The 72,089-nt window shown below is 41.4% G+C and overlaps 1 protein-coding gene and 1 non-coding gene across 2 annotated transcripts; both read right to left on the reverse strand.

Moving 5' to 3' along the window:
• Positions 1 to 337: 337 nt before the first annotated feature.
• On the reverse strand, positions 338 to 27,779 carry LOC142440645 (OX-2 membrane glycoprotein-like). The gene is made up of 4 exons (XM_075542952.1): positions 27,554 to 27,779; positions 2,992 to 3,330; positions 1,972 to 2,271; positions 338 to 390 (listed from the first exon to the last, which is right to left on the reverse strand). The coding sequence occupies exons 1-4, from the start codon at positions 27,777 to 27,779 to the stop codon at positions 338 to 340; spliced, it is 918 nt and encodes a 305-aa protein (XP_075399067.1).
• A 36,251-nt stretch (positions 27,780 to 64,030) lies between these two features.
• On the reverse strand, positions 64,031 to 64,171 carry LOC142441898 (U4 spliceosomal RNA). The gene has a single exon (XR_012783182.1). It is a non-coding gene; the product is annotated as a U4 spliceosomal RNA (small nuclear RNA).
• Between the last annotated feature and the right edge of the window lie 7,918 nt (positions 64,172 to 72,089).

Raw genomic sequence — 72,089 nt, forward strand, 5'->3', positions numbered from 1 at the left:
ATATTTCTTAGAATACTATGTAAAGGAGAATCATTTTCTCAACTGACAAATTAGTTCTTTACTAACATTTATATCTTAATGTCAATTGAACTAAAACCACTGATGGATTATTATCCAGTAAGCAGGTGCTACTGAATCACAAAGGCACAAGTGAGTGGATTTGAACATCAGAAATTTACTTTCTCACGGTTGCCCAAGCTAAAATTCAAAATCAAGGCTGTGGGGATATCAACCCCTTTAGTTGCAACCCTGTGGATCTTTGCATTTCTGACTTATATCTGCTTTACCCTGTGTGTCTGTCTATTCTGATATCTTTGTAAGCCTGAAGTGACTTGGCCTATGATCCACTCTGCTCCTTTGTAGGCTCATTGATGTCATCCAAGAAAAACCCTATTTGCAAACAGGGTTCAGGTACAGACACAAGGCGCAGGGATTCAGCATATCTCTTGCATAGTTCAATTTCATGATTCAGTGGAATTTATCAGGGAAAAAACACTGAATGACTTCCATTTTCAGGGACTTCAGGTTTAAGAGAGAGGGAGAGTAAACATATTTATTTCTATTCATTAAAATTATACTAGAGACTTAATTAAAAGTATACTAAATATTAAATTATACTTCATTAAAATGATACTAAACAAATACAAGGATAAATGCATAGCAATGAACCCAAGAAGAATAACTTTTGCCGGAATGGGGGGCAAGAGGTTTCTAAACAAATGTGAAATTGAAAATTAGATCGAGAGTCTCAAGTGGGATAAGAGTTGGAAGAAGCTGTGTCTCACCTAATGCACCTGCAGAGAGGCCAGTGCAGAGGCTGCAGAGCCACAGGGTTCTGAGGACAAGAACTCTGCAGAAGTTAGTCACCGCGTGTCAGTCCAAGCATGAATTTCCACACCCCAAAACAGACTTTTGGACAGCAGATGGTGACCCAGCTATCAATATGTAAAGAGTGGGTGACAGTTAAATTGTATGAGAACTTGAGCATCTATGAAGTCCATGGGTGCAATCCAACCTGCTGAGGCCTCCTTCGGGGTGTGGCTTCTTTATAAGGGAGAAACAGAGAACTTCCTTCTCTCTCTGCCCTGTCCTCTTTGATCCTGCCTCCAGGAGGATCCCCATGCGGGGCTGAGAGCTGTCAGCATCCTGCCTGTTTCCACAGACCTTGGATCAATATAACTTTGCACCACGGGCATGTGACGTTCCTGTGTCCCTCTTCCCCTTTCTGCATCATCAGCCTGCACTGACACTCATCTACAGAGGGCTCCAGCTAGCACTGAACCCACGGACTTCAGTTAAACTAGACTGCGATGTCTTGTTGATATGACATTACTTCTTTAGATAAAGCTCTTTCTGATACATATATGAGTGTCCTGGTTTTGTATCTCCAGACAATCCAGGCGGACACAGGATATTACCCCCAAAGTCTCTAAAATAATGAAAGACATTGATTAGGCATAGCTTGAAGAAGCTCAGCTGAGGAACCTCTAAGCAAAATTAGTACAAATATACAACACCTAGGCCCAGCATAATACAACCTGAGACAAACAAAGGCAAAGGGATCATCTGCAAGCACCTTGGGACATTACTTTCAAAGTGGAAGATACATCCCTTTCAGAGGAGCACGGGTGACACTGAGAGATGACTTCTCCCGTCTGTCCCTGGTAACTACTATACAGTGAGCAATGGAGACGGGGTGGGGGGTCGTGCTGTAAACAGGCTTCATGTTCACTGATGTGGTTGGGCTAGACTATATCACAAAGCATATAAATCAGAATTTTCCATTTAAATAAAACAATGCTCCAGGGAATAAGCCGGGTTTGGAAACTTCTTCCTCATTTGAATCATTTACCCAAGTGTATGAATTCCTTTGGTTAGTGTTTTAAAAACCATATCATATATGAACATTTCAGGCAAAATATTTCAAGAAAGATCAATATTGTCCCATGTCAATCAATCACTTCTACTTACATTCACTTTTTTCAAAAAGAGGAAAGAACTTATCTTCGGTCCATAAAGGATGGTCCACGTGAACAATCAGGTGGTGCACTCCTAGAGACACAGCAGCCTCCAAAGAGATGTTGCTCACTTTAGTGACAGTCACAGTGCCTTCTGGGTTCAGAGCACGGTGTTCCTCAGGTGGATTCACCAGGATTTGTGAGGGGAAAAGAGATATCTGTGGAGCAGGCTTGCCCATAGCTGAGCAGGTAGCACTGAGAACACCTTCAGAGTTGGGATCAGACTGGAGATCAATTTGTAATTCAGACAGAGCTGAGGGGCCAAAAAAAAAAAAAGATATATGAAGGAAATGTAAAAACGTCACGATAAATTCTCATTTTGTTGAGGATGGGCTTCTGGAAATTTCTATATGAAACCTCAGTGCTGACATACATCCCTCTCAAATATCTCTTCTCATGTTTTCTCTAATTTCACAATTCCTCTCCAATCAATAGAACCTTCCATTTGACAGGAGCAATTGGTATCTCAACGTTTATTCAGTCCTAAAGTTATGTCATGTGAACTCTGACTACTCTAAATTTACAGCTACATGAGAGGAAGGAAAAGATTGCATCATCAATACCTGTATTACCATTTGTCATTTTAAATACTCTGAGATCCACCTCTTAGTCTTCACCTAGCTGCATTCTCACTTAATATAGATATATAGCTTTTGCCCTCTTTTTCCATATCTGTAGTAAAAAATCCTTGAATCTCTAAGACTTTTACCCATGGGATTTAAGTGTACGCTGTACAGTGTAAAGAAGTTAGAAAAGAGGACAACTGACCTAGCTCAGTCCTTTGCCCAGGTCCATGCTGTGTCACACAAGGCACATCATAAAGTGTTTCTCTTCTGTACGATGAAGGAATTGTCCTATCTGAATTCTATGAGTACTTTTCCCTCTAATATTCTCTCTCTGGACCTCATCATTAAAAGACCACATCTGCACCATATTCCTCCTGGCCATTTTCCCCTCTAGAAAATGCACATACTTATGATGTGAAGGCAACTGTGTACCCCATGGCTGCCATGTGGAAAGATATTAAATAGACATTTGTAGCAGGCTTCATCACCAAATGTGACTTCACGGATAGTGAGGAAGGAGGCCTTGGGCTCGATGACATCACAGTGCAGTCGATCCAGGTATGGTGGAAGGATCTTTGCCCCGTGTTTCCTGCTGTAAGTGCCAATGTTTTGTGGCAAAGAATCTTGGATCTTCTGCCAAGTAATTTGCAGAACATCTTCAGGAGTTGTCAGATTGCAGAATAGGGTCACATTTTCCCCCAGTTTAGCAATTTCATGATCATAGTGCTTTATCTTATGAAATGAATCTGGAAAAGGAAAAGCTCATATTGACAAAGAGAAATGAATTATTATACTAACCTGCACTTACCTATAACATACCACTTCTCTCTCTGGGTGTGTACTAAGTATCATTTGTTTCTTTTATTCTCCCGTATAAAATGAACTCCATAATATTTACTGCCACTGAATACTTTGGCTCTAAAACTAATTCTAGCATACAAGTTAATCAAGAAATATTTATTGAATGAGTTAATTGGAATACAAATCAACCAGCCTAGGAAAATTATTGTTCATAAAATGTTATTTTAGTAGATAATAATTTATAATAAGATTAAATAAATCAAATGAAGAAGTTGCTAATTGTAGACATGATAAAATGATAAATATAAGACACAATTTACCCAAAGTAGCTATGTCCACCTGGGTAGACAAGAAAAACAACTTCACAGAAACTCATATGTGTATAAGAAATATATATATATATATATATATGTATATATATAGATAGATAGATATACACAAGAGCAATTGAATAATGAGAAAACATTCCAGCCCAGTCCAGATCATAAGTCCACCAGTCCTCGATTAGCCCATATGTCTGATACCAATCTATAAATTCCTCTTCAGACTCACTCAACACATGCAATAAAGCCAAATGCAGGAAGATTACAGGCCAGTGTGTGAAAAGTCTTGTAGATCCAGTGGCAGTGTAAGAATCTTAGTGAGGGCAGGGTTCTCCACATGGCTCCTTCTACTCAGGGCTCTAGGGTAGCTCCATGTGTCTTGTCAGTTGCAAAGTCTCCCAGGGAGTGAGCGCGTGTCCCAACTGCAATGAAGTATTTGTCTCTTTTGTGTCTCCAAATGAGTTCATCAAGCTGTGACCTGATTGACAGGCTAAACTCCAGCCTTTCACTCTCAAGCCTCAAATTGACATCAGATTAAGTAACTAGCACAGTAGCCAAAAATTATCTAAGTTTCTTCTTCAACATCATAGATGCCATCATATGATCTATGAGAGTGCATTAAGACTGGCCATTGTTTCAATGGAGACCGAGTGACTTACATATTTCAGAAGACTTCATTTTCATACTTGGGTGAAACTATATGCAGCGAAGAATGGCATCTAACTAGGTTATCCCCTAATAAGAATTCAACATGAACTATAATAAGTCCACTATATCAATGCATGTTTGTGTGGGGGTGCAGGAATAGATAAGTATTTTACATGCACATTCAAATTGTTGCAATATACAAATCATAAGTGGACATTTACGGCAAATCCTCACCTAAATCGCAATAACAATTTCTTTTTAAAAAACACAATTTAAAAATATTAAAACCTTTTAAAATGTTATATTTAGATGGAATAGTTTTCAGGAGAACAATAGTTTCACTGATTGAGCAAAAAAGGTGGCATGATTACATAATCATATTTTAAAGACGTAATAAAATTAAAAACTGAGGACGAGAGAGAATTAAATTTGAGTGATAAGGGAGTTTTCAGAGGGTCTGCAGCCATATCTAGGATTATTTGTCAATTCAGTGTGTTGGGAGAATAGTCTGTCTCTAAAATTATGATGTAAGTCATTGATTAGATTTCTTTCATTGAGATCAGAATTTTTTTTCATAAGGAGGTTGGCAATTGTGTCTCTGTCTCTCATAGTCATTTCTCATCCCAAAAGTCACCCTACCCTTCTTAGGACACAGCAACTTTCTATATCTCTGGCTAATGCACTCCATGCACAAGGTCAACCCCACTAGGTCATGATTAGTGTTATAATATCAATTACTGTGCCCTTTGGGAATTGATCTCTTGGTATTTTTTTATTAATCAGAAAGTGTACGCCTTTAAAATGAATCTCGTGGCTGGAGCAGAAGAAATGCTTTTTCTGAATTTGCAAAGTGTGGCTGAACAAATGATGCCCACTCCTTACAGGGTCGTCAGACAAGGGGTACTCTGCTTTTCCCTTGGAATCCCGCAAGTCCACCCCCTCGGTTTATGATACCCAAACTTCAGCACTGAGTCCCCTCCTTCATCATGCACTCAATTTTTTCAGGCGACTGGAACATTGTTCCCTCATACGGAGACTTTGTGTGCACTTGGTTCTTGATAAATCCTATTCCATTTATCACTCTCATGATTTCTGTAAGTAACAGCAGGCTGTGAGCAGGTCAGTGAGCAGCGTGATGATCCTTCTGATCCAAAGGATCCTTCTCTGTCTGATCTGGTTTTTAAGTATTTTGTGAGCTTGAGAAATTTAAACTATATCCAAAGTAAGAGATCAAAGAGCAAAATAACCTCTTTTAAATCTTAGACAGAACTCTCGTCTTTAATTTCTGAAGAAACATAGAGGCAATTGAAAACTTGTAGCTGTTAGGTGCACAGTCAATTTCTACTCACAAGGATGTTCTGCCCAACAGAATGCAGCCCTACTGGTCCCTGAACGCCCCTCACAGTCATTCCTTTGAGTCACACCCTTGTGACAATCTCTATATCAAAGTCTGAAGAAAATGCACATAATAGCCAGATATCTATTTGCCCCATGTTCCCAAATCTTGCTGAATGCACCTGAGAGGAAAATCAATAAATGAACTCACCAGATCCGTGTATCCAGCTGGAGAGCATGAAGGGCTGAAGAATCAAGTGGAGCGAAAATTCAAGGAAATTGGATGAGAGCATGGTGACCGTCACCTGGAACCTTTCTTTCCCGATGACGAAGTTCAGTTCTCACATTGAATCATTCACTAACAGTCTTGAGGTGGGTAAATAATACTTCAATATTTGCTCTCTTCTGTGCTCAACTTCTAAGTCTGTTTGGATTCTTTTGCCTCTATCTTGCTCTTAGCTCTCACACACTGATACAGATGCTCTGAAAATTTACCTGCCAGCTTGTAAAAAAAAAGGTTCATTGAATTAGTTCATCTTTGGAATCTTACTACCTCCATCCCAATCCTTTGGGTCTATGCATACCGTTGTAGAGAATTGCATACTTACTAAGGTTATGCATATATATTAAGTTATGCATATTTACTAAGGTGAACTGAAAAGATGTATGCTCAATGTATTTTAAATACAGGGAAGGAATCAATGGCCCAGTATAATTGACGTACTTTCCCCTCCTTTCTCTCCTAATCTGGCTACTAGTATGTAGCAGTTCATAAATAATGAGTAATGTCATCTTCTCTACAACGTCTTCTTACTGATGATTTCCAAAAGATCTGTGCTCATTCTTCGTCAGTTCAAAGCATACGTTCATACAATTGTGTGATCAAAAACTTTGTTACCATACTTCCATTATTCCAATTGATATGAGTACTGTGTGTTCTGCATTACAGGTTAGAAGTGATCATCATACAGAGTCTTTCAAAACTACATTTAATAAGAAAGGGATTAAAAATAAGCTATTGAAGCCAAGGAAAGCCTCAGGACAAATCCATCTTCATAAAGTGTGCTCGATCTCAGGGGAGCCAGCAAAATCTGGCTTCAATCTCACACCGACATACCCATAGCTATGCCCCCACATATTTGAAGGGCTTCAAACAACTCATGCACAAACAAAATTAAATATAAGGGTCGTTTCCCATAAATTTGAAGCCCACTTAAATGTATATAAAGATACATATGCTCACAGAACACACCTACTTATTGTTCTGGGTAGTTGACTCTTCCGACCTTGTCATTCATAAATTCCTGTAATACATATTTCCATCTCAAATTTCACCCTAAGCACCTGTCCCAGAGGAAGGAAAGCCTCTGTCGCCGTGGATGTCTGTCTATCTACCACACAGTCATCTCCATGCTGCTCTAGCTGCTGGAAGACTTCTTCTGCTTTCCCCTCAAGGACCAATCACCTTTCACCTCATGCCTCAAGACCGGAAGAACTGCTTGAGAGCTCTTATGTTTGATAATGAGAGACAGAGAGTAAAATCAGTTCCCAAAAGGAAAAGGACCTGATCCTTTTATCACCTCAGAGGGAGGATTTGTTTCAAATAAAGCAATTCTAGGAAAAGATTCCTAGCAGTCTCTCTCCTCTGAGCCATTTAATATCATTGCTGTGCTTTTGAAGGACAGGATATTTTACTGCAGGAAAAACCTAGCCACTAACTCCTTGTTTGCCTGGAAGTCCTGACCATGTGTTAGAGCTTTCAAGAGTGACTGGGAACATAGCAAAGGCCCCTGCTGGGTGAAGGTACATTTTTTGAAAAGTCACAAAATGTGATCTAAATATCCCCTCAGACTCTGCTGTGAATACCCACACTCTTTCAGATAAGGCAAATCATGAGGGAGATAATAGCATCCGAGGTCTACTTAAATACTTCATCCATCCATCCATCCATCCATCCATCCATCCATCCATCCATCCATCCATCCATCTATCCATCCATCCGTCATCTCTTTACCATGTTGCCTCTATTTCACATGGAAATCTAGGCTCTAGGAAAACCTGTAAAGCAAAAACAAGAATGCGTTGGATCTTACTCTTGTAATAAAATCTGGATGTTAAGAAAAGTGAGGATGTAAAGGCATGCCAGGAGTTAAGGCTTGATCTCTTTGTGTGACTTGTTAGGAAGCAACATCTCATGAGGAAGAGCACACTGACTGAAGCAAAGGAAATGAGGGGGAAAGCCTTGCGATGATGTATGCAAATAGGAGTATTTTTATTTTGTACAGGTTTCCCCTCTAGTCTGAGGAGATGAATTAAAGATTTTGCTGCCTGAAAACAAGCACATTGGTCTGTATACAAAGAGGCTGCCTGTTGATGGTAGCTAAGGTCAAAGACTCAGAATGGCTGGAGTTTGGGCATATGTATGCATATATCTCTATCTGCATATAGAGAGAGATAGAGATATACTAGGTTTGTGACAGAGGACAAATCATTTTACCACTCTGAGACATACAGACAGATAAATGTACTAGTCTCTCTTTATTAAAAGTTTAAGTCCTTACATGACTAAGCACTAAATAAAAATTGACAGCCACAGAAAGGGAACTTAGCAGGTCTCTTCCATCACTCCAGGATACAGCAGGAGATTGTGGCCCCTCCACACCACCCACTCCTCAAATTTGCTCACCGCATCTTCAGCTCCATGCCTAGGATCAGGTACTGAGAGACTTGAACCTTGGCTATTTAAGGGGCTGAGAGTGCGCAATCTCAGAGTCTTGGCAGTGGCCCTGTGTTGACTGCCCAGGAGACAGCAGCGCAATATGACCCCGCTCAGTCAGGAGCCTGTGCGGCTTGCAGCCCCTGGAGCGGATGCCAGGTGTGGAGTTCCCCATGTGTTTAGAGCAACATTTATAACGGATCTTTGCTTGTGGTCAGAAGAGGAAAGAAATGGGGGCTGGGAGGGTGAATTCTTTAAAGGAGGGGCTGATCCTCAGAGCAGTGGAGAACTACAAAGGGAGACCGCAAATAGCATTCACGTTTCTGGCCAAAGCAGTGTTTCCATTACTTTCTCCCATTTATATAATTTAAATACCAGTCACTTAAAAGAAAACAAATCTTCACTTATTATTTGTATCCAATCAAATGAGATTTTTGAGCAATGAGCTCTGCAAAGACCTGTCCTTTCCTGCTCTGAACTTTCCCTTCAACTTGTACTACTGGGACTGACTCTATTTCCGCACATTCCAGACTTCTTGTTGCTCTGGCTGCATACTGGTTAGGAGTTCAGCTGTGATCCCTAAGGTCGAGAGTTGAAAGCCACCAGCCTCTCGGTGGGAGAAAGACAGAGCTTGCTACTGCCATGGAGAGTTAGGGTCTGGGAAAACCACCGCTCTACCCTGTCCAATAGGGTATGTACGTGGGAGTGAGGCTTTGTATAGTTCTTGGAAAAACAAGAAGAAAGCCATCAGTAAAATATCTACCTCCTGAAGTCTTTTCTGTTTTCTTAGAACAATCTTTTCCGTTTGGGTTTGGACCCTTAACTAGGGGGCTCTTGGGGTGCTGTGGCCTAAGCAATGGGCAGCTCACAGCAGGGTGGAGTGGTGCAAACCCACCAGACTTTCCAAAAGAGAGAAATGGAGGCTGCTGGCTATTGCTCTCTCCTAGGGAGTTGCTAGGAGTCACCATGCACTTGAGGGCAGTGGATGGAGCTCTTCTTCTCTGAGGACCCATGGTGCTCTCTCACTTTTCCAGGCTGCACAGCGCAGCACGGTGGGCTGTCCAGCATGGGCAAGTAGGGCACACTTTGGATCAGCCCGCTGAGGCGGAAATACAAGTAAACGATGGAGATTTTTATTTCCACCCAGTATTTTATCTCCTCAAGACGGTCATCTTCTTCCACCTGTTACTGTGTTTGATAAGTGACAGCACAATTCTTTGGCTCCTTTCATTTTAGTCATGGGTAATATTCACACATTTAAGCCGTGGGAAGGTTTCAGAGAGCTCATGTCAATCCTCAGGCAGCCAGCGGGTGCATGTGTGAGCTATTATTGGAACAAGTCTGTGTTCTTTTTTTTCTCTTTTCTTCTTTTACATTTTATTAGGGACTCCAACAACTCTTACCACAATCCATACATATACATACATCAATTGTATAAAGCACATCCATACATTCCCTGCCCCAATCATTCCCAAGGCATTTGCTCTCCACTTAAGCCCCTTGCATCAGGTCCTCTTTTTTCCCCCCTCCCTCCCCATGCCCCCCTCCCTCATATGCCCTTGGTAATTTATACATCGTTATTTTGTCATATCTTGCCCTATCCGGAGTCTCCCTTCCCCCCTTCTCTGCTGTCCCTCTCCCAGGGAAGAGGTCACATGTGGATCCTTGTAATCAGTTCCCCCTTTCCAACCCACTCACCCTCCACTCTCCCAGCATCGTCCCTCACACCCTTGGTCCTGAAGGTATCATCCACCCTGGATTCCCTGTACCTCCAACCCTCATATGTACCAGTGTACAGCCTCTGTCCTATCCAGCCCTGCAAGGTAGAATTCGGATCATGGTAGTTGGGGGGAGGAAGCATCCAGGATCTGGGGGAAAGCTGTGTTCTTCATCGATACTACCTCACACCCTAATTAACCCATCTCCTCTCCTAAACCCCTCTATGAGGGGATCTCCATTGGCCGACACTTGGGCCTTGGGTCTCCACTCTGCACTTCCCCCTTCATTTGATATGATATATATATACATATATACACATACATATACACATATATACACATACACACACTTATATCTTTTTTTTTTGCATGATGCCTTATACCTGGTCCCTTGGGCACCTCGTGATCGCACTGGCCGGTTCTTATATAACCCTCACCACTGGGTACGAAATGTGACCTTCTTCAAGTATATGAGTTCTCTCAGTTTGCAAATAGAGCAATTATAAAACCGAACACATGATCTCCTGACAAAAACAAAAAAAAAAACGCCATCAAAGATATATCAACATATAGGACTAATAAATAATATAATTATGAAACAGTTAAAGCCCAGGCAATATCCAAGCACACAGACTGGGCTGAGCCGGGCATGGTCTTCAGTGATGGTAGAACACACCTTGGTCTTGAGGTCAGAGCGTCACTTCCGTCCAGCTACTTTGTGTGGCTAGGAAACCACCCGCTCAGCGGCAATGGAGGTTCTGACCCAAATTCCAGACCCTCCTTACCCTCAGCTCCCAGTAATTCCTATTTTTATTCTCAGTAGCTCATTAGAACACCACTGGAAAAATATGTTCCCTCAAACCCAATCCTGCCTGGAGTCCTCTAGGGCCCCTTAGCCGACACAATGCCCTCTTATTTCTTTCAAAATCCTAGAATTCATGAGGAAAGAAATATAAAGGAAACAAGGTAATAAAAATGTCCTTTAAAAGGGAGCTGATGTCAAGGAGTCTAGGAAGGAATAACACCAGTATGTTTGGAGACAGCTTGCGTTAGTCTGGGTACTTCAGAGAAACAAATCCATGAAATTTCATATGTTCAAGAAAGGGTTTTATATAAAGAGTAAGTGCACATCAAGGAAATATCCCAACCTAGTGCTGCTCAAATCCACAAGAGCAACAATCACCACATATCTGACATCAATCTACAAAGTCCTTCTCTTTTGGGCAAAACACACACTATGATGCTGACTGCAGGAGGAAAGCTGAATCAGTGATCATGTAAGCATCTCAGCACTGGCAGGGGTCTCCACACAGCTGCACCAGCAGCCAGGGCTGCATCAGTCTATGTCCATGCGCTTTCTCCTCAGGAACATCTTGCAGGAAGTGAGCCTTGCAAGCTGAAGCAGGGAACTGGCCAAAGCAACTGCACCCTGGTCCAACCATCACAAAGAAAGAGACCTGAGAACTAGAAAGGTGAGGCTCCTGATCCATTCTCAAGAAAGTCAAAAAACTAGTGCAAAATCCCGAAGAAGCTACCCTAGAGGAGATGGTGGCTTGTGTCAATACAGCTTTTTACAATAGGGAGCAGGAAGACGAGGCTTGAGCCCAGGAGAAGGAGAAAAGAAAGGACATTAGGCGTGTCAAGATATTAGCTGCATGCAATAGCAGACTCCCATCGAATGCCTCCCAGATCACCCAGATTTTTGAACCAGGTACCAAGTGCTACATTGCCTACTACCGGGTCATTGGGCTAAGAACTGCCCTAACCTGAAAAACCTCCTCAACTGCCATGCATCCAATGCAAGCAGACTGGCCACTGGGCTGACATCTGTCCTAAGACCCAAAACCTGGAGGTGAGGCACCCACAGGCTAACGTGCGGCTGGTGATGGAGGAGGGGGATTGATGGCGCCCGGTCCGGTTGACCCAGCAGCAGGAGGTAACTGTTACTGGTCTGGAACCTAGGGTGGGCATCGACGTGGCAGGAAGGTCAGTGAACTTCTTTTTAAATATTGGGGCCACCTCTGTCCATATTTCCTTCCTGGACCCCTGGCACGCCGCGCCTGCTTCATCCTGAAAGTGTCAGGAAAACCTGTAATTTAACATTTTACTGAGCCTCTCAGATGTCCTTGGGATAACTTCTATTTTTTCTCATAGCTTCCTAGTGAGACCTGAATGTCCAGCTCCTCTCCTAGCCGAGACCTATTGTCCAAGCTGCACACCTGCATAGTCATCGGGACTCATCCAGGTGACTCTACAGCTTTCCATTTGCTCCGCACAGTGGAGGAGCCTCAGATTCCCCCATAGGAACTGTGGGAGCAGATGAATACTCCTGTGAGTCACTGGATGGTCTTAGGATGATATTTCATCATCACCCCAGGACCAATGAGGGCTGCACAGGTGATTCTGCCTCAGACCCCTCACAGCCTTTAGGCCAGTGAATATCTTCACTCCATTCCTGTGTTTACAATAACCAAACTCTGTGACACTAACCTAATTTCAAGGGCACTGCCACCTTACAATCTTACCCATGTCTCCCTTAAGCTGTTCCCGTTTGTTTTCCAGTTCTCAGGTTACCAAGGCCTCTGAACCAAGTGTGCCAGCTCCAGGACCACCGTCTCCTAAACCCACCTCAACCTTATCCATCCTTGGCTCTAAATGGACAACCCCTTCTAACAGAGTAGGAAGGGTGTGAACCCCAAACCCCACTTCACCCCCTTTGCCAGCAGGAAGTAGCTAGAGATGTCTTTGCCCATTACCCCAAAGTTTTGGGTCAATATCTCTTAAGGGGGAAATGTTAGGCAGATAGGCAGGGATGGGATGTCCATTGACGCATGCCCAAGAGAGCCAAGCACGAGAACAAAGGGCGGCACACTGCACATGATCAGAGCCTTAGGTTATCCCGTGGTGGGCATGGGTGGGCCTTAAACCTGGATCAGCCCCCCTGGGCCACGAGATTGCAATTCAGCCAATGGGGTCGATCTGGGGTCATTCACCACGCCTCCCCCTGGAATCCTTGAAAAGGCAGGAGCCCAGAGGGAGAGAGGTCTTTTTTGGAGGAGAACTTGGGAGAGAGATCTAACAGAGAGTCCCAGGGAAAGAGATCTTTGCGTGACGCCGAGCAGTCTCTATCAGGCTACATGGTCGGGAGGAATCCTATGGGTGAGGCGTAAAACCTGGAACTTCTTCTAACTCTTATTAAACTCACTTCGATCATGAGCCAGGCTTCGGCGTGAATTCTTTCCTGTGAGGAGCCAAGGACCGAGGTGCAACTCTATCCACAGAGAGATCTAACAGAATCATCTTAGGTATTGCTATATCAACCCCAGTCGCATGATATGCCATTTTGTAGGAAGTCAGACATTGCTATATAAATGTTCCCTCAGGCTCTGCTGTGAATACCCTAACTATTTTGATATATTTCCAGATAAGGTAACTCTGAATGCAGAGAAGGGCATCCCAGTTCTACTTACTTACTTTATCTGCCTCTCTCCCTCTCACCCCACCCCAAAGCCTGCCCAGTTTGCTTGCTTGTCTGTCTATCTCTCTGTCCCTTGAGCTATTTACTAAAATGCCTCACGTTTACATGGTAATCTAGGCAAACTCTGTGAAGACATACTTGGAATGGCTTGGCTACTAATAAAGTCTGCATTTTAAGACACGGAATACCATGAAGGCTTGCCATGAGAAAAGACGTATGGATTAGGAATCAACAATATTTCATATGATTGAACAAAATGATTGAAACAAAGGAAATCAGGATGAAAGCTTTGTGATAATGTACATATATAGACGTATTTTAATTGTGTACCGGTTTTTCCCCCTCTAGTCTAAGGAGAGTCAGGAAAGATTTTACTGCCTGAAACAAGCATATTTGTCTGCATTCTGGGAGGCCATCTGTAGATGGGAGCAAAGAACAAAGACTCTGAAATGACTGGATTTGGGCAAAAAAAACTACTACATAAGAGAGAAGACAAATCCTGCCACCACTTGGAGACAAAGGAACAGATAATGGGTCTCTAAAAAAGAATAGGCAGCCAAACTCAGAATTTCACAGGTCTCTCCCCACCACTCCAGGATCACAGCAGGAGATTGCAGTCCTTTTTCAACCCTCCCCTGAGTCCCCAAATTAGCTTACCTGCCTCTTCATCTTTATCTGGAGGCTCCTGCACTGGGGGACTTCAGCCTTGGCTCCTCATTCCAGGCTCTCAGTCTGTGCTGTAAAGATCCAGCTGGCCGCTGAGAAATGTAACACCGCCCACCATATCCTTTGCTAACCAATAGTGCAGTTGGGATTTCAGGTCACAGAGGGAAGGTGCTTGTGGGCAGAAGGGAGAGGAAATGTGGGCTGGGCGGTGAATTCTTTAAACAAGAACAGTAACTGCAGTGGGAAACTACAAAGGGGGGCTTGCAAATAGGAGGAGCCTGTTGCTGAGAAATGCAGTTTCTCTCTCTCCTGCTTTGGTGGTGTAAGCAAAGGCCACTTTCAAAGAAAACACATCTTCGTGTACTATTTATATCCAGACTCAAATACGATCTCTAAGCAATCAGTTCTCTAAGGACCTCCCCTTGCCTGCTCTCATTTTTTCCCTACAGTTCCCATTAGTGGGAGTGATTAGATTTTTCTTTTGTTCTTTCTTTTTAAGCAAAAGGGAAGAAAAGAAATTTATTGGAGCCCATAAGGGAAACCCTAGAGGGGCCTGGCATACCCTACTGTGTAGACATGCCAGGGTAAAGGCTTACACCCATGTCCCAAAGGGTCTCCCCTTGAGCCAAGCCCCAAAGCCCCAGGACTGGCTGGGGGTGGAGGGAGGAGAGATTCTTATTTTAGCAAATTCCAGGATTCTTGAAGCCCTGGTGCATTGTGTGTGCGAGTTTCTGTGATCCGAAACATCAACAGCTGGAAGACACTAGCCTCTCAGTGGGAGAAAGACAGAGCTGTCTACTGTCATCTAGAGTTCCAGTCTGGGCAAATCACAGGAGCGGCTCTGCCCTGTCCAATAGGGTCCTGTCTGTGGCAGGGAGGTTATGTATAGTGCTTATAAAAAAATAACAGAGAGCTCAGCAAAATATCTACCTCCTGAAACCCTTTCTGTCTTCCTACTAATATCTTCTAACTTGGGTTATTTGACTCTAACAACGGGATCCTGTTGGTGCTGTGGATTAAGCATGGAGTAGCTAATAAGAAGGTGGAATGGTGCAAACCCCTTTCCAAAAGAGGAAAATGGAGCATGCCCATTTAGCAAACATTCAGTCTCAGAAACTCCAAGGAGCAGCGTTAATCTAGCCTATAGACCGGTTCTGGGAGTCACATGCACTGGCTGGCAGTGGGTTAAGATCTGATTTGGCATAGATGTCTTTGCTCTAAGGACCCATGACACCCTCACTTTCCCAGGCCGCGCAGCATGGTGTCGCCTGACTGAAGAGTGGAGAGTAGGGGCCATTTAGGGGCTGGCCTCCTGAGACTAAAATACAAGGAGGCTCTGGATTGTTTGATCTCCACCCATGGTTTTGCCTTATTAAGACCTTTATTTTATTTTATTCTGTGTTAGATAGGTGAGACCCACACCGGTTGTCCTCACTTCATTTTACATGGAAACTACAGTGTAGGAAAATAACAGGTCACACATTTAAGCCATGGGGAAGTTAGTCTGAGAGGGTTCTATGTGAATCCCATTGGCATCCAGTGGCTGGGTTTCTGAGCTCTCAGTGGAACAAGTCTGTGTGCAGGCTCTTAGGTCTCCTTCCTCCCTGAGGAAGCTACGTGGCCATGGCCACGTAAAAGACTTCCCTCATGATTCAGACAGAGAAAGGGCAACAAAGCAATTACAGCACCAAACTCCGAATCTGTTGGAAAAACAGCACCACCACCACCACCAACAACAACAAAAAACCCTACTGTCAAGCAGATTCCATCTCGTAAGACTGATAAATGATACGAGTGTGAGACACTAAAAGTCCATGCCACGTGCAAGCACGCATACTGGGCTGGGGCTCCTGTGGTGATCACTGGTGTTATCTCTGACCTTGGTCTTGAGGTCTGAGCACCATTTCCCTCCAGCTGCTTTCTGTGGCCTGGAAACGATCTAGTCTGTGACAATGGAAGTTCTGGCCCAAACTGTGAACTCGCCTTCCCCTCAGCTCCCAGTACTTTCCTACTTACCCGCAAGACTTCCACCGACACCCAGGGAAAGTATGTGCCCCCATCGCCCTCTAGGCCCCCTGCCCGCCGCTATCCCCTCCAAAGGCACCTTCTCCCCAGGACGTGGACCTATGCAGAGGCAGAGAGTTGGATGAACTGCACTACATGAAATAAGATGAAGACATGCTTCAAATCTCCTCGTCAGTGAAAGAAATGAGACACGTATGAAGACGTTTGACATGTGTGATGACATGCCTATTTTAAACAAGGTCTAAGCTATGTAAGATTGTGGGACAGTTATTACGCATTACAACAGTGTGGTTGTGAAGTGAATACTGGCCCGGATATTGGTTCTGGTTACATGAATATGTTCCCTCTGTGGTTATTCAAATCACATGTGTCTCAAGGATACACCTCCCCTATATTGATAACACTTGATAGATATAGATAAGTAGATAGAGAGATAGAGGCAGTAATTTGATAAAAACCAAAGTGCACTTCCAAGTTTATTTAATTCAATGTTTTAAAAATATTCATCCATTGTCTTCTTGCATCAAATATTCCCTTGAGATATATTTTGATATGCACTTTATTTTTCTTTTGTAAAATATTGGCTTTATTTATTATTTATTTAATTTTCTTTCTTTTCCTTTTTTTAAATGTAGCTTCTTGTGAAAGAGCCAGTGTATCAAACAGGGCAGATGCCCTCCTGAGACACTTGCCAACCCTATGTTCAACATGTACCCCCCAAACAAAACACCCCTGTCATCAATCTGGTTGTGTGTCATAGTTCCCACCGTAGCCTTCCTGGTTTAGAACCTGATGTACTCATGATTATTCTTGTTATTTTCCCTTTAGGAGTCAGGGGGAACCCAGAGTCCCCCAGAGTCTGTTAAAACAGACCTCTTTGAAACTGAAGATAATATTTTATGTTCCGTGGCAAGAATAGCATCACCACCTTTGAAGAAGCCTTTAATAGACCACTACCACAAAGGAGGGTAATTCAATACATAGAATACTAAAAAATGATTGTAAGGAATTTAGCAAAATACAAACATATACCGGAAAACACATGAGGGCGTGTAAATGAGACCATCATGTAACAAAAATCAGAATGAATAAACAGATACGAAGACATACATAATTTTCTTATTGATCAGAAAAATATATAAAGTGAAGCAGCCATTTACTTGTTGTTTGTAGTAATGGGATCCATTGGGTGAGCAAAAACATGAATATTATATAATATTATTTAAACCCAGGAAATGGAGTTTATAGTTGAACAAATCTTTGTTGCTGCTACCAAATGTATAATTCCAGGTAGAAGATTAATTAACAGTCACATATGAAATAACCCAACAGTGAATTCTGTTTCACAGGGACCTTATAGGGCAGAGGACTGCTCCTCTAGGAGAAGTGACAGAGGAGACTGTCTCCTCTGATGGTGGATTGGAACTGCTGACCTTCTGGTTAGCAGCTGAGCTCTTTCACCGCTGTGCCACCAGGTCTCCTTTTGGTGTACTCATGGATGGTCTCATGTGGCAGTGCCTGCTCTTCTGTTGGATACTGCATCTTGGTTATCCCAGGGAAAACGAAGAATGGTTTACATAGCTCAATCCCTCCCTCTAATGGTGTTATAGGAGTATGACATAAGTAGATGAGTAAAATTTACTTTTTTTCTTTCTTTCCCCTCCCTCCCTGTTGCCCCGTCCCCATGGACCCTTGATAATTTATAAATTAGTGTTATTTTGTCATATCTTACACCATCCGACGTCTCCCTTCACCCACTTCCCAAACCCCCAGGGAGGAGGCTCTACGTAGCCCTTGTAATCTCTTCCCCTTTTCTCCCTCACCTTCCCTCTGACCTCCTATTATGGCCACTCTCAACACTTGTCCTGAGGGGATCATCTGCCCTGGATTCCCTGTGTTTCCAGTTCCTATCTGTATCAGTGTACAACCTCCGGTCCAGTCGGATCTGTAATATAGAATTGGGATGATGATAGTTAGGGTGGAGGAAGCATTCAAAAACTAGAGGAAAATTGTATCTTTTATCATTGCTACCCTGCACCTTGCCTGGCTCTTCTCCTCCCCGCAGCCCTTCTGCAAGGGGATGTCCAATTTTTCACAAATGGGCCCTGGGTCCCCACTCCGCACTCCCCTTCATTCCCAATGCTATGATTATTATTATTATTTGGTCTTTGATGCCTGATACCTGATCCCTTTGATGCCTTGTGATGTCATAGGCTGGTGTGCTTCTTCCATGTGGGCATTGTTGTTTCTCAATTAGTGTCCCCTTGTTTATCTTCAAGCCTATAGGACCCCAGATTCTATACCTGTTGACTACCAGGCATCATCAGCTTTCTTCACCGCATCTGCTTATGTACCAGCTTTGTCTTCAGCAATCCTGACGGGGTAGACTGGTGTGTTTCTTCCATGTGGGCTTTGTTGTTTGTGGGATAGATGGCCACCTGTTTATCTTCAGGGCTTAAAACCCCAGATGCTATATGTTTTGATAGCCGGGCACCATCAGCTTTCTTCAACAATTGGTAAAAATAACTTTAAATTTTTTTAATTTTATTTTTTAAAATCCTATTTAGGCGGTTCTTACATCTCTTCTCACAATCCTTAGATTCCTCCAATGTGTCATTCACATTTGCACATATGTCCCAATCATATCATAGCATTGTCTTCCCACTTGAACCCCCGATATCAGCTCCCCAGTTCTTTCCCCTCCTTCCCTCCCCGCCCTCTCTCATGAACATTTGATAAGTTATTGATTTTTTTCTCATATCTTACATCATCTTTCATCACCCCTCACACACTTTTCCATTTTTCATCCCCCTGGGAGGGGGTTCTAGGTGGATCCTTGTGATTGATTCCCTCTTTGCCCCACTCCCTCCCCTAATACTCCTGGTATCTCGACTCTCCTTGTTATCTCTGAGGGGTTTATCTATCCTGGATTCCCTGTGTTGTGGGCTCTTATCTGTAGCAGTGTGCATATTCTGGTCTAATCCGAATTTTAAGGTAGAACTGTGGTCATGATAGTGGGGTAAAGCAAGCACCAAAAAGCTAGAAGAAAGTAGTGTGTCTCATAGGTGATATACTGCACCCCAACTAACTCATCTCTTCCCTGTGCCCTCAAAATCATACCCAATGTGAATGGAGTGGGGTATGGAGTGGAGACCCAATGCCCATCTGTAGACCCAGGTAACTCTTTATGGGCGTTGTAAGCCCATCTTTTTCTTGAATAGCAGCTGGTGGTTTTGTATGGAGAAACTTGGGGAATTACAGTCTAAAGCAGAACTAATGTCAAGAGTTATAAAAACCCTCTTACACTATGTCATAATTTAGTCTCCATAGCCTGATTACCTTTCCTTTCTACAAAATGATCCCAAGAGGAGTAACAACCGTAATTCCATTAACTGTTAATAGGAAATGATGCCTGCTCAATTCATTTTCTATATATCTCTGAATCAAGAGGCAAGGAAAGCAGAAATCAGACTGATAGGAGCTACTGAAGGTAAAAAACAACAACAACATATCTCTGTATTCCTGGAAATCACTTAGGATGTCTCTTAGTATTACCATGGCATGTGATTAAAGTCCATGGACAATTATCACAATCCAATCCAACATGACCTTTAATGGCCCAGACCATTTCTGAATGAAGATGGCTTCATGGCAGCAGCCAGAGAAATACAATCCGCTGAGCTGCAGACTGAGGGCAAAGAGACTTTTTAAGGAGTGGTAGAGGTATGTAGTTCTAAATATCTGCAATTGATGAGTGGAAGAAATAAGGACTGAAATTATTATGAGCATTTCCCTTGTTTTGTACAAAATTATGTATATAAAGAGACTAGGAAAAGTGTAAAAGGGTAAAGTTACATTATATATTAGGTAATTTCTCCAATAAGTTTTTGAATAGAGCTGTTTGTTTTCTCATGTATCCCACTGCTAATCAAAACATTTAAGATGTAAATGGGCCCAGTACAAACTAAAGGACCTGATTTAGCCGACTTTGTGGTCATTGACTGAGAGTAGTACAGCTTACTTGTTTTCTCCTTTGAAGAATTTAGACAGTGATGATGAGAGAGACAGCAGTAGATAGTGCAGTGGCAGCAATAAAGAGCAGTACCCAGTCTATAAATTTACAATTGTTAGGATGACAAGCAATACCTGGAAAACACCAACAGACATACTCATGGTGACTATGTATCTTATCCACACACTCTACTGACAGTTGACAATTTTACCTAAACTGAGAATGTCAGTTGGCATGGGTTACTCATTGCAAGTCAGCCGTATAAAACCACTAGCTTATCCCTGGCATGAAAATGGAAATATCTTACCTCTGTCATACTTTACAATCTCTGAAATCCAAAGGTGCAATTCCGCTTATTCTAAGTGGAACTGAAAGTTGGAATTGACTTGATGGCAGCATGGGAGCGTCAACTTGAAGTGTTCATTGATTTTGACATTTAAATTGATGCCCAAAGATTATCTGTTACATTTCATTTTATAAGGCAACTTAAAAATATATGTCTATGCTGCTATATAGTGTTAAAAATAACTAAACTTAATAAAATATTAATATCGTACCATTATGGAGAAAAAGATATATCCACATAATGTTCCGTCATATCATATAATCAACAGAACTTGATCAAATATTATCCAATTACTATAATGTGAGAGTGCTAAAAGCTCTGAAAATAAATATGTAGAAATAATAATTGAAATCCAACATTAATCATTGAGGCAATACACTGAAGCACCGTACAAACTTTTTTTGCCAAATAGCACAATCAATAGACATAGATGGGAAAATGCTCAGAGATTCTCAGCAGATCACCCAAAGATACCCACAGATTAAATGATACTGCTGAGAAGCAAATTCAATTCTGACTCACAGGAGCGCCTTCACTGCTAGAAGGAAAAAAAGTCAAATTTTGACCACTGTGAAAGTTACATAATCCGTTGTCAATTTGAGACTACTAAGAGTGAAGGGGTAGGGTTTAGCCTGTCACTCATGTTGCAGCTTGATGAACTTATTTGGAGGTGATAAGGAGCTAAATAGCTCACTGAAGGCAGGACACACATGGAACACTTGTGAGACATTCCTGCTGACAAGACACATTGAGCTAAGCTAGAACCCTGGAGCTGGAGGAGGCATGTGGAGACCCCTGCCAGCATTGAGATGTTTTCACTGCCACTGGATCCACAAGAATGTCCGCCACTGGTCTGTGATCTTCTTGCAATCAACATTATTGCATGTGTTTCATGAGTATGAAGAGTAATTCATTGATTGCTATCAGACATATAGGCTAATGTGGACTTACGGACTTGATCTTGACTTGGTTGGGAGGTTTTCTCAATATACAATTGCATATATATATATATATATATATATATATATATATATATATATATATAATCAGTCCCTCTTAATTCGTTTCTCTAGTAAACCCAGTCTAACAAATTATAGTAGTTTGGGAGTGGGGTACTAGAGAAACAAATCATAAAGATAGATAGTGGATGAATTCTGCCTTATGGTAGATTTTCTTTGGGTAGCCAGAGGTTAGGTATGGCCACTCAGTTTACCATGTTGCTTTCTGAGAAGAATATGGGAAGTTAAAGTTCTGATTATTTTGTTTGGTTGTAGCCTGATTATTCCAATTTGAAATGGTGAAAATGAATGTTGTTAATTTATATTTTGAGCTCAGGGATAGAAATCACCTCTTGACATTCTCAGAGATTAGGCTGCTTAGTGGACATGGCTGGCAGAAGGTCAAAACGGCTCTGGTTGGATGCTGTCAGAGGCCTAATCCCATATTTTTTATCCATAGAATAGTTCAGATAAGGATTAAGAGAAGATAGCTAAGGATTGAACTTGATTGTTTTAAGAATTGAGTTTAGGACCTGATGCTACTTTGTTTATACTGATTTCTTCTGCTTCTTATTGTTGATGTAATGTTGATAGAAATGATTATTGGGAAGTATGAAAATAGAGAATTTGTAAGCCTTGCTTTCAGCCATTACAATTTGAATCTTAGATGGGTTTAGAACACCCTTGCCAAGAAGGCTCTGAAGAGCTAAGCTCCACCCAGTGTCTTGAGTACTCAGGTCAGGACATTTGAAGATGAAGAGTCTTGCCTGGCAGACTGTTGACAAAATGTGGAACCATGAAGAAGACTCCTCTCTAAAACGGAAGCTTCAAGGGAACCTGAGAACAGGCTGAAATGCTTGCTAGGTGACCACCTGGATCCACTTGTTGAATGGAAGTGGGAGAAATGCAGCAATAAAGAGACGGGTTGAGTCTGGCCGGTGACACCTGTGGACCTGGTTTATAGGAACTAGAGGAGATGAGAGCAGGTGGGCTGTTCTGAAGCTTATAGAAGTGTGTGGAACCTGAGCCTATAACATGAATTACCCAAGGGGGTTAGGATTGTTGAGAATTTGTGACCAGGCCATGGTCTAAAGACGAGGTGACTACTGCACCCTGGTGAGGTTAAGTGAAACAGCCTACTTGAGTTGGCCAGAACCTGACCAGGTAAACAGAAGACATTTGAGCCTGTGACCTGGTGCATATTGCTGCTGACTTTATGGATGGCCTGTCCTGATTTGACTTTGCTTGTGGATGCAGATTCATAAGGTCCCTACTTGAATGAAGATTCATCATGTCAAAAACATGTTTGTCTCCTCAGAGCACTTGGTTGGTATTAGTGGGCAGTATGGAAATTGGATACCAAAAATGGGGCGGATAAAGGCATGAAGTGGCTGGCTCACAAACATTCATAGGTTGGGGAGTATATTCATAAGAATATATTCATAGGATTATGGTATAGCTGTTCACATAAGTATAGGATATTTTTGTTTTGTTCACTTATAGGATGTTATGTTTTTAGGATGGTGGCACATATTTAATAGTCTGAGTTTTAGTTTTATCCTGTTAAGTATAGGTATGATTTTATTGTTTATTAGAACATTATATGTGACTTCACCCCGGTGCTCCAAGATGTGAATGCAGCATACTGGCATGAAGCAGGGAACTAATAAAGAGGTCTGGTAGGCCAGCCCCAATCCCAACTACATGGACAGACCCCTTCCCCCCAGAAAAATTTACTTCTGAGGATAGTACTGAAGCTATATCTCAGGGAGAGGGATATGTCTGATCAGAGCACTCAGGAGCAAAGGAAGTGGGAAGAAGAGAGAGGAGCCCTTCCTCGTTGACCAAGCCTTAACGATGATATCCCTGCTCAGAGCACCCAATACACAGAGAAGACCATATGGCCGGCCTCACTAGGAGACAGGACATCTCTCACTGACCCATAGCCCTATGGGGAATGTCACTGGAGACACACTGTGGGAATTGTGCCTGATCTGATGCCACCACAGCGAGGCAAAACACTAAGGTAGTCCAACAGAACAGCAAGGGGAGCAGAGCAAGGAAGTGCCAAGGATATATAAAAAATCAATTGTGGGGCCAGGACGTGGCGCATCATCAATTTCAACCAGAAAACACTCCTAAAGGTCAACCAGTAAACCCTGAATTACTTACAGTCTTCTCTCTCTTTTTATTTTTTTGTGTTGGTGTTTGGTTGTTGTTTTGTGTACTTTTGTCATTTTGTTTTGCTCTGTCTTGTTTTTGTGTGCATATTATTATCTCTGCAGGTCTATCTAGATAACATAGGTGGGATTAACAATCTGGAGAAGAAAGCAACAGGATGGATGGGGGGCATGGGAGAGGGAGGAGAAGGGGGAAAGGAAGTGGGTGTCAACAAACCCAGGAATAAAGAGACAAGTGATCCAAAATTGATGACGTGGAAGGTGTAGGAGGCCCGGTAGGGCTTGATCAAGGGCAATGTAACTGAGAGGAATTACTGAAAACCACAAAAACGCTGAACATGATAGTGGGACAAGAGGAAAGTGAAAGGAAACAGAGGAAAGAACCAAGAGGCAAAGAGCATTTATCGAGGTCTAAATACAGGTATGTATATATGTAAATATATTTATATCTGATGATGGGGAAATAGGTGTGCATATATAAATATGTTTAGTATTAAGGCAGCAGATGGACATTGGGCTTCAACTCAAGTACTCCCTCAATGCAAGAACACTTGGTTCCATTACATTGGCATTCCATGATGCTCACCTTCCTGACACAATCGTTGAAGACAAAGCAGGTGCATAAGCAAATGTGGGAAAGAAAGCTGATGGTGTCTGGCTATCAAAAGGTATAGCTTCTGGGGTCTTAAAGGCTTAAGATAAACGCGTCGCCATCTAACTGAAAAACAGAAAAGCCCAGAAGGAAGAAACCCACCAACCTGTGTGATCATGAGTTGTCAATGGGATTAGGAATCAGGCATCCAAGAATGAAAAAGCATATCATTGTGAATGAAGAGGAGTGCAGAGTGGAGACCCTAAGCCCATCTGTAGGAAACTGGACTTCCCCCTACATTAGAGTCACAGGGAGGGGATGAGCCAGTCACGGTGCAGTATAGCAATGTTGAAGCATACAACTTTCCTCTAGTTCTTAATGTTTCCTCCTTCCACTATCGTGACCCTAATTCTACCTTATAAATCCAGCTAGACCAGAAGATGTACACTGGTACAGCCCACACCTGGAAACACAAGGAATCCAGGACAGATAAACCCGTCAGGAACAATAATGAGAGTTGTGATACCAGGAGGGTAAGGATAAGGGGAGGTAGAATGGGAGACCCGATCACAAAGTTCTACATATAACCCTCTCCCTGGGGGACAGAAAAGTGGATGAAGGGAGACATCAGACAGTGTAATACATGATAAAAGAATAATCTATAAATTATTAAGGGTTTGTGGTGGAGGGTGAGAGGGGAGGGAGGGGATAAAATGAGGAGCTGAGACCAAGGGTTCAAGTAGAAAGAAAATGTTTTGAGAATGATGATGGCAACAAAAGGTCACATGTGCTTGACACAATGGATGCATGCATGGATTGTGATAAGATGTGTATGATCCCCCAATAAAATGATTTTAAAAATAAAAGAATATTATATATGGCTAAAGAGTTGTGCGGAAGAAGCAAATTAACAAAGGGTGGTCCATGGTAGTTATATAATTTGAGACTATTAAGAATGAAGGGGTGGAGTTTCACCTGTCAATCAAGTCACAGCTTGGTGACCTCATTTGGAGGCACTAAGGAGATAAATAGCTCGCTGTAGGTGGGACACAGACTCATAGCCCGTGAGACATTCCTACTGACAAGATACATGGTGCTATGCTAGAGCCCTGGAGCTGGAGAAGCCATGTGGAGACCCTTGCCAACATTGAGATACTTCCACTTCCACCAGATCTATAAGACTTTCCACCCACTGTCCTGTGATCTTCCTGCAGCTGGGATCATTGCATGTGTTGCATGAGTCTGATGAGGAATTCATAGATTGGCATCAGACATATGGGCTAATATCTGACTTATTGAGCCAATCTGTACTGTGCTTGGAAATTTTCTCAATATGCAATTGCTCTTCGATATAAAACTCTTTCCTATACATATCTATGAGTGTCCCTGAATTTTTTCTCTTGTCAACCCAGACTAATACAGCCATCAATGTATATAAGAGCGGCTATTTTGAGAATACTATTAAATCCTAATACAGGTTCTATTTTATTGATGCTCCTTGATATAGTTTTAAAATTTATGCATAACATAAATGCAACAAAATCCAATAATTCTGATGATCAATTATTGTTCTGAGATATAATATCAAAATGACACTAACTTCCTAATAACAAGAAGCCAACTTTATAAAAAATAGGCAATGAACGTGATCTGATATTTCAGCAGAAAGACCTCACAATGGCAATAAGACGGGAGATGAAGCTCAGCATTACTAACCAGTGACCAACATCAAGAGCACAGTTTCCATATGATCTCAGGGTTCTGAGGACAAGAATGCTGGGCAAGTGAGTCACTCAGTGTGTCAGTCCAAACATGCATTTCCACACCCAAACACAGAACATTGGGTAGCCAGCTATCAATTTAAAGCTGGGTAGCCAGCTATCAATATTTAAAGAGTGGGTCACAGTTAAATCTTATGAGAACTTGAAAGTCTGTAAGAGTCTATGGGCTCTATGGATGCAATCTAACCAGCTGATGCCTCCTTCGGGGTGTGGCTTCCATATAAGGGAGAATCTGGGAACTCCTCTCTCTGATCCGTCCTCTTTCTGTTTGGTGGGACTCGGCCTGCCTCCAGAAGTACCTTCATGTGGGGCTGAGGGCTGTCAGTTCCCTGAGTGTTTCCAAAAACCTCGGATCCCTATAACGCACCCATGAGCTTGTGACGTTCCTGCATCATCAGCCTGCACTGACACTTACCTACAGAGAGCTCCCGCTAGCACTGAACCCATGGACTTCAGTTGAAATAGACTGCGACGCCTGCTTGATATGAAATTACTTCTGTATATAAAACTCTGATACAAATATGGGTGTCCTGGTTTTGTTTCTCTAGACCAGGTGTGTCAAACGCAATTAAAATTAGCAACTTTGATTTTGTGATTTTTCTCGTCTTCTGTAGTTAAAGGGTTAACGAGGGAATTGTGTGCACAGTATTGCCTCCATCTCCCCTAAGCGCTATTTTCTTCATAACATTTTTTCTATTTTCATTTTATTTCAGAGCACCATGGGTCACAAAAAATTACATCTGCATCCTGTGAGCCACCAGTTTGACACCCCTGCGCTAGGCAATCCGGCAGGCACAGAATATTACCCCAAAATTATCTAAAAATGATGAAAGACATTGATTATGGCATAGATTCAAGAAGCTCAGCTGAGGAAACTCTAAGCTGAATTAGTACAAATATACAACACCACGCCCAGCATGGCAAACCCCGAGACAAACAAAGGCAAAGGGATCATCTGCAAGCACCTTGGGACATTATTTTCAAAGTGGAAGATACATCCCTTTCAGAGGAGCACGGGTGACACTGAGAGATGACTTCTCCCGTCTGTCAATGGTAACTACTATACAGTGAGTAATGGACGCATCGTGTTGTAAACGAGGTTTATGTTCACTGATGTGGTTGTGGTAGATATAGCTCAAAACAAATAAAGCAGAATTTTCCATTTAAATAAAACAATGCTCCAGGGAATAAGCCCGGTTTCAGAAATGTCTTCTTCATTTGGATCATTTATCCAATTGCACGAATTCCTTTGGTGAGTGTTTTAAAAACCATGTCATATATGAACATTTCTGGCAAAATATTTCAAGAAAGATCCATGTTGTTCCCTGTTACGTGATCCCTTCTACTTACATTCATCTTTCGCTGCCAGAGGAACGATCTTATCTTCGGTCCATAAAGGATGGTCCACGTGCACAATCAGGTGGTGCACTCCTAGAGACGCAGCAGCCTCCAAAGAGATGTCGCTCACTTTAGTGACAGTCACAGTGCCTTCTGGGTTCAGAGCACGGTGTTCCTCAGGTGGATTCATCAGGATTTGTGAGGGGAAAAGGGATATTTGTGGAGCAGGCTTCCCCATGGCTTAGCAGGTAGCCTTGAGAACACCTTCAGAGTTGGGATCCGACTCAATATTTGATTCAGACACAGCTGAGGGGACAAAAAATGGACATATGAGGTTAAATGTAAAAGTGTCACAATAGGTTCCCATTGTGTTAATTTTGAGTTTCGGGAAATATCTATATGAAGTCACAGTGCTGCATACATCCCTCTCAAATACCTCTCCCACGTTTTCTCAAACTTCACAATTTCACTCCAATAAATAGAACCTTCCATTTGACAGGAACAATTGGTATCTCAACATTTATTCAGTCCTAAAATTATGTCATGTAAACTCTGAATACTCTAAATTACAGCTACGTGAGAAGAAGAAAAACATTGCATTACCAATACCTGTATTACCATTTGTTAATTTATGTCCTTAATATTTATCTCTAAGTCTTCACCTATCCTCATTCTCACATAAAACATACATATAATTACGCTCCCTCTCCTTCTCCATATCTGCAGTAAAACATCCTTGAACCTCTATGAATTTTACCCATGTCATTTAAGTATATGCTGTACAGTGTAAAGAAGTTAGAAAAGTGACAGCACACCTATCTCGGTCCTCTGCCCAGGTCCATGCTGTGTCACACTAGACAAATCATACCGCATTTTTCTTCTGTACGATGGAGAAATTGCCCTATTCGACTACCCTGAGTCTTCTATCCTCTAACCGTCTCTCTCTGGACTCCATCATTAAAAGACCACATCTCCACCATGTTCCTCCCAGCCATTTTCCCCTCCAGAAAATGCACATACTTACGATGTGAAGGCAGCTCTGTGCCCCGTGGCTGCCATGTGGAAACATATTAAACAGACATTTGTAGCAGGCTTCATCACCAAGTGTCACTTCACGGATAGTGAGGAAGGAGGCCTTGGGCTCGATGACATCACAGTGCAGTCGATCCAGGTATGGTGGAAGGATCTTTGCCCCGTGTTTCCTGCTGTAAGTGCCTATGTTTTGTGGCAAACAATCTTGGATCTTTTGCCAAGTAATTTGCAGAACATCTTCAGGAGTTGTCAGATTGCAGAATAGGGTCACATTTTCCCCCAGTTTAGCAATTTCATGATCATAGTGCTTTATCTTATGAAATGAATCTGGAAAAGGAACAGCTCATATTGGCAAAGAGAAATGAATTCTCACACTAACCTGCACTTACCTATATCATACCACTTCTCTCTCTCGGTGTGTGCTAAGTATCATTTGTTTCTTTTATTCTCCGGTATAAAATGAACTCGATAATATTTACTGCCACTGAATACTTTGGCTCTAAAACTATTTCTAGCATACAAGTTAATCAAGAAATATTTATTCAATGAGTTAATGGGAATACATATCAACCAGCCCAGGAAAATTATTGTTCATAAAAAAGTTATTGTGGTAGATAGTAATTTATAATAAAATTAAATAAATCAAATGAAGGAGTTGCTAATTATAGACATGGTAAAATGATTAATATAAGATGTAATTTACACAAGGTAGCTATGTCAGCCTGGGTAGAGTAGAGAAACAAGTTCATAGAAACTCATATGTGTATAAGAAAGGGATATATATTTATACATGAGAGCAATTGAATAATGAGAAAACATCCCAATCCAGGCCAGATCATCAGTCCATAAGTTCTCGATTAGCCCATGTGTCTGATAACAATTTATAAATTCCTCTTCAGACTCACTCAACATATGCAATGAAGCCAAATTCCAGGAAATTGCAGGCCAGTGGGGGAAAACTCTTGTAGATCCAGTGGCAGCTTAAGAATCCTAGTGAGGGCACGTGTCTCCACATGGCTCCGTCAACTCAGGGCTCTAGGGTAGCTCCATGTGTCTTGTCAGTTGCAAAGTCTCCCACGGAGTGAGCGTGTGTCCCGCCTCCCATGAAGTATTTGCCTCTTTCGTGTCTCCAAATGAGTTCATCAAGCTGTGATCTGACTGATAGGCTAAATTCCACCCTTTCACTCTTAAGTCTCAAATTGACATCAGACTATGTACCTAGCACAGTAGCCAAGAATTACCTAGGTTTGTTCTTCAAGATCATAGATGCCATCATATGATCTATGAGAGCGCATTAAGACTGGCCATTGTTTCAATGGAGACTGAGTGACTTACATATTTCAGAAGACTTCCATTTCATACTTGGGAGAAACTATATGCAGTGAAGAATGGCATCTAACTAGGTTATCCCCTAATAAGAATTCAACAAGAACTATACAATAAGTCCATTACGTCAATGCATGTTTGCTGGTGGGTGCACAAATAAATAGGTATTTTACATGCACATTCAAATTCTTGCAATATACAAATCCTAAGTGAACATGGTATGGCAAATCCTCACCTAAGTCGCAATAACAATTTCTTTTAAAAAATATAATTAAAAATATTAAAACTTTTAAAAACATTATATTTAGATGGAATAATTTTCAGGAGAAAAACATTTTCACTGATTGAGCAAAAAAAGGTGGCATGATAACATAATCATATTTTAATGGCGTAATAAAATTAAAAACTGAGGACAAGAGAGAATTAAATTTGAGAGATGAAGGAGTTTTCAGAGGGCTGGCAGCCATATCTAGGATTATTTGTCAGTTCAGTGTGTTGGGAGAATAGTCTGTCTCTAAAATTACCATTAATCATTTGATTAGATTTCTTTCCTTTGAGATCAGAATTTTTTTTTGATAAGGAGGTTGGCAATTGGGTCTCTTTCCCTCATCCCAAAAGTCACCCTGCCCTTCTGAAGGCACAGCAACTTTCTCTATCTCTGGCTCATGCACTCCATGCACAAGGTCAACCCCATTAGGTCGTGATTAATATTATAATATCAATTACTGTACCCTTTGGGAATGGATCTCTTGGTATTTTATCACTAATCAGAAAGTGTATGCCTATAAAATGAATCTAGTGGCTAGAAGAGAAGAAATGTTTTTTCTGAATTTGCAGAGTGCGCCTGAACAAGCGATGGCCTTCCTAACAGGGTCGTCAGATAAGGAGTACTCTGCTTTTCCCTTGGAATCCCACATGTCCACCCCCTCGGTTTATGATATCCAAACTTCAGCACTGAGTCCCCTCCTTTATCGTGCACCCAATGTTTTCAGGGGCTCCCACAGGAGTGCTTGGAAATATTTTTCCCTCATAAGGAGACTTTGTGTGAACTTGGTTCTTGATAAATCCTATTCCATTTATCACCCTCATGATTTCTCTAAGTAACAGCAGGCTGTGAACAGGTCAGTGAGCAGCGTGATGATCCTTCTGATCCAAAGGATCCTTCTCTGTCTGATCTGTTTTATTACGTGTTTTGTGAGCCTGAGACATTTTTAACTATATGCCAAGTGAGAGATCAAAGAACAAAGTAATAAAGTGACAGATGCAATTGAAAACTTGTAGCTGTTAGGTGCACAGTCAATTTCTACTCACTGGGATGTTCTGCCCAATAGAACGCAGCCCTACTGGTCCCTGAACGCCCCTCACAGTTGTTCCTTTGAGTCAAGCCCTTGTGACAATCTCTGTATCAAAGTCTGAAGAAAATGCACATAATCGCCAGAGATCTCTTTGCCCCATGTTCCCAAATCTACCTGAAAGCACCTGAGAGGGAAATCAACAAGGGAACTCACCAGATCCTTGTATGCAGCTGCAGAGCACAAGGGCCTGAAGAACCAAGTGGAGCGAGAATTCCATGAAACTGGATGAGAGCATCATCACCAACACCTGGCGCCTTTCTTTCCCGATGAGGAAGTTGCATTTCCCACGTGGAGTCATTCACTAACGGTCTGAGGTGGGGGAATAATAGCTCAACATTTGCTGTCTTCTGGGCTCAACTTCTAAATCTGGGTGGAATCTCACGTCTCTCCATTTTTCTTAACTCTCACACGATGATACACAAGCCCTGAGAATTTACCTGCCGGCCTGTAAAAAAAAATAAGTTCATCTTTGGGATTTTACTACCTCCTAACCAATCGTTTGGGCCTATGCATACTATGCAGATAATCTTGATCAAACTAACTTATGCATATTTAGGGAGGTGAAATGAAAAGACTACTGTCAGAGAATGGATGTGAAGTTTCCACAACATGTATTTCATGGCATTTTACTCATAATATAAAGCTCTCCTGTGATAACTGAACTATAAAAATTAAATCTGACTTTTCTGTAAAAGCATTAAACACTTCCAAATGCAATATGATTCGCATTACAATGGAATAAAAAATGGACATATATGAACGTCTTCTCATTTTAAAGTCATATGCTCAATGTATTTGAAAAGCAGAGAAGGGATCACTGTAGACCGCTGACAATTGAAGGACTTTGGCCAACTTTCTCCCGTAATCTGGCTACTAGTCTCCAGCATCTCATAAATACAAAGTAACATATTCTATATATCTTCTTCCTAGAAGTTTCTCTAGAACATCTTCCTGCTGCATTTCTAAAAGATCCGTGCTCATTCTGTCAGGTCAAAGCATGCTTCCATGCAATCCCTGTGATAGAATTTCCCCTGTATTTCCATCATTCCTATTGACATGAGTACTCTCTGAAGACTGTGTGTCTTCTGCTGTGCAGGTTAGAAGTGATCTTGATCCAGAGTCTTTCAGAGCTACACTTAATGAGGAAAAAGTAGATTAAAAATAAATTACTGAAGTCAGGGGAAGTCTCAGGACAAAGACAGTTTCATAAAGTGCACTTGGTCTCGCTGGGGCAGGATCGGTTTCACTCTCAGACCACCATGCTCATAGCTTCACACCCACACATGAGAGGACTTCAAACAATTCATGGCATATGTAATTAAAAATAAGGTAATTTCCCCCTAAATATGAATCCCCTTGAATATATATAATAATATATACCATATATACTTGAGTATAAGACGAGATTTTCAGCACATTTTAAGGCAGTGTTTTCATGGTAAATTAGGTGCCTCCACAAATATTCAGGTTGGCATATACTCGAGTATTTACGGTATGCTCACAGAAGACACGTAAGTAATATTCTAGGTAGTTGACTCGTCCTTCCTTGTCATTCATAAATTCCTGTAATACATATTTCTATCTCAAATTTCACCCTGAACACCTGTCCCGGAGGAAGGAAAGCCTCTGTCGCCGTGGATGTCTGTCTATCTACCACACAGTCATCTCCACGCTGCTCTAGCTGCTGGAAGACTTCTTCTTCAGCCTCAAGGACCAATCACCTTTCAACTCATGCCTCAAGACCGGAAGACCTGCTTGAGAGCTCTTATGTTTGATAACGAGAGACAGAGAGTAAAATCAGTTCCCAAAAGGAAAAGGATCTGATCCTTTTATCACCTCAGAGGGAAGATTTGTTTCAAATAAAGCAATTCTAGGAAAAGATGCCTAGCAGCCTCCCTCCTCTGAGCCATTTAATATCAGTACTGTGGTTTTGAGGGACAGGGTATTTTACTGAAGGAAAAACCTAGCCACTAAATTTTTGTCTGCATGGAAGTCCTGATCACGTGCTAGAGCTTTAAAGAATGACTGTGAACCTAGCAAAGGCCCCTAATGGGTCAAGGTCCATTATTCAGAAAATCATAAAATGTGATATAAATGTTTCCTCAGACTCTGCTGTGAATACCCACACTCTTTCAGATAAGGCAAATCATGGGGGATATAATTACATCCTAAGTCTACTTAAATACTTCATCCATCCATCCATCCATCCATCCATCCATCCATCCATCCATCCATCCATCCGTCATCTATTTACCATGTTGCCTCTATTTCACATGGAAATCTAGGCTCTAGCAAAACCTGTAAAGGGAAAACAAGAATGCGTTGGATTTTACTCTTGTAATAATATCTGTACTTTAAGGAAAGGGAGGATGTAGAGGCATGCCAGGAGATAAGGTTTTATCTTATTGTCTGACACTTTAGTAAACAATGCCTCATAAGCAAAGCACACTAATGGAAGCAAGAAAATGAGGATGAAAGCCTTGCGATGATATATGCAAATAGGAGTATTTTTATTTTGTGTAGGTTTTCCCTCCAGTTTTAGAAGAGTAATTAAAGATTTTACTGCCTGAAAACAAGCACATTGGTCTGTACACAAGGAGGCTGCCTGTTGATGGTAGCTGAGTTCAAGGACTCAGAATGGCTGGAGTTTGGGCATATGTATGCATATATCTCTATCTGCATATAGATAGAGATAGATAGAGGTACACTAGGTTTGTGAGAGAGGATAAATCGTTTAACCACTCAGAGACATACGATCAGATAATTGTACTAGTCCCTGTGCTTTTAAAAGGATAAGTCCTTCCATGAAAAAGCACTAAATAAATATTGACAACCACACTCAGAGAATTTAGCAGGTCCCTCCCAACACTCCAGGATCACAGCAGGAGATTGTGGCCCCTCCACACCACCCACTCCTCAAATCTGCTCACCGCATCTTCAGCTCCATTCCTAGGATCAGGCACTGAGAGACGTCAACCTTGGCTTTTTAAGGGGCTGAGAGTGTGCAATCTGAGAATCTCAGAATCTTGGCAGTGGCCCTGTGCTGACTGCCCAAGGGACAGCAGCCTGATATGGCCCCTCCCAGTCTGGAGCCTGTGCGGCTTGCAGCCCCTGGAGCGGATGCCAGGTGTGGAGTTCCCCGTGTGTTTAGAACAACATTTATAACTGACCTTTGCTTGTGGGCAGAAGAGGAAGGAAATGGGGGCTGGGAGGGTGAATTCTTTAAATGAGGGGCTGATCCTCAGAGCAGCGGGGAACTACAAAGGGAGCCCTCAAATAGTGTGCATGATCTGACAACAGCAGAGTTTCTATTACTTTCTCCCATTTATATAATTTAAATACCAGTCACTTAAAAGAAAACAAATCTTTATTTATTACTTGTATCCAGTCAAATGAGATCTTTGAGCAATCTGCTCTGCAAAGACCTGGCCTTTCCTGCTCTTACCTTTCCCTTCAACTTGCACTACTGGGGCTGACTCTATTTCCGCACATTCAAGACTTCTTGTCGCTCTGGCTGCATACTGGTTAGGAGTTCAGTTGTGATCCCAAAGGTCGAGAGTTGGAAGCCACCAGCCTCTCGGTGGGAGAAAGACAGAGCTTGCTACTGCCATGGAGAGTTAGGGTCTGGGAAAACCACCGCTCTACCCTGTCCAATAGGGTGTGTACATGGCAGTGAGGCTTTGTATAGTTCTTTGAAAAACAACAAGAAAGCCATCAGTAAAATATCTACCTCGTGAAGTCTTTTCTGTTTTCTTACAACAATCTTCTCGGTTTGGGTTTGGACCCCTAACTAGGGGGGTCTGTGGCCTAAGCACTGGGCAGCTCACAGCAGGGTGGAGTGGTACAAACCCACCAGCCTTTCACATAGAGAGAAATGGAGGCTGCCGGCTATTGCTCTCTCCTAGGGAGTTGCTAGGAGTCACCATGCACTTGAGGGCAGTGGATGGAGCTCTTCTTCTCTGAGGACCCATGGTGCTCTCTCACTTTTCCAGGCTGCACAGCGCAGCACGGTGGGCTGTCCAGCATGGGCGAGTAGGGCACACTTTGGATCAGCCTGCTGAGGTGGAAATACAAGGAAATGATGGAGATTTTAATTTCTACCTAGTATTTTATCTCCTCAAGACGGTCATTTTCTTCCACATGCTGCTGTGTCGGATAAGTGACACCAACAGCTGTTTGGCTCCTTTCATTTTAGTCATGGGTATTATTCACACATTTAAGCCATGGGAAGGTTTTAGAGAGCTCATGTCAATCCACAGGCAGCCAGCAGGTGCATGTGTGAGCTATTATTGGAACAAGTCTGTGTGTTCTTATATTACTCTTCCTCGCTGTTATGCAATGTGACCTTTCGTTAAGTACATGGATTCTCAGGTTGCAGATAGAGTATATATAGCACCAAACCCATGATCTCCTGGCAAAAACAACATAAAAATTACTGGCATTAAAAAGATTTCAACATATAGGACTAATAAATAATATAATTATGAAACACTAAAAGTTCAGGCAACATCCAAGCACGCAGACTGGGCTGTGGCAGGTATGGTCTTCAGTGATGGTAAGCCACACATTGGTCCTGAGGTCAGAGGACCACCACTGTCCAGCTCCTTTGTGTGGCCAGGAAACCACCTGCTCAGAGTTAATGGAGGTTCTGACCCAAATTCCAGACCCTCCTTACCCTCAGCTCCCAATAATTTCCTAATTTTTATTCTCAGTAGCTCATTAGAACACCACTGGAAAAATATGTTCCCTCAAACCCAATCTTGCCTGGGGTCCTCTAGGGTCCCTTAGCGACACAATGCCCTCCGAGTGTCATTTCTTATCAGTAAGTTGGCCTGTTCTGTAGCTGGCTGAGCAGAGAAGACCTCCTCTAGTAGGCTGGACCACACCAAGTCCTTTTGTAAGGTGAACCCAGTGGGAGGTAACCACGCCTCACAGCAAGACCAATTCAGCCTGGGCCCACAACCATCTCTCTCTCTCTCTCACACACACACACACACACGCGCTGGCAAACACTCAAATGACATAAATCACATGTTTCACAGAGTGCATAGTGGATAGTAAGTGAGGCCAACCTGGGTCCATAATTTCTCTGAAGAATGCTATCATTATTTGTAATGTATGCTTTACAAGGGCCACCTATTGAACAAGGAATGCCTGGTCCATTAAGATATATTGAGATAGTGGATCAGCCCCTTAACCACTCCTATTCCCTGCAGGCTCTCTCCAAAGGTCACTTTTACTTTACTTTCAAAGCCCTCCCTTCCACTCACTCAGTCACCTCCTCAGAGAGTGTCACGCCCTATTGCAGAGGAGTCTTCTGAGAAGAGGAAAATGAAGGACTGTCCGTAATCAAATCACTGCTGTACTTAGAACCACATGCGCGAGAACATGGGAAACGCACATTGATGGGACTCATGAAGTGCTAGAGGGGACACGGCTTACAGAGCCCACTTAGAAACATTACAACAACACTAAGAAGGTTAAATAAACCCTCAAACCAAGATGAAATCTGTACAACAACCTGGAGAGTGAGACGGCCTGTCTGTCTGGAGAGCCAGTAATCCCGACGGGTGGGAATTGGGGGAGGAAAAGCTTTGTGGAATAACAGTTCCCAAGGAGGGCAGCTAGAATGAGTTCCACAACAACAACATTAAAATATCAGCCTCCTCCAGCAGAGAATTCAGGATTCAAGAGGTTTGAAGTAAGACTTCTGAGGACATTCCATGTTGGACATGGAAATTCCAAAATATATCTCAATGTAGTTTTGGATGCAAGAAGATAATGAATGAATATTTTTAAAAACATTGAATTAAATTAACTGAGTTGCATTTTGTTTTTATCATGTTGCTACCTTAAAATATATAACTAGAACATTTTTTCAATATAGGAAATGTTTACGTGTGTTAAGTATGTGATTTGAATAACCAGAGAGGGAACACGTCCATGTAACTAGAACCAGCACCTTAGCCCAGCCTTCCCTTTAAGCCCACACTTCTGCAGTGGGTAATAACGCCCCCACTTTAACAGTATAGCCTCAACTTCCTGTCTTACTCCTGGATTACACTGTGTCTTCATTCAGCACACCCTCCTATGTGTCTAGTTTCTTGCATTCAAGAGGAAATTTGAAGCATTTATTCATCTTGTTGCATGTGATATAGTTCATTCAATATTCATTTCTATATATACATGTAATTCATGGCATTTATTTGTATGTATATTATATTCATTACAATTTATATCTTTATTGATTTTTAAATAGATAGTTGCTTTGATTTTAGTGTGTAGTCATTTTTAATTGCAAACATCTTTGAATGTGTCTTTTGCTGAACACATGTAAGAGAAATTATTAGCTTGTGTTGGATTTCTGCCAATGTAGCTTCTCTTACTCTTTGGTTTTAAAATCTTTCCCTATTCCTTTTCTTTCAAGTGTGTTTCTTTTACATGATATTTCACTGGCCTTTTTTTTTTCTTTCAAAGTCTCCTAGGATTCATGAGGAAATAATTAAAAAACAAAACAAAGTAATAAAAATATTCTCAGAAAAGGGAGATGATTTCAAGGAGTTTAGGAAGTAAAAATACCAGTAAGTTTGGAGACAGCTTGTGTCAGTCTGGATACTTTAAAGAAAAAAATTCACAGAATTTCATATGTATAAGAGAGAGTTCTATATAAAGGGTAAGTGCACATCAAGGAAAGAGCCCAACCCAGTGCTGCCCAGCCTACAAGTACTACATTCACCATATGTCTGACATCAATCTACAAAGTCCTCTTCCATTTGGCAAAACACACACAGTGATGCTGACTGCAGAAGAAAAGCTGAATCAGTGAACATGTAAGCGTCTCAGCACTGCAGGGGTCTCCACATGGTCTGCTCCAGCACCCAGGGCTGCATTAGGGTAAGTCCATGTGGCTTCTCCTCAAGGATGTCTTGCAGGAATGAGCCTTGCAAGCTGAAGCAGGGAACGAGCTAAAGTAGCTGCAACCTGGTCCAACCATCACTAAGAAAGAGACCCTAGAACTAGAAGGGTGAGGCTCCTGAGCCATTTATCCCTCTGCCCTTCAATTAACCCCACATGTGTTTATCGGACATGTTGGCACAATAAGCTTTAACCACTTCACTGCTAATTAAATCAATTTTACAATTCTGATTAACGTGATTGAACTTTGGAATTATATGACATAGGTATTAACTCCCAAATAACAACAAATTAAAAGGGGAAAAAACATAGATCCAGAACTGGGTTTGGGATCACACTAAATCTTAGCTCCAGTTTAAGAGCATTTCATTCTTGCTTCCTAGCCCCGTTTGATATTCACCCTCAGGAAGGGAACACAGGCAATATGTGTGCTATTGAAAAATGCAGCAAAGTATTGAGATGGTGCCCAGCTATTAGATTAAATAGCATATGGGGTCTTAAAGTCTTGTCTCCAAAAAACAGCATCTAAGTGAGATGTCCACTAAGTGCACATGGAAGAAGCACACCTTCATCATTCAGCAATGGATTGTAAGTCATATAATCCAAAGTCGAAGGAGGGATTAGTATCAGAGCCTCAATTGTGAGAATCTAATGTGTGCATGTGATAGATGACCGTGGGAGTCCAAGACTCATTTATGCAGCTATCAAGGAAATAAACCTCTGGAGAAGTCCCCCTATCTAAAATTGAGGGAAGGAAGAAAAGGGAGGACTCAACAGAGGGCTCAGGAGAGAGGATTTTAGAAGAACAAAGACATAAATCTGACTTGAAGAGTTAAAACTTTTCAGATCACCTATGATGCAAGCTGGACTTGATCTGGTTTTCAAAATTGAATGTATTTTTGTTTTCTATTGTATTTCTGGGTTTTTGTTTATTTATATTCTGTGCGTCTCAGAGGGGTTATGTCACCCTCTTGAAGTGGTGTTGTATGCTTTTCTGTTTTTCTGTATATAAAACCCAGGTTGATGAACTTATAGAGACAGCATGTAGAATAAGGGTTTGGGGGGAAGAGGGATTAGTTACAATGGTTTCAGTAAAAGGGATGTGATGTCAAGGGGTTTATATAGAAAAAGAATGTCTGAAACTGATTGTGGTAGCAATTGTACAATTCTATTTGATATGATTGTACTATGGAATGATAAATATATTCAATCCCAATTAATCAAAAAGAGTAGTATACACATTGTCACAATCAGTTCTGGTGCTCCACCACCAGATTCATTGATTGCTTCCCAATTCCGCAAACCTCCACCCACCCCAAACCTGCTGCACCATTGCATCAGTAATTGCTTCAACGCATTCACTCCTTTGTATTAGAATGAAGTCTTGTACATGCTACCATGTGGGTGAGACTTAAAAGCATTAAGCTTAGTGAAAAAGTCGGTCGCAAAGGAGACAAATCAGATGGCCTCATTTATATTTTAAAAATGAAAACAGGTAAATGTGTAGAGACCAAAGCTTTCTTGGTGGTTACCAAGAATGTGCAGGTAGGACAAAGGGGGCCATTGCTTATGGATTACTCTCTTTCCACTCAGAGTGATAATGAAGCACATTGCTTGAAGGGAGGGTTGCATAGCCGATTAAAAAGTTGGAATGACAAAAGTTGTGTAGTGGACATATTCATAATTTTAAAAGAAGAAAAAAGAGTAGCTAATGAGGCTGCTTAAGTCCAATCAAACAGCCCATGGGATTTGGTTCTTGATTTGGAGTTTGAGGTCACGGTTTCATGGGGCATGTCAGTTAGTTGGCATAATGCAGTGCTTAATGCCCATACTCTGTCTCCCACTCTGTCCCGTAATGCCTGCGGTCTTGAAAGCTTGCAAGTGGGCCACCAACATGTCACAATAAGTTTCTTTGCATGGTATAACCAAAGAAAGCATCCAAAATAAGAGGATGAAATGGAATGTGTGGCTCATTTTATTGAACATTACAATATTACAATAATTTTAGCACATTACAGTATTCTAAGGAGGAATCTTGATTAAAGGAGAGGGAATACAGAACATAATTTCAAGTTCTTATGATCCTAGACTTTCTGGAACCAGGGAGCTTGGAAGAACCCCTGAAACTGCTTTGAGATCATCTTTTAACATGAAACCAAGAGTATCTCCTGACATCTCCTAGTGTCTGCCTTTTAAGCATGATGCCATTTAAGAATTATCTATGTGGGATCAGTTTTACAACAGTAACCCTAGAATGTGACAAGAATCTTAGAGAGAGGTAAATTTTTGTTAACGGACAGTAAAAACTAAGAAAGGAACATGAGAATGGTTACACAAAGTATAGAATATGGCCAATATCACAGAATTGCATATTTAGAACTGTTGATGTGTGTGTGTTTTTCTATGTATATTTTCCACAACAATGAAATAAGCAAATTGTAAAAAAATAAATCAAACAACGTGTGTTAGTTAGTCCAGGTACACTTGAAAAACAAATTCATAGACACTCATATGTGTATCAGAAAGAGCTTTATAAACACGATCATTTGAATATAGATGAAACATCCCAGTCAATTCCAGATCAAGTCTAGAAGTCTAATATTAGTTCATGTGTCTGATATCAATCTGTAAAGTACTCCTCAGACTCACGAAACACATGCAATGAAGCTGAATGCAAGATCACAGGCCAGTGGGTGGGAAGTCTTGTAGATCCAGTGGCATTGTAAGCATCTCAGCACTGACCGGGGTCTCCACGTAGTTCATCCATCTCAGGGTACTAGTGTAGCTCCTTGTGTGTTGTCAACTGCAATGTTTCCCAGAGAGTGAGCCTGTGTCCACCTTTAGAGAGCTATTTATCTTCTCAGCACATCCAAATGAGGTCATCAATCTATGACCTGATTGACGGGCTAGACTCCACCCCTTCACTCAATCCTCTCAGACTGAAATCAGATTGTGTAACTACCACAACATTCCTTTGTCAGTTCGACACTTTCACACATCTTTATCCTTATGGAATTCTCAAGCAAACAATAATAAAATCATATCTGTTCTAATAGGATAAAACTAAAATGCATACAATTCTATATGTGCCTCCCTCATTTGAATTAAACATTCCATAAGTGAACAACACAACACTATTGTATGCCTAAAAATTTCAGTTAAGTAACACCTTAATCCTATAATCCTATGAACACATTCCAGCACCTAACTACCACACAAAGTAACAACAACGACAAAATATTCTCAATCATGTAAGCCTCAGAAAGCTAATATATTGTATTGAGAATTTGCTTTAAGAAGTGTTTTGGGAAGAAGTATTGCAGTAGAAACAGGAAACAATGGTTCAGAAGAGACTGTAAGACACATAGAATGGATGAATCATACATAAAGCTGTTAGCTCATGTATGATGATAAATAATGGTGTAGGTCAATTCTACATGTGTACAAATCATTAAAACTTCAACATTAATTTTAATGTTATTCTAATTAATAGGAGAAGATATCTCTGTGAACCTGATGTGTATGAAGACTGCATAATACCCCAAACTAAAACTCTTGGGTCAAAAAAATTAAATGATTAAATGCTTCTGTTTATTTAATGAGATAACTGAGAAATTTAATGTAATGATACCAAATGGAGAGGGTGAACCAATATGAAGCATATAAAAATAGATTTGAAAAGCTTATCAAATACATTAAATTGGAATTTAATCAAATAGTCACATCAATCGGAAATCAGATGGCAATGTGTAAATAAGAACATCACGTACGGGAAATCAGAATGATTAAAAATATATCAAAACATGCTCATATTTCTTAATAATCAGAAGAATGCAAAATCAAGCAGTCATATACTTGTTGATAGAAGTAGGATTCATAGGCATGAATAGTAACATTCAGAAACATGAAAATTATTTAAACTCAGGAAATTGAATTCCAAAATTGAAAAATCTTTGTATCCACTATTTCTAAAATGTTTGTTTCTATTACCAAATACATAATTCCATGTGGAATGTTAATTAACATTTAAATTGAAATGTACAAACACCCCAAATTTAAGAGTCAATTCCGTTGCGCAGTGACCCTACAGGATAGAGTAGACCTGCTCTTATGGGGTTCCCAGGGCTGTTACCCTTCACAGAAGGAGATTGTTAGATCTCAATCCCAGAGTGGATGGCGGATTGGATCTGTTGAACAGGTAATCAGCTGAGAACTTTCCCCCCTCTGCCAGGAGGTGACCTTTGGAAATGTACTATGGCCACAAAGTCAAGTGGCTGATCAGTTCATGTTTGTGGAAATAGAATCTTCACTCAGTAATGAATTCAGAAGGCATTTTCTTCTCTGCTCTTGAATACTGCCTCTTCTTTGACCTAGAGAAATAACAAGATGGTTTATATAGCTCAACGACTTAGTCCCTCTAATGGTGCTAAAGTATGCTGTGTATGAGTTGCATTTTTTTTCAGTTGAATATCTATTGAAAGGCACAATGAAACCATTTGCTATTGAGTTTGTTTCAATTCATGGTGACCCCACGTGTTTCAGAGTAAAACTGGGCTCCCTAGTATTGTAAACAGCTGTGATCTTTCAGTGGAGTGCCCAGCCAGTCTTTGTAGGCACCCCAGGATGGATTTGCACCCCAACTATTCAGTCAGTGTTTGAGCACTTAAGCGTCTGTGCTACCCAGGGAATCGTTTCAAAGATATAATTCATAATAAAAATACCCCAATTATGAAATTTGTATGTGGTAATCACTCTCTAATAATGAGAGCCATAGGTTATGTCTTGTGCTCCTTGGAAACATACTACACTTTCAGCTTGACATTATCTGCTGACTATATTCCATATAAATATATTTCATATCTTCCTTTTAGTGTCAAATAGATATTCCAAAACTAACTCTTCATAATTGAAGACTGGATATTTCTTTTTTTTAAATCTTTTTATTGGGGTTCATAAGGCTCTTATCACAATCTGTACATACATCAATTGAGCAAAGCACTCATCATTCTCATAATTCACTTTCCACTTGGGTTCCTGGAATTAGCTCAGTTTCCCTTTTTTCCCCCGTCCCCCTCCCTCCCCGATCCCACCCCTGGTCCCTTGATAGTTTAAAATAATTATTATATCTTATCTTACACTCCCTGGCGTCTCCCCTCACCCGCCTCCCCATTGCCCATCTCCCAGAGAGGAGTTTACACATAGATCTCCGAGATCGGTTCTCCCTTTGTACACCCCCTTCCCTCCTGGTGTCACCACTCCCACCGCTGGTATTGAGGGGTTCATCTGTCCTAGATTCCCTGTGTTTCCAGATCCCTTCTGCACCGCTGTACATCCTCTGGTATAACCAGGTCCGCAAGGTAGAATTGGGGTCATGATAATTGGGAGGGGAGGAAGCGTTCAGGAACTAGAGGAAGGTTTTTAGTTTCATTGTTGCTACACTGAACCCTGAGTGACTCATCTCCTCCCCACTACCCCTCTGGAAGGGATGTCCAGCTGTCTACAGATGGGCATTGGGTCCCCATCATGCACTCCCCCTCTTTCACGGTGATGTGATTCTCACCACCACCCCACCTTTGTTGTTGGAGACCTGGTCTCCTCTGCCCTTCACGATCACCTATGTTGGTGTGCTGCTTCCGTGTGGGCTTGGTTGCTTCTGGGCTAGATGGCCGCTTGTTTGCTTTCAAGCCTTTAAGTCCCCAGATGCTATATCTCTCAGTAGCCGGACACCATCAGCCTTCTTTACCACACTTGCTTATGCACACTTTTGTCTTCAGCGATTATGTGAGGAAGGTGATCACACAATGATTGTTTTTGTTCCTTGGTGTCTGCTACATGGTCCATTGAACACCTTGTATTCTGTTAGGCCGTGTGCTTCTTCTCTGTGGGCTTTGTTGCTTCTGAGCTAGATGGCTGCTTATTTGCCTTCAAGCCTTTAAGACTACAGATGCTATATCTTTTTGATAGCCGGGCACCATCAGCTTTCTTCACCACGTTTGCTTACACACACGTCTGTCTTCAGTGATCATGTCTGGAAGGTGGGTATCCTGCAATGACTGTTTAGCAGGGCGAGGTGCTATTGTATTGGGGGATTATGCATGAGGAGGCCCAATGTCCATCTGCTACCCTACTACTGAACCTATAAATATATGCACATAAGTCTATTGCCCCCATAATCATAAATATATTTACATATGTACATGTCTGTATTTAGGCTTCTCTGTATGCACGTTGCCTCCTACTCCTTTCCTCTATTACCTTTCGCTTTCCTCCCATCCCATTACCATGTTTAGCCTTCATTCTGTATTCAGTAGTTCCTCTCAGTTACCTTGCTCTTGGTCACTCCCTACCAGTCCTCCCCTCCCCTCCCTCCTCTGGTTTTGAACCACTCTCTGTTCCCTTGTCCCTGTGTTGGGCAACACCTCCTCCCTTCCCCTACCTCCCACGCTCTCATGTTCCTCCAGGACCGTTGGTCCTATTGTTTTCTTCTCTCATTATTTGTCCAGCCTATCTTGTCTAGGTGGACAGGATGTTTCTTCCTAAGTTTTTCTCCCTCTGTAAAACACCCCTTCATCTAATGACACAAAATGAAAATCCCTGAGATGCTTGGAAACAATTGGCCCATAGAACTTATGGACCACCGGAGCCTCGGCCTCCAGCACCGTATGTGTAGAAGGACTCGATGGTGCCTGGTTTCTCCTCTGTAAGGAAGAACAAGCAGAGTCCTGAAGAGAGTGGTAGAATATGGTGGAACTGAGTTCTCACCTGTCAATATGATAGCGTCTGGTGGAACCCCCAAGAAAACAGCCCTTAGTCTGAAACTTACCTCAGTACAGTGTGACAATAACAAATAACCCCGTAATGATGTTTCTATTTCCTCATTACAGACTCAATATTGGCATGTCACCCACTGGAAGAACAACCAGTGGGTGAAGACATGTGGGACAGAGCTGTCATGGTAGCCAAGACCAGAGGGGCTCATTAGAATGCTCCTCCTGGAGGAAACAGGAAACTCTAAAAAATACTGTGTTCCAGGAGTCAGTAGCAATCACTTCCATTGTCAAGAATTTAGTATCCCCATTCAACCCATGTCTTTGGCCTTTGAAATGAAAAAAACAGGGAAGTCTGGAATCATGATAGTAGATTTTCATAAGGCTAAATAAGTAGATCTCAAATTATAGCTGGGAAGGCAGGCGTAGTTTCACTAGTGGAGTAAGTTAGGTAATCTCTCAGTGCTAGAAGGCAACCATTAATTTGGCTAATACCTTTATTCACTTGGGGGTTTAAATGACCACAAAAAGAATTCTGCCCTCAAATACCAAAGCTGAAAATACCCGCTTGCACCGTCCAATCTCTCTCTCTGCTGTTGAGTCAGTGCAGAGTCATAGGGCCATCACAGAGCAGTTGGACTTGTCCACAGTGCGACTGACAGATAATCCTTTACAGGAGTTGAAAACACCATCTTTCTCCCGAGGAGCTTGGTTTTGATATGAGGACCTTGGGGATTGCAGCCCAATGTATAACCAATGTGAATAGTTACAGAAACTCTCTAGCATGTTGTGGTGTCATGATTGCGTCTTTAGGAAACTTCACCACCTGTCCTTTCTACAACAAGCCACACAGATTCACTGCATTGATGACATTGTACTGACTGTGCCTCAATAAGTAGTATAAATAACTCTGAACTTACTGGTGAGACATTCACATGCTAGATAGAAATTAAACAAATAAAAATGCAGGCAGCTTCCATCTCAGTAAAATTTCGAGGAGTCTAGTGATTGGGCAAGTCAAGGTAGTCCTACAAGAGTAAAAAATGAATTATTGAACCTGGTCCTTCCCAGACCTATAAAGTAGAATGCCTGCTGAACCTCTTTGGATTTGGGATGCAGCTTATCACTTATATGGGTGCACTACACAGGCCTTTTAATCAAGTCACTCAAAAAGGTGCTAGTTTTGAGTGACACCCAGAATCAAGAAGACTCTACAGTTTCAAGGTTCCATGTAAATCACTATCCCACATGGGCCACATGGTCCTGTTCATCTGTGGCGGTTATACAATTCCTATCAACTTGAGTGAAGGGGTGGAGGCTAGCCTATCAATCAAGCCACAAAGGTAACACCAACCAGGAGGATTCTTGGAGCTTCCTCTTTTTGTCCTGGGAGGAGGACACAATCACTCTGTGCCACACATTTGTTATGACAAGCCACAAGGGGACACACTGACATTGATGGCATTCAGTGTCCTGGAGCTGGAGAATCCAGGTGATGACCCATGACAGTGCTGAAATACCTACACTACCATTGTTTCCACAAGATTGTCCACCCACTAGACTGTATCTTATTACATTCTGCATCATTTGTACGCAGGTGTATAAGAAAGATCTTTATATAAAACAGCAATTGAAGCTTAAAAAAATATCCCAGCCCAGTCAAGATCAAGTATATAAGTCCAATATTAGCCCATATGTCTGATACCAATCTATGAATTAATCGTCAAAATCATGAAGCACGTGCAATGACGCCAGTGCGGAAGATCACAGGCCAGTGGGCGGAAAATCTTATGGATCCAGTGGTGGTAAAGGCATCTCAGTGCTGACAAGGATCTCCAAGTGGGCCCTTCAAAGCCAGGGCTCTAGCATAGCTTCATGTGTCTTGTCAGCAAACATCTCTTACAGGGAGTGAGTCTCAAATTGACAGCAGATTATATAACTACTACAGGAGTGTCTCTGGATTTGTTTAACTAGTGAACATGGACTAACTCATGTTGGTACCAGTAGTGGGGTCCTAGAGGAACAAATCATGAAGATGGAATATGAATGCTTGGCTAACCTCTGCCTCCTGATAGTGTTTCTTCTTGGGCTAGCCAAAGGTCACATATGGCCATGTAGCTTACAGAGTTGGTTTCCAGAAAGAATATAGGAATTTAAAATTTTCATAATTTTGTTTGGTTGTTGTCTATGGTTATTCATGTTTGAAATGGTGAAAATGAATATGATTAATGTATATTTTGTGTTGAGGAAGTGAAATCGCCCCTTAAATTTCTGAAAGACCATGCTGTATAGTAAAAATGACTGACAGAAGGACAAAATGCCTGACAGATGTTCTGGCCCTGGCATGAAGCAGGGCAGTGAGACACTAGAGAGCATATTTCGTGTCAATGAAATAGTTTACAAAAGGATTAAGAAAAGATAAATTAGAATTGAACTTGACTATTTTAAGAATTAAGTTTAAGATCTGGTTGTACTAGATTTATACTTTTTTCTTCTGCCTATTGTTATTGATATAATGATTAATAGAAATGTTTTTTGGGAAGTACTGAGAGTGTGAATACTTGAAACAGCTAACTGTTTAAGTCACCGATTTGAATCCTTAAATGGATGTAAGACACACCTGCAAGGAAGGCTCTGAAAAGCTAAGCCCCACCCAGGGTCTTGAGTGCATAGGACATTCGAAGGTGAAGAAACTTGACTAGGGAACTGTGGACAGATTGAATGTTTTAAAAAAGGAACTCTTGGGCGTTTAGAATTTTGAACAAGTGGCTTGTTCCTGAGGCTGGAAATCGTTGGAGCCTTAAAGGAATTCTTTTTTTTAACATTGTATTAGGGGCTCATACAACTCTTATCACTATCCATACATATACATACATCAATTGTATAAAGCACATCTGCACATTCCCTTCACCAATCATTCTCAGAGCATTTGCTCTCCAGTTAAGCCCTTTGCATCAGGTCCTCTTTTTTACCCCCTCCCTCCCCATTCCCTCCTCTCTCATGTGCCCTTGGTAATTTATACATTGTTATTTTGTCATATCTTGCCCTATCCGGAGTCTCCCTCCCCCCGCCCCCCCTTCTCTGCCGTCCATCTCCCAGGAAGGAAGTCACATGTGGATCCTTGTAATCAGTTCCCCCTTTCCAACCCACTCACCCTACACTCTCCCAGCATCGCCCCTCACACCCTTGATCCTGAAGGTATCATCCACCCTGGATTCCCTGTGCCTCCAGCCCCCATATGCACCAGTGTACAACCTCTGCCCTATCCAGTCCTGCAAGGTAGAATTCGGATCATGGTAGATGGGGGGAAGGAGCATCCAGGATCTGGGGGAAAGCTGTGTTCTTCATCGGTACTACCTCGCACCCTGACTGACCCATCTCCTGTCGTAACCCCTCTATGAGGGGATCTCCAGTGGCCGGCACTTGGGTCTTGGGTCTCCACTCTGCACTTCCCCCTTCATTCAATATGATATATATATATATATATATATATATATATATATATATATATATATATATATATATATATATATACACACATACACATATATACATACATATATATATATTTGCATGATGCCTTATACCTGGTCCCTTTGGCACCTCGTGATCGCACTGGCTGGTGTGCTTCTTCCATGTGGGCTTTATTGCTTCTGAGCTAGATGGCCACTGGTTCACCTTCAAGCCTTTAAGACCCCAGACACTATCTCTTTTGATAGCCGGGCACCATCAACTTTCTTCGCCACATTTGCTTATGCACCCATTTGTCTTCAGCGATTCTATCATAGAGGTGTGCAGCCAATGACATGATTTTTTGTTCTTTGATGCCTGATAACTGATCCCTTTGGGACCACTCGATCACACAGACTGGTGTGTTCTTCCATGTGGGCTTTGTTCCTTCTGAGCTAGATGGCCGCTTGTTTATCTTCAAGCCTTTAAGACCCCAGTCACCCTCTCTTTTGTTAGCCGGGCACCATCAGCTTTCTTCACCACATTTACTTGTTCACCTACTTTGGCTTCAGCAGTTGTGTCGGGAGAGTGAGCATCATAGAGTTCCAATTTAATAAAAGAAAGTATTCATACATTGAGGGAGTGCCCAAGGTCCTTCCGCCACCTTAATACTTAACCTGTAAATATAGACACATAAATCTATTTCCCCATCCTCCTATATGTATTTGCATGTACATGTCTTTGTCCAGACCTCCATAAATGCCCTTTGACTCCTAGCTCTTTCCTCCATCTCCCTTGACTTTCCTCCTGCCCCACTACCATGCTTCGTCCCCACCTGGGCTACAGCTATACCTCTTCTCTACACAACCTTACCCTTGATCATTCCCCATCAGGCCTGCCACTCCCCCCTCTCTACCATTTTGGGTCCTATGTTGTTCCCTTGTCCTTGTGTTTGTTAACACCACTTCCTTACCCCCCCTAACCCCCCCACCCCAAACCCCCCCGGAACTGTTGGTCCCATTGTTTTTCCTCCAGATAGTTCATCCAGCCTGTCCTATTCAGACAGACCTGTGGAGACACTAACATGCATGAAAACAGGACAGAAGAAAACCTAACAACAGTATACAACCAGACAACAAAGCAACAAAAACAAATCACTGACAAAGAACTAAACAAACACTTCACAAAAGAAAAGCTTGTAGTTAGTTCAAGGATCATTTGTTGGCCTCTAAAGGAATTCTTAAAGGGATTCTCTGTTCTAGGACTGAACCGTTCAGGAGAGTCTTCAGGCAGGCTGACATGGTTGCTAATGACCACCTGGATCCACTTGGTCAGTGGAAATGAGAGAAACAGAGCAATAATGAGAAAGGTTGTGTCTGGCCACTGACACTGATAGACCTGGTCACAGGGACTAGATGGAGGCTAAGATAAGAGTGGGTTGATTAGTGTGCAGTTTGTGACCTAACACAGGAGGGTGAGAATTATTCAGAATTTGTGATGGGACACATGGTTGAAAGGTGGAGCAGCCAATGGGCACCCTGGTGAGGCTAAGTGAGGCAGCCCACATTAAGTTAACCAGACTCTGAGCAGAAGAAAAGAAGATTTTTGAGCATGTAAATTGGTGCATATTGCTGCTGTCTTTATGCACAACCTGATTTGACTTTGTTTATGGATGCAGACTCACAAGGTTCCAACTGAAATGAAGATTCCTAACATCAAAGACCGTGGCTGCCTCCTCAGAGCACTGGGTTGATGTAAGTGCACAGCATATAATTGGAGGCACAAAATGGGGAGAATAAAGGCATGAAGTGGCTGGTTTACAAGCTTTCACAGGTCAGGAATATACACATAGGATTAGGGTGTAGGTATTCAATTAATTGCAATTGTGAGGCATAGTATATTTTTGTTTGTTCATTTATGAAATATTATGTTTAAATGAGGTTGGCACAAATTGAATTATATGCATTTTAGTTTATCCTGTGAGGTACAGCTGTGATTCTATTATTGTTTTGTTTAAAAATTACATATGGCTAAAGAGTTATGAAGAAGAGCGGAGTGGCCTGTGGCAGTTACATAATCTCCCATCAACTTGAGGGAAGGTGTAGAGTCTAACCTGTCAATCCGGCCACAGGGTAACATCTACCAGGAGGTTTCTTGAAACTTCCTCTTGTTCTCTTGGGAGGAGGACTCTCTCTGTGCTACACATTCCAGATGACAAGCCAAATGGAACCATGCTGGTGGCAATGAGAGGCCTGTAGCTGGAGGAGCCATGTGGAGACCCATGGCAGCGCTATGGTGCTTTTACAACCACTGGATCCACAAGACTTTCCTCCCACTGGCCTGTGAGCTTATTGAATTCTGTATCATTGCATGTGTTGGGTGATCTAAAAAGAAACTTACTGACTGCTATTGGCCACATGGGCTAATACTGAATCTATGGATTTGATCTGGACTGGGCTGGGTGTTTTCTTCATATATAATTACTCTTTGATATAAAGAGTCGTATACACATATGAGCATCTCTGGGTTTGTTTTTATAGGTCACCCAGAATAACACAAGATTCAAAGGTAATTTGGAGTGACAATAACATAGAGAGATGTCCCTTGTAGTTGTGGCAGAGCACTATTGGTGAATAACAGAGCACACTGAGGACTCTACAGAAAACCTCTGTCGCCATTGAATGATAACCAAATTTCTTATGAACAGTAGTGTTTTGCTTATTACTAGGCCTTGCAGGGATTGACCCCTTCAACATGGACTGATAAATCACTAGGATTCCTGAGTTTCCAGTCCTGAAATAGATGAATCCTAACCCACAGGGTCATAACATTGGGTGTGCAGAGCAGCACTAGATTATTAAATGGAAGTCATGAATATGAGGTTGGTCCGAAGCAGAACCTGAAGACATAAGTATGTTTCCTTAAGAAGTGACCCCAGTGTACATGCTCTCCACCCCTGTTGATGTCTTTCCCTCTTACAGTCTGTACCTATGATGTTACGGGGGTGCTTCAGCATCATTTAACCAAAGAAGAAGTCATTTGAGCGCATTGTCTAGAGGTTCCGCATGACATGCTGTCACCACTTGAAAGTGAAGAGTGACAACACTTTAATACTTTCTGGGACCTCCTTGTATAACATTGGTGAAGGGAAATTCCTCAATGGGAATATTTTGAGCACCCATTTTTTTCACTTATCTTGGAAGGAAGAATGCCCACAATGCAATGTTATACTGATTCCTGGTCTGAATTCCAGCTTTGAATGAATGGTCAGGGACTTTGAAGGAACAAGATAAGAAAGTTCATGAAAAACTGGTATGGAGAAAATATATTTGGATTGTGTTTTCTTAATAGGACATGGAAGTAAAGATATTTGTGTCTGGAGAACGTTCTCCAAAGGATGACCTCAGCCTGGGAGGACTGTAACAGGATGATGGATACCAGTCAGCTGCTTTCTCCAGCAACTCCTGTCTTTGCCCCGTGTCCATGATGCCGGGCATGGTTGTGCATGGGGCTCAATAACACGTGCATCCATGAACTATTCTTACTTGACGAATCTTTGCTGAGTGCTCGATCTACCAGCATCAGAGGCAAAAAGTGAGTCCCAGTCAAGCACCACTCCTTGGAGGGATGAGCCAGTATCCTGGTGCTTGCTTGATTACATCGAACCATTTCTATCATAAACAAGGCAGCATACTGTTCTTATAGGGATAAATACTAACTCTGGGTGTAGATTTCCCTCTCTACACACAGCACCTCTGCCAAAATTCCGTCAATGGATAGACAGAATCCATCATCATGGTGCAGAGTTATCCCAAATAGCAGTGCCTGAAATCATGCCTCTCACTTCCAATTTACATGGAATCCATTGTTTCAATCATGTTCTTCATCATCTTAAAGCAGAAGAATGGAAGTATGCTGTCTTGAAGTAATACTTCGCAAGGCTGGGACATTGATTCTCAGGAGACTTTACATGCTTGGACACAATCTATGGTGCTGTTAGCCCATTTGCAGCAACCAAGGGCCATGGAAACAAGATGTGGTGATAGCGTAGCACCACTCACTTTTATCCTTAGTGTTCTACTCACCAAAAACACAAACATGTCCTCCCATCACATGATCCTTTATTCTGTGACTTTTAAAGTCTTTGTTCCAAATTGAGGGATCATCCCACCATGAGAAACACCGCATAGTAAATCCTTTGAACCAGAGATTGGAAATGATGTCTGGCTACTTGAGTTTCTATATAGCTCTGGATCAAGAGGGGAAAAGAGGGGAAATCAGAGTGATATTACATATTGAAGACAAAACAGAATGTGTCTGTACTCCTGGAAAGCTCTTAAAGTATCTCTTAGTACTATTCTGCCTTGTGATGGAAGCCAATGGATAATTAGAGCAATACAATCCGACATGACTTCTACTGGCCCAGACCCTTCCAGATGGAAGGATGGTTTCTTCCTAGTAGCCAGAGAATTATTATCACCAGAGGTATTTGCTGAGTGCAACGTGACTGTACAAGGTGGTAGAAGAATATAGTTCTAAATATCTGCAACTATGAGAAGTCAAAATAAGGACTGTAAATATTATGAGTATGTTTTCCTTGCTTTGTTGTGCTTGTGTTGCACGTGATATGTAGATGAAGGGACATGGAAAAGTGTGTAAGGATTATATTAAAATTTTAAAATCCTTTTTCCAACATTAGTTGAAAGAAATATGTGGGCTTTCCTCTGTATCCCAGTCCTGATTAAAAACTTTAAGGTGTAAATGGGCTTAGTGCATACAAAGGATCTGATTGACCCACCCTCTCAGTCATTGGCAGAGAATAATACAACTTACTTTTATTTTTCCTTTGAAAAATGCAGACAGTGGGTCCGATACCGATTATTAAAGTCATTACCAGTGAAACCATGACATATTCACAAACATGTGAGTACCCAGCAAGACCTGAAAGACATAAACAGGCATCCTCATTGTGGCTCTACACCTATCTGCACTCTGTACTGACATTTGGCAACTTTGCCTGCAATGAGTGTGTCAGCTGGCATCGAGGGTTATGTGTTGATCTGCTCATTGCAAGTCGGCTGTAGGAAGCCATTAACTGGTCCCTGGATAGAAATAAAACTTCCTGCCTCTGTCAAAATTACCGTCTCTGGTGTTCACAGGTGCAATCCTGCTCTACTCTGACGGGGACTGCGACTTGGAATTGACTTGATGGCAGTCAGGGAGTATGAACTTGAAATGTTCTTCTGATTTTTGACATTAAAATGAATACTCTCCCCAAGTGAATGCCCTAAGATTATCTCTTACATTACATTTGATAAAGCAATATAAAATATGTTTATCAGCTATATATTGTTAAGACAATGGAGAGTGGAAAATATTAAATCTTAATAACAATATATAATTGATCAAGGATTCATGAGAGTGGAAGAGTCGGTAAGGGAAGGAAAAAAGGAACAGCTTGTACCAAGGGCTCAAGTGGAAAATGTTTTGGAAATGATGATGGCAACATATATGCAAATATGCTTGATGCAATTGATATATGGAGTGTTTTCAGAGCTGTAAGATGCCACAATAAAAGGATTTTTAAAATGATAGTAAATAAATAAACTTAATAAAATATAAATATTGTACCACTATGGAGAAAAATGATACATCCATTTAAATGCTCTGTGATAGCATATGTACAACTGGATTTGATCAAATGTTATTCAGTTAGTAAATTTAAAGTGTGTTATCAACTAACAAAATAAATTTGTAAAAAGTAATCATTGCTATTCAAGCTTACTGAATGAGGTCATATACTAAAGTATCTTGCAAAAATGATTTATGTAGAATTTGTGAGTACAATTATTAGACATCAATGGGAAACTGTTGAGAGTTGCTAAACATATCAATCAAAGAACCATACACAATAACTGATACAAATGAAAAGCAAACTCAAATCAGCCAGACAGCCTTCAGTCCTAGAAGGAAAAAAAAAGTCAAGTTTTGACAATCAATACTTTTAAAAGCAGCTAATTTCCCCACAATACTACTAAATTGTGTTACAGAGTTCTATTTTTCTGATGCTCACTTGATATAATTTTTAAATTTCACTGACACATAAATGCAACAAAATCTCTTCATTTTGATGATCAATTAGTTCTCTGAGCTATAGTATAAAACTGAAAATTCTATTCGAATAATGAGAAGCCATCAGAATAAAAATTGGCAAAAACTCTGATCTGGCGTTTCACCAAAAGTACATCCAAATGGCAAATAATCACGTGAAAAGAAGATTAACATTATTAACCATTAAAGTTCTGGAAATCAGACCAGAATGAATGATCACATCACTCTATCAGAACGATTAGAATACCCGTGATCATAAAAAGAATTAAAGTAGAAGAAGAAAGAATCTAGCAAAGTGAAGTGCAGGGGGCAGACAGTGGGCGCTCCGCCATCCCTGATGGGAAGACACAACGGTGCAGCCACCGGAGAGAGGAGTGCGGAGGCTCCCCAAGGAGGACAGAGAACTGCCCTGTGAGCCAGGGATCGAGATCCAAAGGACAGCGTGCAAAGGATCTCAAAGTAAGGTAAGAAAACACATAATAAGGAAAGTTTATTAATATTTGCAGTGTGGGCACAGTGTTAAAGGTAAGTTTATGTTTGGGGGCACTGATGTGGTTGGAGTCTGAATGAGATTCGAGGTATTAGGGGCACACGGATACAGAATCAACGTCACTGAGATGTCCGCATGGAAGTTGTGTTGGCAGGTTTTTGTTAAGTATGATTTCACCCCAACACAGAAAAATAAATATAAATAATAAATAAAAAGAAATACACTTTATGAACAGGCTTTAGAAAATTGTATTTTAAGTAAATAGCAAAACCAACACATATTTTACATTCTTGGGTGTGTTGTTCACAGCAAGGTTTATTTTTATTTTTTTGTTTTGTACTTCCTGATTATCAGACAGCTGTCATTCACCTGATTTTTAGTAATCTCTTGGCATTTGTAAATTAGATTCTCTATGACGTTTGAAGGAGGAAAAACATCATTGTGAGTAGTTTCTCATTCCTTTATACTCTTTGAATAACTTTGAGTTATCATGTGTGCATGCCCAGATAATATTTGGTACCACTTATTAACTTACCCCTGAGTTCTTTTGCAGCAATGCACAAGACAGTTCATTCCAAATACATAAGAGAAGCCAAATGTGGTGAATTTCACATGAAACTGCCAGCACTCTTCTGCAGCCAGCAACAATAAAACTCTGAGAAAACTATCTCTGTGTGATTTCAGTAAAACAGAGTTTATATACATATTTTTTCTCTCACACAGCTATCTATGTATGGGAGACTCATTTTCTCAACTGACAAATTACTTCTCTACTAACATTTATATCTCATTGTCAAGTGAGAAGTCAATGGAATAAAACCACTGACAGATTGACATAGAGTAACCAGGTGCTACCCCAATGTTGTCTTACTTTCTAGGGCTACTGCATCACAAAGATCACACGTGAGTGGCTTTAAGCAACAGAAATTTACTCTCTCACAGCTCTGTGGGATAAAAGTCTAAATCAACGTCATGGACATAGCAATCCCTTCGGTTCGAAAGTGCTGGGTCTCTCTGCATCTTTGGTTTACACATGGCATCTGCTTTTCCTTGTGTGCGTCTCTGTCTATTATGATATTTTTATAAACCTTCACTTGGTCAAGGATCCAACCTGCTCCTGTGTAGCCTCATTTATATCATATTTAAAAAAACATTTTCAAACAGGAGCACTTGCACAGGTACAAGGGCTAGGGAGTCAGCATGTGCCTGGCATATTTTAATTTCACGATTTAGTGGAATTTATCAGGGAAAAGGCACTGATTGCCTTTAGCTTAAAAACAGAAGATTAGTTATCATACTTCCTCCTATTCATCAGAAGTATTCAAGAGACTTCATTAAACCTATATTAAGCATTAAAATATACTTTTTAAAAAGCACACTAACCAAGTGCAAAGCAAAAAACCAAGGAAAACTAACCTTCAGGGGGTAAGATATATAGAAACAAATGTACTGAAGATGAAACCTGCAGTGAAAATGTGAATTGGGGTGAGAAGTGTAAGAAGCTGGTGCCTCATAGATGCACAAAGCACAATAACGCACCTGCAGATCGGCCAATGCAGGTGCTGGAGAGGTCTAGGGTTCTGAGGCCAAGAAGAAAAAAAAATATGGGGAAATGAATCACTCCGTGTAAGTGTCAGTCCAAAGCATGCACTTCCACATGCAAAATTAGAACTTTGAACCACTGATGCATATCCTGCTAGCAATACATAAAGCGGTGGATGACAATTAGATTTTACGTCAACTTCAATATCTACAAAAGTGTATGGGTAGAATCCAACCTGATGATACCTCCTTGGGTATGTGACTTTATTATAAGGGAACCTGGGAACTTCTCTCTCTCTCTCCCCCCCCCCCCTTCATCTCCCTGCTTGGTAGAACTCTGCTGGCCTCCAGGAGGTTTCCTACTGGGCCATCTGAACCTATGAGCAACCCCAGCACCCTGCCTGCTTCCACCAACCCTGGATCCATGTACCTTTGCATGTGCAGGCTTGTGATTTCCGACATCCTTGTTCACCTTTCTGCACATGAGCCTCCAGGAATGTGAGTCTATAGAGGACTCCACCAAGCATCAGACCCATGGACTTAAGTTGGACTGGGTTGGGGCGCCCTCTTGATATGAATTCACTCCTTCACATAGAGCTTTTTCTTGCACATATAGGAGTGGTCCTGGTTTTGTTTCTGTAGAATATCCCGGCTAGCACAGGATGTTAGCCAAAATTTCTCTAAATGCAATGAAAGGTATCGACTATCTCATAGATTAAAGGCCAGCTGAGGAAACTAACATAAATGAGTACAAATACACAACACCTAGGCCCAGGAGAGTAAGACGTGAGAAAAATGAAGCAAAGGGGAAATCGGCAAGCAGCTTTGGAGGAGGGACATTTCTTTCAGAGGGAGATACATCCCTTTCAGAGGGGCACCAGTAAAACTGAGGTGCCATCTCCATTCTCTCCCTGGAATGGTACAATGAGAAATGGAGAGGAGGGGGCAATGGTGGTGCAAGAAAGCTTAATGTTCACTGATGTGATTTGGGGAGAAACATGAAAATACATAAAAAGCAGAATTTTCCATAAAAGAGAATCAAGGCTCCAGAAAACAGGATTGATTTGGAAATTTCTTCCTTGGGTCATGTGTATGAGTTACTTTGGTTTATGTTTTTAAAAGCATGTCCTGTATGACACTTTCTGGTAAAGCATTTGAAGAAAGATCCATGCTGTTCCCTGTTACGTGATCACTTCTACTTACTTTTTTCTTTCGCTGCCAGAGGAACGACCTTATCTTTGGTCCCTAAAGGATGATCCATGTGCACAATCAGGTGGTGCACTCCTAGAGACGCAGCAGCCTCCAAAGAGATGTTGCTCACTTTAGTAACAGTCACAGTGCCATCTGGGTTCAGAGCACGGTGTTCCTCAGGTGGATTCATCAGGATTTGTGAGGGGAAAAGAGATATTTGTGGAGCAGGTTTTCCCATGGCTGAGCAGGTAGCCCAGAGAACACCTTCATAGTTAGGATCAGACTGCAGTTCAATATTTAATTCAGACACAGCTGAAGGGACAAAAAATGGACATATGAGGCTAAATGCAAAAGTGTTCACAATAGATTCCCATTGTGTTAATTTTGAGTTTCTGGAAATATCTACATGGAGCCACAGTGTGACATAATCCCTCTCAAATACCTCTCCCACGTTTTCTCAAACTTCACAATTTCACTCCAATAAATAGAACCTTCCATTTGACAGGAACAATTTGTATCTCAACATTTATTCAGTCCTAAAATTATGTCATGCAAACTCTGAATACTTTAAATTTACAGCTATGTGAGAAGAAGAAAAATATTGCATTATTAAGACCTGTATCACCATTTGTTAATTTATGTCTCTTAAGATTCATCTCTAAGTCTTCACCTATCCTCATACTCACGTAAAACCTACATATAACTTCTGCTCCCCCTCTTTCTCCATATCTGCAGTAAAACACCCTTGAATCTCTATGAATTTTACCCATGTCATTTAAGTGTATGTTGTCGAATGTAAAGAAGTGAGAAAAGAGGACAACTGCCCTAGCCCAGTCCTTTGCCCTGTTCCATGCTGTGTCACACTAGACACATCACAAAGCCATCTTTGGCCGGCATTTTTCTTCTGTACGATGGAGAAATTGCCCTATCCGACTACCATGAGTCTTCTACCCTCTAACCTTCTCTCTCTGGACCCCATCATTAAAAGACCACATCTCCACCATGTTCCTCCTGCCATTTTCCCCTCCAGAAAATGCACATACTTAAGATATGAAGGCAGATTTGTGCCCCGTGGCTGCCATATGGAAACATATTAAATAGACATTTGTAGCAGGCTTCATCACCAAATGTGACTTCACGGATAGTGAGGAAGGAGGCCTTTGGCTCAATGACATCACAGTGCAGTCGATCCAGGTATGGTGGAAGGATCTTTACCCCATGTTTCCTGCTATAAGTACCGATGTTTTGTGGCAAAGAATCTTGGATCTTTTGCCAAGTAATTTGCAGAATATCTTCAGGAGTTGTCATGTTGCAGAATAGGATCACATTTTCCCCCAGTACAGCAGTTTCATGATCATTGTGCTTTATCTGATAAAATGAACCTGGAAAAGAAACAAGTCGAATTGAGAAAGAGAAATGAAATATTACACTAACCTGCACTTACCTATATCATATCATTTCTCTCTATGGGTGTGTGATAAGTATCATTTATTTGTTTTATTCCACAATATAAAATGAACTCCTTAATATTTATTGCCACTGAATACTGTGTCTCTAAAACTATTTCTAGCATACAAGTTAATCAAGAAATATTTATTGAATGAGTTCATTGGAAACAAATCAACCAGCCCAGGAAAATTATTGTTCATAAAAAGTTATTTTAGTAGATAGTGATTTAGAATATGATTAAATAATACAAATGAAGAAGTTGCTAATTATAGACATGGTAAAATGATAAATATGAGATACAATAAGTTACACTTAATTGTTGTGTCCGCTTGGGTAGACTAGAGAAACAAATTCATAGAAACTCATGCGTAAAAGAAAGAGATTTATGTATGAGAGCAATTGAACATTGAGAAAACATCCCAGCCCAGTCCAGATCATCAGTCTGTGATTAGCCCATATGTCTGATAATAATCTATAAATTCCTGTTCAGACTCACTCAACACATCCAATGAAGCCAAATTCAGGAAAATTGAAGGCCAGTCGGTGAAAAGTCTTGTAGATCCAGTGGCAGCTTAAGAATCCTAGTGAGGGCAGGTGTCTCCACATGGCTCTTTCAACTTAGGGCTCTAGCATAGCTCCATGTGTCTTGTCAGTTGCAACATCTCCCAGGGAGTGAGCACGTGTCCCACCTCCCATTAAGTATTTGTCTCTTTCTTGTGTCCAAATGAGTTGATCAAGCTGTGACCTGATTGACAAGCTAAACTCCACCCTTTCACTCTTGAGTCTCAAATTGACATCAGACTATGTACCTAGCACAGTAGCCAAGAATTACCTAGGTTTGTTCTTCAAGATCATAGATGCCATCATATGATCTATGAGAGCGCATTAAGACTGGCCATTGTTTCAATGGAGACTGAGTGACTTACATATTTCAGAAGACTTCCATTTCATACTTGGGTGAAACTATATGCAGTGAAGAATGGCATCTAACTAGGTTATCCCCTAAGAAGAATTCAACAAGAACTTTACAATAAGTCCACTATGCCAGTGCATGTTTTGTGGGGGTGCACGAATATATGAGTATTTTACATGCACATTCAGATTGTCACAATATTCAAATCATACATAAACATTGTACGGCAAATCCACACCTAAGTCGTAATAAGGATTTCTTTTTAAAAACATAACTGAAACTATTAAAACTTTTTAAATGTTATATTTAGATGGAATAGTTTTCAGGAGAACAACAGTTTCACTGATATGAGCAACAGAGGTGGCCTGATAGCATAATCATATTTTAAAGGCATAATAAAGTGAAAGAACTGAGGACAACGAGAGAGAATCGAATTTGAGAGATGAGTTTTCTGAGGGTTGGCAGCCATCTCTAGGATTATTGGTCAGTTCCGTGTGTTGAGAGGATGCTCTGCCTCTACAATTGTCATTTCAGTCATTTGGTTTGGTTTCTCTCCTTTGGTATCAGAATTTTTGTTATTGTTAGGGACTGGGCAATTGTGTCTCTGTCTCTCATAGTCACTTCTCATCCCAAAAGGCACCCTGCCCTTCTGAGCTCACAGCGACTTTCTCGATCTCTGGCTCATGCACTCCATGCACACGGTCAACTCCATTAGGTTGTGATTATTATCATAATATCGATGATAATTAGGAAGTGATCCCTTGGTCGTTTATCATTAATCAGGAAGTGTAGACCTATAAAACCAATCTTGAAGCTAGAGGGGAAGAAATGCTTTTTCTGAATTTGCAGAGTGCGCCTGAACAAGCGATGGCCTTCCTAACAGGGTCGTCAGACAAGGGGTACTCTGCTTTTCCCTTGGAATCCCACATGTCCACCCCCTCTGTTTATGATATCCAAACTTCAGCACTGAGTCCCCTCCTTTATCGTGCACCCAATGTTTTCAGGGGCTCCCACAGGAGTGACTGGAAATATTTTTCCTTCATAGGCAGACTTTCTGTGAACTTGGCTCTCGATAAGTCCTACTCCATTTATCACCCTCATGATTTCTCTAAGTAACAACAGGCTGTGAGCAGGTCAGTGAGCAGCGTGATGATCCTTCTGATCCAAAGGATCCTTCTCTGTCTGATTGGTTTTATTGAGGGTTTTGTGAGCCTGAGACATCTTAACTATATGCCAAGTGAGAGATCAAAGAACAAAGTGACAGATGTAATTGAAAACTTGTAGCTGTTAGGTGCACAGTCAATTTCCACTCAAGGATGTTCTGCCCAATAGAACGCAGCCCTACTGGTCCCTGAACGCCCCTCACAGTTGTTCCTTTGAGTCACACCCTTGTGACAATCTCTGTATCAAAGTCTGAAGAAAATGCACATAATAGCCAGAGATCTCTTTGCCCCATGTTCCCAAATCTACCTGAATGCACCTGAGAGGGAAATCAACAAGGGAACTCACCAGATCCTTGTATGCAGCTGCAGAGCACGAGGGCCTGAAGAACCAAGTGGAGCGAGAATTCCATGAAACTGATGAGAGCATCATCACCAACACCTGGCGCCTTTCTTTCCCGATGAGGAAGTTGCATTTCCCACGTGGAGTCATTCACTAACCGTCTGAGGTGGGGGAACAATAGCTCAACATTTGCTGTCTTCTGTGGTCTACTTCTAAATCTGGGTGGAATCTCACGTCTCTCTCTTGTTCTTAGCTCTCACACGATGATACACAAGCTCTGAGAATTTACCTGCCGGCCTGTAAAAAAAAAATAAGTTCATCTTTGGGATCTTACTACCTCTTTCCCAATCATTTGGGCCTATGCATACTATGCAGATAATCTTGATCAACCTAACTTAAGCATATTTAGTGAGGGGAACTGAAAAACTACTGTCCTAAAATGGATACACAGTTTCCAAAACATATTTTTCGTGGTGTTTTATTCATCATTTAAAGCTCACCTGCGATAACTGAAGTATAAATATTAAATCTGACTTTTCTGTAAAAGCATTAAACACTTTCAAATGCAATATGATTCGCATTACAATGGAATAAAAAATGGACATATATGAACGTCTTCTCATTTTAAAGTCATATGCTCAATGTATTTGAAAAGCAGAGAAGGGATCACTGTAGACCACTGACAATTGAAGGACTTTGGCCAACTTTCTCCCTTAATCTGGCTACTAGTCCCCAGCATCTCATAAATACAAAGTAACATATTCTATATATCTTCCTCCTAGAAGTTTCTCTAGAACATCTTCTTCCTGCTGCATTTCTAAAAGATCCGTGCTCATTCTGTCAGGTCAAAGCATGCTTCCATGCAATCCCTGTGATAGAATTTCCCCTGTATTTCCGTCATTCCTATTGACATGAGTACTCTCTGAAGACTGTGTGTCTTCTGCTGTGCAGGTTAGAAGTGATCTTGATCCAGAGTCTTTCAGAGCTACACTTAATGAGGAAAAAGTAGATTAAAAATAAATTACTGAAGTCAGGGGAAGTCTCAGGACAAGACAGTCTCATAAAGTGCACTCAGTCTCGCTGGGGCAGGATTGGCTTCACTCTCACAACGCCATGCCCATAGCTTCACCCCCACACTTTAGAGGACTTCAAACAATTCATGGCATATGTAATTAAAAATAAGGTAATTTCCCCCTAAATGTGAAGCCCCCTTGAATATGTATAATAATATATACTGTATGTACTTGAGTATAAGACGAGAATTTCAGCACATTTTAATGCAGTGTTTATGGTAAATAAGGGGCCTCCACAAATATTCAGATTGGCATATACTCGAGTATTTACGGTATCCTCACAGAACACACCTTCTTCATGTTCTAGGTAGTTGACCCTTCCGACCTTGTCATTCATAAATTCCTGTAATATATATTTCCATCTCAAATTTCACCCCAAGCACCTGTCCCAGAGGAAGGAAAGCCTCTGTCGCCGTGGATGTCTGTCTATCTACCACACAGTCATCTCCACGCTGCTCTAGCTGCTGGAAGACTTCTTCTTCAGCCTCAAGGACCAATCACCTTTCACCTCATGCCTCAAGACCGGAAGACCTGCTTGAGAGCTCTTATGTTTGATAATGAGAGACAGAGAGTAAAATCAGTTCCCAAAAGGAAAAGGACCTGATCCTTTTAGCACCTCAGAGGGAGGATTTGTTTCAAAATAAATAGTTTTAGCAAAAGATGCCTAGCAGCCTCCCTCCTCTAAGCCATTTAATATCACTACTGTGGTTTTCAGGGACAAGATATTTTACTGAAGGAAAAACCTAGGCACTAACTCTCTGTCTGCATGGAAGTTCTGACCAGATGTTAGAGCTTTAAAGAGCGACTGGGAACCTAGCAAAGGCCCCTAATTGCTTTAGGTCCATTATTCAGAAAATCACAAAATGTGATATAAATGTTTCCTTAGACTCTGCTGTGAATCTGTGAATACCCACACTCTTTCAGATAAGGCAAATCATGGGGGACATAATTACATCCTAAGTCTACTTAATTACTTATCCATCCATCCATTCATCCATCCATCCATCCGTCCGTCATCTATTTACCATGATGCCTCTATTTCACATGGAAATCTAGCCTCTAGCAAAACATGTAAAGAAAAAACAAGAATGTTGGATCTTCCTCTTGTAGTAAAATCTGTATTTTAAGAAAAGTGAGGGCAGAAAGTCATGCCAGGAGATAAGGCTTTATCTCATTCTGTGACATATTAGGAAACAATTTGTCATAAGCAAAAGCCCCCTGATTAAAGCAAAGAAATAAGCAAGAACGCCTTGATATAATACATGCAGATAGGAGTATTTTATTTTGTACAGGTTTTCCCTCTAGTCTGTGGAGATGAATTAAATATTTTACTACCTGAAAACAGGCATATTGGTCTGTACACAAGGAGTCTGCCTGTTGATGGTAGCTAAAGTCAAAGGCTCAGAATATATTTGCCATATATATTTATATATTATGGGGAAAAGTTTTCAATTAGCAATAATCACGCCTCAGATAAACCTCACTTTCTATGATATCCCTACTGCCCAATTATATATATTATATATATTAATTTGTGAGAGAGGTCAAATCATTTCAGGACTCTGAGTCATACGGACAGATAATTGTCCTAGTCTCTGTGTTTTAAAAGCATCAGTGCTGACATGAATGAGCACTAAGCAAAAATTGACAGCTACACTCAGAGACTTTAGCAGGCCTCTCCCCCCACTCCAGGATCACAGCAGGAGATGGCTGCCCGTCCCCTCCCTGCCCACCCACTGATTCCTCAGATCTGCTCACCTACATAACATCTTCATCTCTGTTCCTAGTCTCAGGCACTGAGAGACTTCAATCCTGGCTATTTAAGGATCTCAGAATCTTGGCAGTGGCCCTGTGTTGGCTGCCAAAGAGACAGCAGCCCGATATGGCCCCTCCCAGTCAGGAGCCTGTGCGGCTTTGAGCCCCTGGAGCAGATGCCAGGTGTGGAGTTCCCCATGTGTTTAGAACAACATTTATAACTGACCTTTGCTTGTGGGCAGAAGAGGAAGGAAATGGGGGCTGGGAGGGTGAATTCTTTAAATGAGGGGCTGATCCTCAGAGCAATGGAGAACTACAAAGGGAGCCCACAAATAGTGTGCATGATCTGACAACAGCAGAGTTTCTATTACTTTCTCCCATTTATATTATTTAAATACCGGTCACTTAAAAGAAAACAAATCTTCATTTATTACTTGTATCCAGTCAAATGAGATCTTTGAGCAATCTTCTCTGCAAATACCTGGCCTTTCCTGCTCTGAACTTTCCCTTCAGCTTACAGTACTGGGACTGACTCTATTTCCGCACATTCCAGACTTCTTGTCCCTCTGGCTGCATACTGGTTAGGAGTTCAGCTGTGATCCCAAAGGTCGAGAGTTGGAAGCCACCAGCCTCTCGGTGGGAGAAAGACAGAGCTTGCTACTGCCATGGAGAGTTAGGGTCTGGGAAAACCACAGCTCTATCCTGTCCAATAGGGTGTGTACATGGCAGTGAAGCTTTCTATAGTTCTTGGAAAAACAACAAGAAAGCCATCAGTAAAATATCTACCTTCTGAAGTCTTGTCTGTTTTCTTGCTACAATCTTCTCAGTTTGGGTTTGGACCCCTAACTAGGGGGCTCTTGGGGTGCTGTGGCCTAAGCACTGGGCAGCTCACAGCAGGGTGGAGTGGTACAAACCCACCAGCCTTTCACATAGAGAGAAATGGAGGCTGCTGGTTATTGCTCTCTCCTAGGGAGTTGCTAGGTGTCACCATGCACTTGAGGGCAGTGGATGGAGCTCTTCTTCTCTGAGGACCCATGGTGCTCTCTCACTTTTCCAGGCTGCACAGCGCAGCACGGTGGGCTGTCCAGCATGGGCGAGTAGGGCACACTTTGGATCAGACCGCTGAGGTGGAAATACAAGGAAACTATGGAGATTTTTATTTCTACCTAGCATTTTATCTCCTCAAGACAGGCATCTTCTTCCACCTGTTACTGTGTTTGATAAGTGACAGCACAATTCTTTGGTTCCTTTCATTTTAGTCATGGGTATTATTCACACATTTAAGCCGTGGGAAGGTTTCAGAGAGCTCATGTCAATCCTCAGGCAGCCAGCGGGTGCATGTGTGAGCTATTATTGGAACAAATCTGTGTTCGTATGTAACCCTCACCACTGGGTACGAAATGTGACCTTCTTCAAGTATATGAGTTCTCTCAGTTTGCAAATAGAGCAATTATAAAACCGAACGCATGATCTCCTGGCAAAAACAACCAAAAAACTACCGCCATCAAAGATATATCAACATATAGGACTAATAAGTAATATAATTATGAAACACTTAAAGCCCAGGCAATATCCAAGCACACAGACTGGGCTGAGCCAGGCATGGTCTTCAGTGATGGTAGAACACACCTTGGTCTTCAGGTCAGAGCGTCACTTCCGTCCAGCTCCTTTGTGTGGCCAGGAAACCACCCGCTCAGCGGCAATGGAGGTTCTGACCCAAATTCCAGACCCTCCTTACCCTCAGCTCCCAATAATTCCTATTTTTATTCTCAGTAGCTCATTAGAACACCACTGAAAAAATATGTTTCCTCAAACCCAATCCTGCCTGGAGTCCTCTAGGGCCCCTTAGCGGACACAATGCCCTCCGAGTGGCATTTCTTAGCAGTAAGTTGGCCTGTTCTGTAGCTGGCTGAGCAGAGAAGACCTCGTCTAGTAGGCTGGACCACACCAAGTCCTTTTGTAAGGTGTCCCCAGTGGGAGGTGACCACGCCTCACAGCAAAGCCAATTCAGCCTGGGCAAACAGCCATCACACACACACACACACACACACACACACACACACACACACACACACACATGCTGGCAAACACTCAAATGACATAAAGTACTTGTTTCACAGAGTGCATAGTGGATAGTAAGTGAGGCCAACCTGGGTCCATACTTTCTCTGAAGAATGCTATCATTATTTGTAATGTATGCTTTATAAGGGCCACCTATTGAACAAGGAATGCCTGGTCCATTAAGATATATTGAGATAGTGGATCAGCCCCTTAACCACTCCTATTCCCTGCAGGCTCTCTCCAAAGGTCACTTTTACTTTACTTGCAAAGCCCTCTCTTCAGCTCACTCAGTCACCTCCTCAGAGAGTGTCACTCCCTATTGCAGAGGAGTCTTCTGAGAAGAGGAACATGAAGGACTGTCTGTAATCAAATCACTGCTGTACTTAGAACCACATGCGTGAGAACATGGGAAACGCACATTGATGGGACTCATGAAGTGCTAGAAGGGACACAGCAGACAAAGCCCACTTAGAAACATTACAACAACACTACGAAGGTTAAATAAACCTTCAAACCAAGATGAAAACTGTACAACAACCTGGAGAGTGAGACTGCCTGTCTATCTGGAGAGCCAGTAATCCTGACAGGTGGGGATTGGTGGAGGAAAAGCTTTGTGGAATAACCGTTCCCAAGGAGGGCAGCTAGAATGAGTTCCACAACAACAACATTAAAAAAGCAGCCTCCTCCAGCAGAGAATTCAGGATTCAGGGGGTTTGAAGTAAGACTTCTGAGGACATTCCATGATGGACATGTAAATTACAAAATATATCTCAAGGTATTTTGGATGAAAGAAGATAATGAATGAATATTTTTAAAACATTGAATTAAATTAACTTTGAAATGCATTTTGTTTTTATCAAGTTGCTACCTTAAATTATATATCTAGGACCTTTTTTTTTTAATATAGGAAATGTTTACGTGTGTTAAGTATGTGATTTGAATAACGAGAGAGGGAACATGTCCATGCAACTAGACCCAGCATCTTAGCCCAGCCTTCCCTTTAAGACCACACTACTAAAAAAAAAAAAAAAGACTAGAATAAATATGGTTTAATAAATACATGGAAAGAAGCATTTAAAAAAAAGACCACACTACTGCAATGGGGAATAACGCTCCCACTTTAACGCTACAGCCTCAACTTCCTGTCTTACTCCTGGATTACAGTGTGTCTTCATTCAGCACGACCTCCTATGTGTCTAGTCTCTTTCATTCAAGAGGAAATTTGAAGCATTTATTCATCTTGTTGCATGTGATATAGTTCATTCAATATTCATTTCTCTATGTAGATGTAATTCATGTATATTCATGGCATTTATTTGTATATAAATTATATGCATCCCAATGTATGTCTTTATTGATTTTTAAATAGATAGTTGCTTTGATTTTCCGTTTGTAGTAATTTTTAATTTTGAACATCCTTGAACGTGTTTTTTGCTGAACACACATAAGAGAAATTATTAGCTTGCGTTGGATTTCTGCCAGTGTAACTTCTCTTATTCTTTGGTTTTAAAACCATTCCCTATTCCTTTTCTTTTAAGTGTGTTTCTTTAACGTGAAATTACAGTGGAGCTTATTTCTCTCAAAATCCTAGAATTCATGAGGAAAACTTATAAAGGAAACAAGGTAATAAAAATGTTTTTGAAAAAGGAGATGATGTCAAGGAGTCTAGGAAGGAATAACACCAGTATGCTTGGAGACAGCTTGCGTTAGTCTGGGTACTTTAGAGAAACAAATCCATGAAATCTCATATGTACAAGACAGAGTTTTATATAAAGAGCAAGTGCACATCAAGGAAACATCCCAACCTAGTGCTGTTCAAATCCACAGAGCAACAATCACTATATATCTGACATCAATCTACAAAGTCCTCCTCTTTTTGGCAATACACACACTATGACGCTGACTGCAGGAGGAAAGCTGAATCAGTGATCATGTGAGCATCTCAGCGCTGGCAGGGGTCTCCACACAGCTGCACCAGCAGCCAGGGCTGCATCAGGGTATGTCCATGCGCTTTCTCCTCAGGAATATCTTGCAGGAAGTGAGCCTTGCAAGCTGAAGCAGGGAACTGGCCAAAGCAACTTCACCCTGGTCCAACCATCACAAACAAAGAGACCTGAGAACTAGAAAAGTGAGGCTCCTGATCCATTTATCCCTCCGCCCTTCAATTAACCCCACATGTGTTTATCGGCCAGGTTGGCACAATAAACTTTAACTACCTAACTGCTAATGAAATCAATCTCACAATTCTGCTTAACATGATTGAAGTATGGAATAATGTGATATAGGTATTAACATCCAAATAACAACAAATTAAAAGGGGGAAAAAAGCATAGATCCATAAATGAGTTTTGGGATCATACTAAATCTTAGCTCCAATTTAAGAACAATTAGTTCTTGCATCCTAACCCGGCTTGATACTCACCCTCAGGAAGGGAACACAGACAATATGTGTGCTGTTGAAAAATGCAGCAAAGTATTAAGATGGTGCCCAGCTATTAGATTAAATAGCATCTGGGGTCTTAAAGTCTTATCTCCAAAAAGCCATCTAAGTGAGATGTCCACTAAGTGCACATGGAAGAAGCACACCTTCATCGTTCAGCAATGGATTGTAAATCATATAATCCAAAGTCGAAGGAGGGATTAGTACCAGAGCCTAAATTGTGAGACTGTAATGTGTTTAGGTGATAGATGACCGTGGGAGTCCAAGACTCATTTATGTAGCTACCTAGGAAATAAGCCTCTGGATAAGTCCCCCTATCTGAAATTGAGGGAAGGGAGGAAAGGAGCGAATCAACAGAGGGCTCAGAGCGAGGATTATGGAAGAACAAAGGCATAAAAATGACTTGAAGAGGTAAAACTTTTCAGTAGACCATGTATGATGCAAGCTGGACTTGATCTGGTTTTCAAAATTGAATGTATTTTTGTTTTCTATTGTATTTCTGGGTTTTTGTTTATTTATATTCTGTGCATCTCAGAAGGGTTATGTCAGTGGAGGTCACCCTCTTGAAGTAGTGTTATATGCTTTTCTGTTTTTCTGTATATAAAACCCAGGATTGATGAACTTATAGAGACAGCATGTAGAATAAGGGTTTGGGTGGAAGAGGGATTAGTTACGATGGTTTCGGTAAAAGGGATGTGATGTCAAGGGGTTTATATAGAAAAAGAATGTCTGGAACTATTTTTGGTAGCAATTGTGCAATTCTATTTGATATGATTGTACTATGGAATGATATATATATATATATATATATATTCAACCCCAATTAATCAAAAAGAGTAGTATATACATTGTCACAATCAATTCTGGTGCTCCACCACCAGATTCATTGATTGCTCCCCAATTCCGCAAACCTCCACCCACCCCAAACCTGATAAACCATTGCAGCAATTGTTTCAACGCATTCACTCCTTTGTACTTAGAAATGAAGTCTTGTACATGCTACCATGTGGGTAGACTTAAAAGCATTAAGCTTAGTGAAAAAAGTCACAAAGGATACAATTCAAATGACCTCATTTACACTTTAAAAACTAAAACAGGTAAATGTGTAGAGACCATAGATTTCTTAGTGGTTACCAAGGGTGTGATGGTAGGGCAAAGGGGGCCATTGCTTATGGATTACTCTCTTTCTGCTCAGAGTGATAGAAATACACATTGCTTGAAGGCAGGGTTATACAACCAAGTAAAAAGTTGAATTGACAAAAGTTGTGTAGTTGCTATATCTATAAATTTTAAAAGATGGAAAAAAAGAGTAGCTATTGAGGCTACTTATGTCCAATCAAACACCTCATGGGATTTGGTTCCTTGATTTCTGTGTTCGAGCTCATGGTTACGGGGGGCATTTCAGTTAGTTAACATGATACAGTGCTTAATGCCTCTACTCTACTTCCTACTCTGTTCCGTAATACCTGGGATCTTGAAAGCTAGGAAGTGGCCAACCAAGATGTCACAATTGATTTCTTTGCATGGAATAACCAAAGAAAGCAACCAGAATAAGAGGATGAAATGGAATGCATAGCAATTTTAATGAGTATTATAATATTAGAATAATATTAGTGTATTAAAATATTCTAAAGAAGAATCTTGATGATAAGGGATGAAATGCAGAACAGAATTTCAATATCTCATGATCCTAGACTTTCTGGAGCCAGGGAGCCTGGAAGAACCCCTGAAACTGTTTTGAGATGTTCATCTTTAAGCATGATACCAAGACTATCTCCTGATATCTCCTGGTGTCTGCCTTTTAAGCATTATGGTCTCTTAAGAATTAGCTATGTGGCATCAATTTGACAACAGTAACATCAAAATGGGACAGGAATCTTAGAGAGTGGTAAATTTTTGTTAACGAACAGTCAAAACGCAGAAAGGAACATGAGAATGGTTACACAGATTATAGAATATTTCCAATGTCGCAGAATTGCATATTCAGAACTGTTGATGGGTGTGTGCGTTTCCTACGTATATTTTCAACAACAATGAAATAAGTAAAGTTTAAAAATGAATCAAACAAAGTGTGTTAGTCTGGGTTGACTAGAGGAACAATTTCATAGACACTCATATGTGTATAAGAAAGAGCTTTATATACAAGATCAATGGGATATTGATGAAACATCCCAGTCCAGTCCAGATCAAGTCCAGAAGTGTGATATTAGCTCATGTGTTTGATATCAACCTCTGAAATCCTCATGAGACTCATGAGACACATGCAATGATGCTGAATGTAGGAAGCTCACAGGTTAGGGGGCGAGAAGTCTTGTGGATCCAGTGGCATTGCAAGCATCTCAGCACTGGCAGGGGTCTCCATGTGGTTCATCCATCTCAGGGAAATAACGTAGTTACATGTGTGTTTTCAGCTACAACATCTCCCAGTGAGTGATCCTGTGTCCACTTTAAGGGAGCTTTTGATTTCCGTAGCGCCTCCAAGTGAGGTTATCAAGCTACGACCTGATTAATAGGCTAGGCTCCACTCCTTCACTCCAACCTCTCAGACTGAAAACAGATTGTGTACCTACCACAGACCATCCCTTGTCAATTTGACACTTACTTAGGTGATCACACAATGATGGTTTTTGTTCCTTGGTGTCTGCTACCTGGTCCATTCAACACCTTGTATTCGCTTAGGCTGTGTGCTTCTTCTCTGTGGGCTTTGTTGCTTCCGAGCTAGATGGCCGCTTGTTTGCCTCAAGCCTTAAAGACCCCAGATGCTATATCTTTTTGATAGCTGGGCACCATCAGCTTTCTTCACCACGTTTGCTTATACACACGTTTGTCTTCGGTGAAGGTGGGTATCATGGAATGACCGTTTAGCTGGGCAAGGTGCTATTGTATTGAGAAAATATGCATGAGGATGCCCAAAGTCCACCTGCTACCCTACTACTGAACCTATAATTATATGCACAAAAGTCTATTTCCCCCATAGTCATATATATACATATGTACATGTCTGTATTTAGGTTTCTCTGTATGCCTACTCCTTTGCCACCTACTCCTTTCCTCTATTTCCTTATGCTTTCCTCCTGTCCCACTACCATGTTCAGCCTTCATTCCGATTTCAGTAATTCCTCTCAGTTACCTTGCCCTTTGTCACTCCCTGCCAGTCCTCCCATCCCCTCCCTCC

The sequence above is a fragment of the Tenrec ecaudatus genome, chromosome 2 (assembly GCF_050624435.1).
Source record: "Tenrec ecaudatus isolate mTenEca1 chromosome 2, mTenEca1.hap1, whole genome shotgun sequence".
NCBI classification, from domain to species: domain Eukaryota; kingdom Metazoa; phylum Chordata; class Mammalia; order Afrosoricida; family Tenrecidae; genus Tenrec; species Tenrec ecaudatus.

Excerpts from the sequence above, each read along its gene's own strand:
- LOC142440645 (XM_075542952.1), bottom strand. The coding sequence starts at position 27,779 with ATGGGGAAGCCTGCTCCACAAATATCCCTTTTCCCCTCACAAATCCTG. Across the intron at positions 3,331-27,553 it reads TCTGGCAGCGAAAGATGAAT|ATTCATTTCATAAGATAAAG; the intron begins GTAAGTAGAAGG and ends TTCCTTTTCCAG. Across the intron at positions 391-1,971 it reads TCTTTTTGAAAAAAGTGAAT|GGTTTTTCTTGGATGACATC; the intron begins GTAAGTAGAAGT and ends GTTTGCAAATAG.